This window comes from Rhinoderma darwinii, chromosome 3, assembly GCF_050947455.1.
Source record: "Rhinoderma darwinii isolate aRhiDar2 chromosome 3, aRhiDar2.hap1, whole genome shotgun sequence".
Lineage (NCBI taxonomy): Eukaryota > Metazoa > Chordata > Amphibia > Anura > Rhinodermatidae > Rhinoderma > Rhinoderma darwinii.
Window position 1 is genome coordinate 393,706,432 of NC_134689.1, and position 60,948 is coordinate 393,767,379.

General features: G+C 47.1%; 1 protein-coding gene across 1 annotated transcript; it reads left to right on the top strand.

Moving 5' to 3' along the window:
* Window positions 1-9,126: 9,126 nt before the first annotated feature.
* On the top strand, window positions 9,127-58,715 carry LOC142748359 (limbic system-associated membrane protein-like). The gene is made up of 7 exons (XM_075855446.1): window positions 9,127-9,327; window positions 15,781-15,862; window positions 31,827-32,114; window positions 35,079-35,312; window positions 54,460-54,717; window positions 55,821-56,081; window positions 58,520-58,715. The coding sequence occupies exons 2-7, from the start codon at window positions 15,808-15,810 to the stop codon at window positions 58,606-58,608; spliced, it is 1,185 nt and encodes a 394-aa protein (XP_075711561.1). The 5' UTR covers window positions 9,127-9,327; window positions 15,781-15,807; the 3' UTR covers window positions 58,609-58,715.
* Window positions 58,716-60,948: the final 2,233 nt, after the last annotated feature.

Below are 60,948 nucleotides of genomic sequence, written 5' to 3' on the forward strand. Positions count from 1 at the left end.
GCGGTACCTGTGACTGACAGGCAGTACCTGTGACTGACAGGGAAAATCTGTGACTGACAGGGAAAATCTGTGGTTGACAGTGAGCATTGGTGTCTGACAGGGTGGGAATCTGTAGTTGAAAGGGGGCATCTGTATCTGACAGGGCAGCATCTGTGGTTGAAAGGGGGCATGTGTGAATGACAGGGGGAAACTGTGACTGACAGGAGGTACCTGTGACTGATGGAGGAGCCTCTTTGATTGACGGGGGGGGGGGTCTGTGACTTACAAGGGAGACATCTGTGCAGGGGCGTAACTAGGAAAGACTGGGCCCCATAGCAAACTTTTGACTGGGGCCCCCCCTCCCCTGGGTGTCACACAACCCCCCCCCACTTGTAGATAGTGCCTTTTTTACAGCCCCCCCCCCCCCTGTAGATAACGCCATACAGCCCCTCTGTAGATATCTACAAAGGGGGCTGTATGGACCTATCTACAGGGGGTCTGTATGGCGCTATCTACAGGGGGGACTGTATGGCGTTATCTACAGGGGGGCTGTATGGCGTTATCTACAGGGGGCTGTATGGCGCTATCTACAGGGGGGCTGTATGGCGTTATCTACAGGGGGGCTGTATGGCGTTATCTACAGGGGGACTGTATGGCGTTGGCTACAGGGGGACTGTATGGCGTTATCTACAGGCGGGGGACTGTAAGGCGTTATCTACAGCGGGGACTGTATGGCGTTTTCTACAGGGGGGACTGTATGGCGTTATCTACCAGGGGACTGTATGGCGCTATCTACAGAGGGGGTTGTATGGCGTTATCTACAGAGGGGACTGTATGGCGTTATCTACAGGGGGTCTGTATGGCGTTATCTACAGGGGGTCTGTATGGCGTTATCTACAGGGGGGACTGTATGGCGCTATCTACAGAGGGGGCTGTATGGCGTTATCTACGGGGGGACTGTATGGCGTTATCTACAGGGGGACTGTATGGCGTTATCTACAGGGGGTCTGTATGGCGTTATCTACAGGGGGTCTGTATGGCGTTATCTACAGGGGGGACTGTATGGCGCTATCTACAGAGGGGGCTGTATGGTGTTATCTACAGGGGGTCTGTATGGCGTTATCTACAGGGGGGACTGTATGGCGCTATCTACAGAGGGGGCTGTATGGCGTTATCTACAGGGGGGACTGTATCGCGTTATCTACAGGGGGGACTGTATGCCGTTATCTACAGGGGGTCTGTATGGCGTTCCCTACAGGGGGGGTCTGTAGGGAACACCATACAGCCCCCCCTGTAGGGAACGCCATACAGCCCCCCCCCCTGTAGGGAACGCCATACAGCCTCCCCCTGTAGGGAACGCCATACAGCCCCCCCCCTGTAGGGAACCCCATACAGCGCCCCCTGTAGGGAACGCCATACAGCCCCCCCCTGTAGGGAATGCCATACAGTCCCCCCTGTAGGGAACGCCATACAGCCCCCCCCCCTGTAGGGAACGCAATACAGCCCCCCTGTAGGGAACGCCTTACAGCCCCCCCCCTGTAGGGAACGCCTTACAGCCCCCCCCTGTAGGGAACGCCTTACAGCCCCCCTGTAGGGAACGCCTTACAGCGTCCTCCTGTAGGGAACGCCTTACAGCCCCCCCCTGTAGGGAACGCCTTACAGCGTCCCCAACCTCCCAAAAAAATGCGACCTGCAGTGTAAAAAGACAAAAGACATGTATCCCCTATCCACAGGACAGGGGATACATGTGTGATCGCTGGCAGCGATAGGGAGAACGGGGGACCAAAAGTCCCCCCAAGTTCTCCATGACTAACCTCTGACTTCCGGCGTCTGCGCAGCTCAATAAAAATGAAAGGAGCGCTGGTCACGCATGCGCACAAGCGCGACCGGCGCTCCATTCATTTCTACGGAGCTGCCGACACAGACCCCGGAAGTCCGAGGTTTGTGATGGAGAACTTCAGGGGACTTTCAGTCCCCCGTTCTCCCTATCAATGCCAGCGATCACACATGTATCCCCTGTCCTGTGGATAGGGGATACATGTCTTTTGTTTAATGGCAGAGCGGGGAGATACCTCCCTGCTCTGCCGTAGTGTTCAGTGGCGTCCCGCTGTAGCAGCCATAGCGGCTGCTAGCGGAGCCTCCGGCCATGGTGGGGGCCCATGCCGGTGGGCGACACAGGCCCCCTCATGCCGCGGGCCCCGTAGCAGCCGCTACTGCTGCTACGGCGGTAGTTACGCCACTGCATCTGTGTTTTATAGAGGGGCATTGTGGCTGGTAGAGACCCTAATTTTCAAGGCATTAGAAATGTTATAAAAGATTGGTGCAGAATCTGTGTTCTCCAACATCACCAAATTAAACTAAACAATTAACCCTAAGTTCTCATAACTATAACCAGTTCTCACTATCTCTACCACTATGGATAACATGTCAGTAGGATGCAGATACTCTAATCCCTTGATGCCCAAACAGTTACATCCATCCCACCAGGACGTTACCTGAGAACTTAGAGTGTGATGGAAAGAGGTCTGGAAATTACCGAGATACAAGGGACCATTTGACATCATGACATGCCAACCAATGGAACCCACAGCGATCAGAAGAGCAAGCAGGTCTCTGTCCCCCGTGTCTAGGTGACCGAACAAATGTCACCACCTTACTGAAATGAATGAGAGAATGGGAGTTATAGCTCCATCACTAGTCCCACAACCATACCTGATGACCCACACTTCAACTTCAAATTGTGCAATGCAACATTCGGTACAAAAAATAGTACATTTGGCCAAGCTTTCAGTTTATGAGGAGGGGGGAATTTAGCTATGGAGCCCTATAATTTTCAGCTTGGTCGAGGCTGTCTGTAGCATTCTTCAATGGGATTACATTCTAAATGTCCAGAACACTCCCTGCCCCCATTGTCACTCCTTTATATTGAATCTCCAGTGCGGAGAACCCCTAGATATATTTCTATATGTAGGTGTGAGATACCAAGAACGCATTTTATAAGCTGACATATTTTTACAAATTCCACATCCTAATCTTCTTCTACACTCTGACTGCTCTCTTTAACCTCGTATGAAAATGGACATATGATAAATAATAAGCTCAGAAAACCGGGGGAGATCCTCATGCAGTACTGACTACAGGGGGGAGATGTTAGGCCTGTTATGATACAGACGGAGAAGTGACTCGGAACAGAATGTAATGCCATTTTAAGCACCACCATGAACAAATAAATAAGTATACTAGTATACACCATTAAGCCGTAACATGACAACTACCTGCCTAATATTGTGTAAGTCCCCCTCGTGCCATCCAAACAGGTCTGACCTACCAAGGCGCATGGACTCTACAAGACCTCTGAAGGTTCCTGTGGTATCTGGAAGCAAGACGTTAGTAGCAGATCCTTTAAGTCCTAGATCAGACTTGTTTTTCCAGCACATCCCACAGATGATCTATGGGACTAAGATCTGACGAATTTGAAGACAAGCCAAGACCTTGAACGCTTTGTCATGTTCCTCAAACCATTCCTGACCAATTTCAGGGCAGGGCCCATTATCCTGCTGAAAGTGGGCACTGCCATTAGAGAATAGGGTTACCATGAAGGGGGGTACTTGTCTGCAGCAATGTTTAAGTAGGTGGTACATGTCAAGTAGTACAAGGCAATGGCGCATCCGAGAAAGTTGCATCAGCCAGGGGGATGTCAATCAAACATGGAAAGGTGGGTTTAAAGGCAAGACTATGTGACTCTTCAGGATAGCGGCACTGACCCTTTAATGAGTAATTAGCATCTAGTGTGCGCCGGTTTAAAAGTTGATTTTATAGATTTTGCAGCATCTGAAAAAACATACATTTGGAAATATTGTCAGGTCATGTATTACCGCATGGTGGCGGTTCAAGGGGTTAAAACTACCAAACAGTTTCCCATTAAATATACAATGAATTGAAAACAATTCCATCTGCCCTGCAATTTTGTTATTATAAATATATCCTAAATAATTACAGCTCCAGAAACAAGCTCATACATATATACAGTACCACAACCAATCTCAGTACATGAATACAGCACCAGAACAAAGCTCAATACATATATATAGCACCAGAACAAAGCTCAGTACATATATACAACACCAGAACAAATACAGCTCAACTTATTGTATCAAAATAGGTTTGTACGGCGTAAAACTACAGGTCCCAGCATGGACTGAACAATGGTTAGGATATGCTGGGAGATGCTGTTTCCCCAAAAATAATTATACCACCCATCATCTCGCTGCAGATCATATAGTGACTACATTACTGATTAGAGGCAGAATAAACATTTACATTAAGTGACAAACCTGTGACGTCTCAGATTAATTTTCTTTTTCTCTTTTCTTCTCCCTCTAGTCCAGATCTCTATGATGGATTTCTCCCGGCCACGACCCATTTCTGCAGTTTTCCACTCAGATGTCTTCAGCTTCTCACTTTTAAAACATTTCCGCACCTATAAACGAAGATAAAATTCTCAACACCTCTAAATATAATAGCGCCATACACTGCACCTCTAATAGCGCCATACACTGTGTCCCTAATTATAATAGTACCATTCACTGTGTCCCAAACACACACTGTGCCCCCTGTAGATAGTGCCCCCATAGCCCCCTGTAGATAGTGACCCCCATAGAGCCTCTGTAGATAGTGACCTACATAGAAGTCCCTGTAAATAGTGCTCCACATACAGTCCTCTGTAGATAGTGCCCACATATGGACTCCAGAGCTACAATGCAATAGTGCTAACCACAGAGCCACCATGCTGCCCTACATATAGCTTCTCCTATAGATAGTGCTCCACATATAGCCCACCTCTGTAGATAGTGCCTCACATATAGACCACCTCTGAAGACAGTGCCCTACATATAGTCCCCCTGTAGATAGTGCCCCACAGGTAACCCACCCCTGTATATAGTGTCCCACATATAGCCTATCCCTGTAGATAGTGCCCTACAAATAGCTCCCCCTATAGAAAGTGCTCCACATATAGCCCACCTCTGTAGATAGTGCATCACATATAGCCCACCCCTGTATACAGTGCCCTCCATATAGCCCCCTATAGATAATGCCCCACAGCTAACCCACCCCTGTATATAGTGTCCCACATATAGCCCACCCTATAGATAGTGCCCTACGAATAGCTCCCCCTATAGATAGTGCTCCACATATAGCCCACCTATGTATATAGTGTCCCACATATAGCCCACCCCTGTATATAGTGCCCTACACATAGCTCCCCTGTATATAGTGCTCCAGATCCCCACATATAGACCCCCCTGTAGATAATGTCACTCACAGTTTTAGTAGATTTTTTTTTTTACATACTCACCCTGATCCCGTTCCCGCGTCGTAGGCTGGCAATGCAGATCTGCTGTCTTTTGAGCAGGTCTGCTGGAGTTGAACGAGGCAAGTGGCACGTCGTTGAAAGGTGCTGATTGGCGGGGCAAGTCATTTTGCCCTACCAATCCGCGTCATTGTAAGGCGCTGAATGGTCGGGCACGGAATGTGCCCAGCTATTCAGCGCTAATGCATGGATTTGTACCTGTGCGCTATAGATACAGCTACAATTACTGCAATAGGGCCTTGCTGTCGCTAGCACCGGGGCCCCCTCTGGTGCTAGCGACGCCACCGGGCATGAGAGGGCCCATGCCGCCCGGCCCATAAATGTTAGAGGCTCGGTGGCGCGGGCAGCATAGTACTGTCGCTACCACTGTAGCAGCCATAATGGCTGCTAGCAGCGTCACCAGGCATATGGGGGGGGTGCTGGCATGCCGTGGGCCCCGTAGCAGCCGCTACGGCTGCTACAGTGGTAGATACGCCACTGCCCATAACAGTGCCAGCAACTGGACCCCTGTAACAGAACCAGGCACAGTCAGGACTCCCATAACAGTTTGAGCCACAGGACCACTTTGACTGTGCCAGCCACAGAACCCCTATGACAGTACTAGTCACATGACACTTATAACAGTGCCTACCACAGGAAACCCATAACAGTGCTTACCACTGGACAGTCATAACAGTGCCCTTCACAGGACCTCATAACAGTGCTAGAAACTGGACCCCTATAACAGTACCAGACACAGGACTCTCAGAACTGCCACAGCTACAGGAACATTATGACAGTGCCATCCACAAGACTCCTATAAAGGTGTTTTCCACAGGAAACCGTAATAGTACTTACCACTGGACCCACACAATAGTACCTACCATAGGAACCCATAACAGTGCCTTACAGAGGACCCCCTTATCAGTATCACAGTGCCACCATAACAGGTACAGATCCTGTAATTAACAGCCGAATACCCATAACTGATAGATACAGCCCCCCTCCATATATATCGTAACTTTCCTTTTGTACTCTATTGATTGTCCCACTTGCCTCCTTGTCTCTTAAACAGTGTTTGTGCATGTGGTGACATGTGGGCCAGTGCTATGCTTGCCAGTGACCTAGGGTGCTTAGTGTCAGGTAGAGTATATTACTTGCATATTATACACACTACATATTTTCCATCTCTCCTTTTTGGGTCAACTAAAAAAAAACTTTGACTTACATTTTCCCTTTAAAAAGGGGGTACTGTACCTTTAAAAGAGTATAATTATTAAAGGTTAGTTGATGTAGAGGATTCAACCAATCACATAAACAGAATAGATGTTCAGTCCTATCTATAATGTATTGTTACTATTGCCACAGACATCCTGTTATAAGTAAGAGCATCGGTCTACACTCAACCACAGGAAGCGGTTACTACAACAGTGAATCGGTATGTGGGATATAGCTAACTAGAATCTAGAGTACAGGTGTCATTGTTTCTGCAGAGAAGGTCAATTGTGTGGGGCTTACCCTAAACATGGACAACAGAGTGACTCTCGCTGGAGATGTTCCACATTAACATTGTAAATATCCTGCTGTACATGTGTAGTCTGCACATCTGGTAAAAGATATACAGCCGTAGGGGCTGGCATATAGAATACAGACGAGGGTCAAGGGCGTATAGACCATAGAGGCACACCAGGCACAACATGTTGCCATGTTGCTTCTTTGGGACTCTTGGAGAGAGAGGAGGACCACTCCGCATTAGTCCCATCCTCCTTGTTACTGGGTGGGGAAAACCTGTGCAGGACTCTCTTCTCCAGAGGAACTGCATTTTGTAGAAACAAGAAGGTGCGGATTTGGCCGCAGGGGTTATGGAAAGAGTATGGAGGAAGGGATAAATGCCAGGTCCCACAGTCTGGCATTGCAAATCCCAGCACCACAATGAGGGTATTAATTTGATTTTTGCTAAAGGGCACCCTCTTTTCCGTGTATGCCACTGCCAGGGATTTCAGGAGCCAGACCTGCAGCGATCACGTGATCACCAATGGTCACCATTAAGGGAACAATATAAGTATGTCTGTTTATTTATTTTGTAAGTAATGAGCGCCCATGAGAGTGCATTGTTGGTCTCATACATTCATATAGTTTATAATTTTTTTGTTATATTGTGGTTTTGGACAATCTTTCGGGAGTGGACTCATATTGGAACGTTTTGTCTCCTCAATGAAGATTTTCATTTCAAGTGTATATATGGTTTCATGTTAAATATGAACAACATTCTGTTGTATATATTTTTATAGAGGTCAGAGCTCTGTTTTTCTGATACAGAGAAAATAATAATAAAATTCTGGATGCCTGCATCTACCACTAGGGGAGCTTACTGCATACATCCCCCTCTGGTTTATCAATTTTGGACCTAAGATTTAGTCTCTAATTGCAGAAAAGATTCTTGACTGTAAGAGCTGTGAAAATCTACCTTGGAGAACAGTTATGGCAGACATAGAGGATCACTGTGAAAATGGTGCAGATGCTTTCCTGAAATAAGAAAATATATAAAAAATTACATAATTAAATATTGTAATTGTTCCCTTTATTACCTTCCTCTGGATCAACAAAGGATATCTAGGGCTTATTGTTTCTCTGGTTAACCTTGATGAACAGGTCTCTTTTTTTCAACCAAAATGAATAAGCAGCCACAGGGCAGGCTCTCTATTGCCCAAAGGGTGGTCTTTGGGGCAATAGGGTAAGGCTGGATTCTCACGAGGTCATTACGTCCGTAATTGACGGACGTATTTCGGCCGCAAGTCCCGGACCGAACACAGTGCAAGGAGCCGGGCTCCTAGCATCATACTTATGTACGATGCTAGGAGACCCTGCCTCGCTTCCAGACAACTGTCCCGTACTGAAAACATGATTATAGTACGGGACAGTTGTCCGGCAGCGAGGCAGGGACTCCTAGCATCGTACATAACTATGATGCTAGGAGCCCGGCTCCCTGCACTGTGTTCGGTCCGGGACTTGCGGCCGAAATACGTCCGTCACTTACGGACGTAATTAGTGTGTGTGCACATACCCTAACAGTGCGCCTCCACCCTTGCTTGATCATTTTAAAGGATGCTTAACCAGATCACTATGGTTGCCCCCAAGGCATCTGCTCAGGTTTGCCTGGTGTGAATGCCAGCCACAAATAGCTATGTAGAAGAATTGTAATAGAAAATAAAACCTCCAAATGACAAATATTCTTCAAGTGTGCTCAAAAAGAGCCTAAATTAGGGGTATACAACCTCTTTGGTCGCAGAGGGCACATTACCATACACTGCTGAAGTGGGCACTTCTAGCCCTGATCGATTATAGAAAGGCAAATACATTACATTAGTTTATTGATTGGGCAGTGTTATTTGGATACCTTGCGAATGTTATTTGGGCACTATATGGTCAGCCTTAGAGAAGGGGGCCGTCGATAGAAAATACTGCACAAGGCGCCCACCAACATAAGGTCGACCCTGACTGTAAACACCAAACAACATGAATGGACAATCATAGAGTGGTTCCTTGAGCTCTTGACCCTTCTCAGTTGCTGTATGGACAGCTGCATTGAGTTTGTTGTATTATGGCACATAACGTAATAATATCATTATAATAACCAGATTCATAGAGGAAGCGATGCAGGGAGAAGTAACATTGATTCCTTCCTGTTTTCCCATCCAATAAGCTATTTAATAAGAAGAGGCCTGCAGCATTAAATAAGAGGCGAGAAGTCTCAGTCCAGCTCCTCCTCTGCATAGAGAACTGATATAACTGGACGGAAACGCGGAGAATGAGGCCACTTTTAATAAGATGAGGTTCATGTGGGGGGTGCGTGAATATTAAAGTAAACTCTGCTGGGAACCTAGGACGCTGGGAAAAATATAAACATCTGCCAAGTATTCCCTGCCTGCTCTGCCTGGAATTTCATAAGACTCCAAGAGAAGGAAACAACGACATGTAGCATATGTTCGGGGAACAAGGTAAATAATGTCTTATAGCCATATGTCTGAGCTTTCAAATACACCCCTACCTTACTCTATATAATCTACAGTAACTATTATACTCCATACACCTGATATCCTTATCTATCTAACTATATCTCAATTATTTCTTAACTCTCTGCTCCTTACAAACCTAACTATATATCCTGTGACTTCTTATATGTCCTTGTAAAACACTCCATATTCCACATTACTTTATACTCCATATAACCTCTCCCTATATCTTCTCCTATTACTCCATATAACCTCTCCCTATATCTTCTCCTATTACTCCATATATCCTCTCCCTATATCTCCTCCTATTACACCATATATCCTCTCCCTATATCTCCTCCTATTACTCCATATAACCTCTCCCTATATCTCCTCCTATTACTCCATATAACATCTCCCTATATCTCCTCCTATTACTACATATAACTTCTCCCTATATCTCCTCCTATTACTCCATATAACATCTCCCTATATCTCCTCCTATTACTCCATATAACCTCTCCCTATATCTCCTACTATTACTCCATATATCCTCTCCCTATATCTCCTCCTATTACTCCATATAACCTCTCCCTATATCTTCTCCTATTACTCCATATATCCTCTCCCTATATCTCCTCCTATTACACCATATATCCTCTCCCTATATCTCCTCCTATTACTCCATATAACCTCTCCCTATATCTCCTCCTATTACTCCATATAACATCTCCCTATATCTCCTCCTATTACTACATATAACCTCTTCCTATATCTCCTCCTATTACTACATATAACCTCTCCCTATATCTCCTCCTATTACTCCATATAACCTCTCTCTATATCTCCTCCTATTACTCCATATAACCTCTCCCTATATCTCCTCCTATTACTACATATAACCTCTCCCTATATCTCCTCCTATTACTCCATATAACCTCTCCTTATATCTCCTCCTATTACTCCATATAACCTCTCCCTATATCTCCTCCTATTACTCCATATAACCTCTCCCTATATCTCATCCTATTACTCCATATAACCTCTCCCTATATCTCCTCCTATTACTCCATATAACCTCTCCCTATATCTCCTCCTATTACTCCATATAACCTCTCCCTATATCTCCTATTACTCCATTTAACCTCTCCCTATATCTCCTCCTATTACTCCATATAACGTCTCCCTATATCTCCTCCTATAACTACATATAACATCTCCCTATATCTCCTCCTATTACTACATATATCCTCTCCCTATATCTCCTCCTATTACTACATATAACCTCTCCCTATATCTCCATTACTACATATAACCTCTCCCTATATCGCCTCCTATTACTACATGTATCCTCTCCCTATATCTCCCTCTATTACTCCATATAACCTCTCTCTATATCTCCTCCTATTACTACATATAACATCTCCCTATATCTCCTCCTATTACTCCATATAACATCTCCCTATATCTCCTCCTATTACTCCATATAAACTCTCCCTAGATCTTCTCCTATTACTCCATATAACATCTCCCTATATCTTCTCTTATTACTCCATATATCCTCTCCCTTTTTCTCCTCCTATTACTACATATAACCTCTCCCTATATCTCCTCCTATTACTCCATATAACCTCTCCCTATATCTCCTCCTATTACTCCATATGACCTCTCCCTATATCTCCTCCTATTACACCATATATCCTCTCCTATATCTCCTCCTATTACTCCATATAACCTCTCCCTATATCTTCTCCTATTACTCCATATAACCTCTCCCTATATCTCCTCCTATTACTCCATATAACCTCTCCCTATATCTCCTATTACTACATATAACCTCTCCCTATATCTTCTCCTATTACTCTATATAACCTCTCCCTATATCTCCTCCTATTACTCCATATAACCTCTCCCTATATCTCCTCCTATTACTCCATATAACATCTCCCTATATCTCCTCCTATTACTCCATATAACCTCTCCCTACATCTCCTCCTATTACTCCATATAACATCTCCCTATATCTCCTCCTATTACTCCATATAAACTCTCCCTAGATCTTCTCCTATTACTCCATATAACCTCTCCCTATATCTCCTCATATTACTACATATATCCTCTCCTATATCTCCTCATATTACTACATATATCTTCTCCCTATATCTCCTCCTATTACTCCATATAACCTCTCCCTACATCTCCTCCTATTACTCCATATAACATCTCCCTATATCTCCTCCTATTACTCCATATAACCTCTCCCTATATCTCCTCCTATTAATCCATATAACCTCTGTATATCTCCTTCAATTGATGCAGATTTGTGGTGCGGGATCTGCACTTCTAGTCCACTGAATTTCTACCACATCTGAACGTGGCCTAAAGTACTTGTCATGAGCAGCGCATCAGCTTTAGGCTGGGTTCACACGACTCGATTTACGCCTGAAAATACGGCTCCAATACGTCGGCAAACATCTGCCCATTCATTTGAATGGGCTTGCCGACGTACTGTGCCGACGACCTGTAATTTACGCGTCGTCGTTTGACAGCTGTCAAACGACGACGCGTAAAATAACAGCCTCGTCAAAGACGTGCAGGACACTTCTTTGGATGTAATTTGAGCCATTTTTCATTGATTCCAATGAAGAACAGCTCACAATTACGGCCGTCAAAGAAGCCTCGCAAAATGCGAGTACGAGCAATTACGTCTGAAATGACGGAGCTGTTTTCTCCTGAAAACAGCTCCATAATTTCAGACGTAAATGCAGTTAGCGTGTGCACATACCCTTAGGATCAGCTTTATCAGACATGGCCGAATATCTTAACCTGTCGGCCAGGGGCGTAACTAGGAAAGACTCACAACCCCCCCTTGTAGATAGTGCCTTTTTGACAGCCCCCCCCCTGTAGATAACGCCATACATCCCCCTGTAGATAACGCCATACAGCCCCCTGTAGATAACGCCATACAGCCCCCCTGTAGATAACGCCATACAGCCCCCTGTAGATAACGCCATACAGCCCCCCTGTAGATAACGCCATACAGCCCCCCTGTAGATAACGCCATACAGCCCCCCCTGTAGATAACGCCATACAGCCCCCACTGTAGATAACGCCATACAGCCCCCCTGTAGATAACGCCATACAGCCCCCACTGTAGATAACGCCATACAGCCCCCCTGTAGATAACGCCATACAGCCCCCCTGTAGATATCTGGCCCTATCCTATGTCTTTTGTTTAATGGCAGAGTGGGGAGATACCTCCCTGCTCTGCCGTAGTGTTCAGTGGCGTCGCGCTGTAGCAGCCATAGCGGCTGCTAGCGGAGCCTCCGGCCATGGTGGGGGCCCGTGCCGGCGGGCGACACGGGCCCCCTCATGCCGCGGGCCCCGTAGCAGCCGCTACGGCTGCTACGGCGTTAGTTATGCCACTGCTGTCGGCCCTAAGGCAGTGGAGATACTAATAACTTTAGAGGATCCTCGATCTATGGTCTTTCATCCTACAACTATCTAGATTATAATAATACAATGGAGGCATACGTTGATTACTAAAGTTCCCGGGGTTTATGCCAAATCAGTACGGCTACAGCGTCCGTTTTGCATATGTTGGAGAGGTATGTCTCCACATACCTTTTATTTCGCTGTATAAAACAAATTAATAGACTATTTTAGTTGCAACGTATGCAACTATATACCTACACATTGTCATACGACTGAACTTTTAGTCGGAGGTATACATAGGAAAATCCTTAAAGGATAGACATGCTATAGATTATATATTGAGCCCGTACACCTATTGCTCACCTTTCCAAGAAAAGCCGATCAGGAACCAAGCGGCTCAGCACTCACCCAAGTGCTTCTAGCGCTTCGTTTTAGCGATTGGTGGGGGTCTCAGTGCTCAGACCCCCACCAATCAAAACTTCTGACATGTCACTTTGACTTGTCAGAAGTTTTTTGAAAGTTTAGTTACCCTTTAAAGAGGCTCTGTCACCACATTATAAATAACCTATCTTCTACATAATGTGATTGTCGCTATAATGTAGATTACAGCACTATTTTTTATTTAGAAAAACGATCAATTTTGACGGAGTTATGACCTATGTTAGATTTATGCTGATGACTTTCTTAATGCCCAACTGGGCGTGTTTTTACTTTTTGACCAAGTGGGCGTTGTGGAGAGAAGAGTATGACGCTGACCAATCAGTGACCAATCAGCGTCATACACTTCTCTCCATTCATGTATTCAGCACATAGTGATCCTGCTAGATCATGATGTTCAGTCACAAACTCACACATTAACGTAAGGGTATGTTCACACGCAGTGTTGTCAGGCGTATTTCGGGGCGTTTACGCCTCAAAAAATGCCTGAAATAAAAGAAGCTGAACGCCTACATACATCTGCCCATTGAAATCAACGGGAAAAACAGCATTTAGTTCATACAGGCATCTTTTTACGCCGCTGTTTTAAAAAACAGAGCATAAAAAGACGCTCCATAAAATGAAGTAGCATGTCACTTCTTGAGGTGTTTTTTGGAGCTGATTTTCCATGGAACCCTATGAAAAACGCCTCAAAAGAAGCTCTAACTTAAAAGAAGCTTCATTTTCAGCTTCAAAAACGCCTTAAAATCAGCGGCTGTTTTCTTTGAAAACAGCTCCGTAATTTTCAGCCGTTTTTGACTCAGCGTGTGAACATACCCTTACTGAAGTGTCTTGAGGGTATGTTCACACGGCCAAATTTCAGACGTATACGAGGCGTATTTTGCCTCGTTTTACGTCTGGAAATACGTCTCAAATACGTCGTCAAACATCTGCCCATTACTTTCTATGGGTATAACGCTGTATTGTCCACACGACGCGTAATTTTACGCGTCGTACGGCAATTACGACGCGTAAAAATACAGCCTCGTCAAAAGAAGTGCAGGACACTTCTTTGGACGTTTTTGGAGATGTTTTCTCATAGACTCCAATGAAAACAGCTCCAAAAACGGACGTTAAAAATGCCGCGAAAACGGCGTGAAAACGCCGCGAAAAATGCGAGTTGGTAAAAAAACGTCTGAAAAGCAGGGTCTGTTTTCCCTTGAAAACAGCTCTGGATTTTCAGACGTTTTTGTTGACTACGTGTGAACATACCCTGACAGTGAATAGACATTACCTCCAGCCAGGACGCGATGTCTATTCACAATCTCGACACTTCGGTAACATTTGTGTGGGACTTAATGACAGCAAGCGTGATCTTGCGAGATCACGCTGTAAATGACAGCTTACGGCGTTATCTCACGAGATCACGCTTGCTGTCATTAAGTCCCACACAAATGTTGCAGAAGTGTCGAGATTGTGAATAGACATCGCGTCCTGGCTGGAAGCGATGTCTATTCACTCTCAAGATACTTCAATAACATTAATGTGTGAGTATGTGACTGCACATCATGATCTAGCAAGATCACTATGTGCTGAGCAAATGAATGAATGAATGGAGAGAAGTGTATGACGCTGATTGGTCAAAAAATAAAAACCCGCTCAGTTGGGCATTAAGAAAGTCATTAGCATAAATCTAAAATAGGTCATAACTCCGTCAAATTGTATCCTTTTTCTAAATATAAAACACTGCTGTAATCCACATTACAGTGCCGATCACATTATGTAGAAGATAGGGCATTTATAATGTGGTGACAGAGCCTCTTTAAGAAGTGTACCTGTGACGGGTGGCTCAAACACTGTTTTCATAAAGGCTTCGAATTTAGCCACAGAATTTTCCGTAAAGGGTATGTATTTTTTAAAACCATTTTTTTCTCCAATGTATTAAAAAAAAATTAAAACAACGTTGCGTATAGACTTGTTTAAAAAAAATCCTTTCGTTTTGTTTATACAGCTCCTCTGCAGACCTATGTATCTCTATAACTACAGAATACAAACAAACCCTGTGTGTAGTCTTTATTCTGCAGTCATGTTACTCCCCTCCCTCTGCCCTGACATTAGGAAGGAATAACATATGTAGACACATTAATATCTTCATAGGAGCTGTATACACAAAACTGTAGGTTTTTTTTATAATCAAGATCATTTGCAAAGTTGCCTAATTTTTAATTTTACAGCATTAAAACAATTGGTTGCAAAAGTATACACACCCTTTAATTGTGAGGACAATCTTCAATAACTAGAGACTTCTGCATCTTATCACTGTATTCATTCAGACTACCTCTAAAGTTTGCTCTATCTCTGGATCTACGGCTTTGTGTCACGTCTTAGAATCCAGCCCACTTACGTTACAAACCAGTACGTCACTTTTTCTGCACTATTGGTAGATGTTTCTTTCATTCTGCTCAACATTAAAACATTCTGAAGTCTTGGAAAAAAAAACATCATTGCATCTCACACCGACCGACCGACTTCCTTCCATCTATTGTTTTGACTAAGTTTATGATAAGGGAGACAACTACAGAAATTCTTTCTTTCTAACCCCTTCAGCCGCACTGAGATTCACACCGCTCTCCAATGGAGCTCCATCTACACTGCACCCTCCTGGTTTTCAACATATTAATTGTATCTGGTAAGTTTACCCTTCATTTACAACTTTATTTTCGCTAAATGTAGGACGTTATGTCTTACATAGAAGGTTGTGTGGGAGTCCAGGAAGCTGAGAGATGGGGAGTTTTTGGCGCGGTGGTCATGCTGGAGAGTTGTGAGCCACCTGTGTGGTCTTTCTCTTCCTGACCAACACAATGTTGTGGTAGGTAGTGATAAAGAATCACCCCGGGGACCATTGTCTCCCCTGTATGATAACCCTATCAAACAACTCCCCATATCTCAGCTTCCTGAACTCTTGTCTGTGTGATATGGATGTTAGTATGGTATTATGAGTTTTCAGGCAGTGAGCAGAGTTAGGCTTTAGCTCTATTATTTTCTTTGACAATACAAAGTGTAATATGTCTATGTTTCAGTTCTCAGATAAAATGTGCAGTAATAGATAAAACAACATTTTTCTATTCTTAGTTTTTGCATCATGTATTTGTGTCACTAAATCAGAGCCCAAAAATCTGTGTACGGCTTAGAGGGGTATTCCGGACAAAGTCCTTTATGCTATATCGACAGTATAGGCTGTAAATGTGCTATAGGTGGCTGTTTCACCTTTGGAAACCCCACATATTGAGAGAATGAGGGTCCTTCTACCGCTTTGTCGCAGTCCAAGGCCATGGTTGGCCAAAAATAAGACGGCAGAAATTGAGAAGGGGTGGCCCTGCTATTTATGGCTATCTCCATTTAAGTCTTGTGGATATGCCATATAAGCCTTGGGTCGGAATAGCTCTTTAAGGTGACCATGGTGCTTGGGCAATTTAGCAGAAGCTGGTAACAGTTTCCACATCGTTTGATGCCTTGTGGATTCTCTAGTTGGTCACTATTGGTTTCTTTAAGTGGCTAAGATGTGCCACTATAGGGGGCGCCACGGAAATCCTGTCGCCTGAGGCTTGTGATTACCACAAATCTTAATATTGATTGTACAGCACTGTTATTAGATTACTTTATGTATAGAGCTGGTATATGGTCACTGTATGGGGTTATTATTTTAATATTGTATGGTATTTACTGGAGGCACTGATACTTAGGCACTATACAGTATATTATTTTTGCAGAGTATGATGGCGGGGGCACTGTATACCATTCTTATTTGGCCAACGTATGGCGCTCTTATTTGGGCATCATACTGTATGGCTTTAATAATTATACATTTTATTGTATGGTTTTTAGTACACTGGACGTATATGTTCACTGTACGGGGGAAGGGGTGGCAACAAAATATACCACGCAATGCATCAGCCGATGTTTTACTGGCTTGGGATGAAAACTTTCGGTTGTCAAAGATTGCCCCACACCTGATAAGTAGCTAATGAATTTGGGAGCCTTTAGAATTCTTATATTCTGGTACAATGTTCATAAGAATAATAGTAGTATAATGGTGGCCATAGACAGAAGATAAATATCGTCCGATTTGTCAGATTTTGACTGTTTACCCCAGTATTCGGCCATAAATTGGCAACGTTTTTTCTAGTGAACGACAACAGACAATCTGTCACATTGTGATCTGTCGGTAGTCAGCCATAATCTGTTGAATATGGTATGATCAACCGATTTGTGCCTGTATCTATTATTTTTATAGGGTATATCCAGAGATTTAATGAGGAGGTGTTCAAGATCTCTAATTTAGGCCTCATGCACATGGCACGGCCAGCCGCCAACGGCCACGGACAGCCACCCACATTTTACAAGGTATGGGAGCACGGTCTGTAAGTATGGGAGCACGGTCCGTAAAAAGCAAAATATAGGACATGTTCTATCTTTTGCGGCGGCTTTCTACGGCCCGGACACCTTCCCATAAATAAACGGGAAGGTTTCCATGGACAATACAAGTTAATGGGCACGTATTCGCGGACCGTAATTATGGTCCACGATTACAGACGATTTTTACGGTCGTGTGCATGGGGCCTTAAGGAGTATAGTAAAATGGATTTATTAGTTTATTAAGAATCCAATGTCTTAGTTTTCACGTAATTGTATGCCTGGACTGACCGTTATATTGATTAATATTAAAACCCATGTAGGAGAAGAAGTTAGCTACTTTCTTCCTCACTGAAGTCATCCGTGAACTCAGATTCCTTGTTTTGAAAAAAAAAATTAACCTTATAACTTTTAAATTAGGATGACTATGTTTCATAGTCTATAGACATAGTTGCCATCAAGCATGTCTCTGCAGAGCCAGGGAGAGCTGAGAGAGGGAGGTGGGTGACCAAATGGGTGACCGGTTGGCAGAAAAGGCAGGGCTATGAGCTAACATGGTTGACAATTATCAGACAATTATATCCCAGGGCCAGTTTAAGGTTAGTGTAGGCCACTGGACAGAATTTTTACGGGAGCCCCTTCCCAGTAACAGTATCATATGATGTGGGGCTAAGTAAAGCTGTCCATATACATATGGATATAATGTGTTGCAACAAAATTTGCAGGATGAGTGCAGTCTTCGTGCAACTGTGAGGCTGGATTCACACGACCATGTTACGTCCGTAATGGATGGAACGTATTTCGGCCGCAAGTACCGGACCGAACACAGTGCAGGGAGCCGGGCTCCTAGCATCATAGTTATGTACGATGCTAGGAGTCCCTGCCTCGCTGCAGGACAACTGTCCCGTACTGTAATCATGTTTTCAGTACGGGATAGTAGTTCCACGGAGAGGCAGGGACTCCTAGCATCGTATATAACTATGATGCTAGGAGCCCAGCTCCCTGCACTGTGTTCGGTCAGGGACTTGCGGCCGAAATACCTTCCATCCATTACGGACGTAACATGGTCGTGTGAACCCAGCCTTATTACCTCTACACCCCTTAAAGCTACGTTCCTGAATAAGGATGTTGTGATTGTATGGGTGTACTTTTTTTCCACATTGCCCTCCATTAAAAATCATTTTATAAAATGGTAGATATTTCTGCTGTGTGACTGTATTAACTTCCGCTCGTTTGCATTTCTTCAACTCTGATATTACAGGAAATGAAGGATACATATAATTAACCCATTAAGCCTAAGAGCTGCAGGATTTTTCAGCAGCTGTAACATTTTTGTTTTTGTATCCGAGCTTATATGAGGGCTTATTTTTTGCGGTACAAGGTTATATTTCAATTGCACAATTTTGCATAACTCATGGTGATTCATATTTATAATTTTTTTGGGCAACAGGAATGTGATAAAAAAACAGCCATTCTGCAAATTTGTTTGAATCTTTTAGTTTTTTTTTACGCCATTCACTGTCTGATGTAATTCACATATCAACCATAGGTTGTTATGATGGTGGTAATAACAAATATGCATTGTTTTTATGTTTAAATGTTTTTGGACAGTAAAAGCACTTTCCTGTACTTTGTTAGGCCCCCCCCCCCCCCCCGAATAACCATGGTAATTCATCGACTCCCCATGACCTAATCGCGGAGGGCGCTGGTCGGGTGAACATATCAAACCACTTAGGTACCCCAGTAGCAAATGTCTGTGGCATCAAAGGTTTTAAAATGCCAGGTTTGCAGTTATCTCCGGTCTTAACATTTGTGGCAGAAGCAGGACTGTGCATCACAGTCATGCTGATGCCGAATCTTATGAAAACACTTGGCAGTACCCACTAGATCACAGTGATGGATATATCAAGTTTTTGGCTGATTCAAATTTTTTTGCTGCCTGAGGCGAAAATTGAAATTGTGCCCCCCCCCCCCCCAGCCTGTTCTACATCACTAGCAGCCTCACAAAATAATAAAGAAATCATACCACCCATCATCTCGCTGCAAATCATACGTTGACTACGTATTAGAGGCAGAATAAACATTTACATTGTCCCCTGTAGATAGTGCCGCCCATGGAGCCCGCTGTGGATAGTGCCCCACATAGAGCCCCCTGTAGAAAGTGCCCCACAAAGAGCCCCCTATAGACAGTGCCCACATAAACCCCCTGTAGACAGTGCCCCACATAGAGCCCACTGTAAATACTGCCCCCACATATAGCCACTACCCTCTATAGATAGTGCTCCACATATAGTCCCCACCCCCTGTAGATAGTTCTGCACATATAGCCCCCCTGTCGATAGTGCTCCTAATATAGCCCCCACATACGGCCCTACCCCCCTGTAAATAGTATTGCACATATAGCCCAGACATAAAGCCCTACTCCCCTGTAGATAGTGCTGCACATAAAGCCCCCACATACATCCCTACCCCCTGTAGATAGTGCTACACATATAGCCCCCACATACAGCCCTACCTCTTGTAGATAATGCTGCACATATAGACCCCCACATACAGCCCTAACCCCCTGTAGATAGTGCTGCACATATAGCCCCACATACAGCCCTAACCTGTAGATAGTGCGGCACATATAGCCCCACATACAGCCCTAGCCCCCTGTAGATAGTGCTGCACATATAGAACCCCACATACAGCCTTACCTCCTGTAGATAGTGCTGGACATATAGCCCCCACATACAGCCCTACCTCTTGTAGATAATGCTACACATATAGCCCCCCACATACAGCCCTAACCCCCTGTAGATAGTGCTGCACATATAGCCCCACATACAGCCCTAACCCCTGTAGATAGTGCGGCACATATAGCCCCACATACAGCCCTACCCCCTGTAGATAGTGCCGCACATATAGCCCCCACATACAGCCCTACCCCCTGTAGATAGTGCTGCACATACAGCCCCCCACATACAGCCCTACCCCACTTAGATAGTGCTGCACATATAGCCCCTCACACTTTTAGCAAAAAAAAAACAAGTTTACATAACCTTTAGGGTATGTGCACACGTAGTGACCAAAAACGTCTGAAAATACAGAGCTGTTTTCAAGGGAAAACAGCCCCTGATTTTCAGATGTTTTTTGAGCAACTCACGTTTTTCGCGGCGTTTTTCGCTGCGTTTTTTACGTCCGTTTTTGGAGCTGTTTTCATTGGAGTCTATGAGAAAACGGCTCCAAAAACGTCCAAAGAAGTGTCCTGCACTTCTTTGACGAGGCAGTCGATTTACGAGTCGTAGTTTGACAGCTGTCAAACGACGACACGTAAATGACTGGTCGTCTGCACAGTACGTCGGCAAACCCATTCAAATGAATGGGCAGATGTTTGCCAACGTATTGTAGCCCTATTTTCAGACGTAAAACGAGGCATAATACGCCTCGTTTACGTCTGAAAATAGGTCGTGTGAATCCAGCCTTACTCACCTAAACCCATTCCCGTGCTGTCTTCTTGCAATGAAGGTCTGCTGGGGCTGAACGTCGCAGCGCTGAGTGGCAGGGCAAGTCATTCTGCCCAGCCAATCAGCACCTTTCAACATTGCGTAGTTGAAAGGCGCTGATTGGCAGGCTGCCTTGCCCTGTCATTCAACGATGCAAGCGGCGTGATGACGTCATCGTGCCGCTTGCATTGCCAAAAGATGCTGAGTGGCAGGGCAAGTCATTCTGCCCAGCCAATCAGCCTTTCAACGCGCCACTTACGTCAGTGAAAGGCGCTGAATAGCGGGACATGGAACGTGTCCCGCCATTCAGCACTTATGCATGTAATTGTATCTGAATCCTATAGACGCAGGTACACTTATAGTGCAAGACGGGGTGGCAGCGGGTGGGTTCAGTGGCGCCGCCGCCCCTTCAGAGAGGCAGGATGGTGCTGCCTGAGGCTAAATGCTCATCTCGCCTTATGATCGGTGCGACCCTGGCTATGTGCACACTGTGCTGGTTGTGATCAGGGCCGGCCTTAGGGGTGTGCGACCTGTGCCATTGGTGGAAGGGGGTGTTGCACTGGCTCCTTCCCCTGTTTATGTTTTAGAAGTGCCTGTGCCCGGTGACTCAGGAGCGGCCTTTCCACCCGGGCACTTCTTCTCTCAGTGGCGTCACTACCGCTGTAGCAGCCATACTGGCTGCTAGCAGCGACACGTGCATGAGGGCGCCAATGCCGCCAATCTGGACTGGCCCCACGCAGGGCTAGCGGCTCCGTTAGCAGCTGCCACATTTAATAGTATCTGCGTCCTTAGGATGCAGATACTATTGAACACTACAGCAGAGCAGGGAGGTATCTCCCTGCTCTGCTATCTACTAGCGCCAATGAAGCTCCCTGAAGGAGCGTAAGCCCCCTGTGGCCCCTGTAAAACCCCTCCTGAATGGAGCGCTTGATGTCTCTGTCCATATATGGACAGTGACATCAGGGGCAACTCCTGAAGCGGTATCCTCGTCCACAGCGCTGCCGGCTTGGTGGCCGATAATTCGGCTCCAGGAGAAGCCCCTGGCGTTAATGTCCATAAATGGACAGAGGCGTCAGAGGCTTCACCTGGAGTGGAATCCCCAGTCAGAGCATTGGCAAAGCTGTGGACGGGGATTCCGCTTCAGGAGTTGCCCCTGATGTCACTGTCCATATATAGACAGAGACATCAAGCGCTCCGTCCAGGAGCGGAATCCCCAGCCACACGGGGATTCTGCTCCTTCAGGCAGCTACAGTGGTGCTATCTACAGAAAGGGGGAGGTGCTATCTACAAGGGGGCTAAGTGGCACTATCTACAAGGGGCTGTCTGGCATTACCTACAAGGGGGCTGTGTGGCACTACCTACAAGAGGGCTGTGTGGCACTACCTACAAGAGGGCTGTGTGACACTACCTACAAGGGGGCGGTGTAGCACTACCTACAAGGGGGCTGTGTGGTGTGGCACTACCTTCAAGGGGGCTGTGTTGTGTGGCACCACCTACAAGGGGGCTGTGTGGCACACATACAAGGGGGCTGTTTCGCACTACCAACAAGGGGCTGTGTGGCACTATCTACAGGGGGCCTCTGTGAGTGGCGAGTTCATGGTCATTTTACTGTGAGTTGGGGGCTGATGGTGTTTAAGTGGTTTCTAGCTCTAAATTAATAGGTGGCTAGCTGTGTTATGGGGCACTGTGGCTAGCTGTGTTATGGAACACTGTGGTTGGCTGTGCCATGGGGACAGTGATGTGGCTGGTTGGATCACTATGGCTGTTTGTTTTATGGGAGCACTGTGGCTGTTTGTTTTATGGGAGCACTGCGGCTGGCTTTGTTATGGGGACATTCTGGCTGGCAGGAAAACTTTGGCTAGCTGTGTTATGGCAGCACCATGGTTGGCTGCGTTATGGGGACATTGTGGATGGCGTGAATAATGTGCTTGGCTGTGAATGGGACCACTGTGGCGGTTTGTGTTATGGGAGCACCGTGGTTGGCTGCGTTATGGGCACCTTGTGGCTGGCTGAAGCATTGTGGCTAGCTGTGTTATGGCAGCACTGTGGTTGGCTGTGTTATGGGGACATTGTGGATGTCGTGAATAATGTGCTTGTCTGAGTTATGGAGACATTGTGGCTGGTTGTGTTATGGGTGCACTGTGGTTGGCTGTATTATGGGGACATTGGCTGGTTGTGTTATGGGAACACTGCGGTTGGCTGTATTATGGGGACATTGACTGGTTGTGTTATGGGAGAACTGCGGTTGGCTGTGTTATGGGGACATTGTGGCTGGCTGGAGCACTGTGTCTGGATGTTTTATGGGGACACATTGGCTGGTGGGGTAATGGGGGCACAGAGACCGTCACTTTTATAGGGCACTAAAGCTGTAAAATCATTTATATCTTTGCAAGGAAGCCGCATTGCCGTCCAGCATCATGAAACAATGAGGATTTTTGGAGCGATGGTCAATTCATCTCATCTTGGGCCAGTTAAAAGAAACTTTCTGGTCCCTCAGTTTTCCATTCGTGTGTTGATTCAGTGTAAACCAAGCAATGACGGGGCAGAGTTGTCACCATTTCCCACATTTTGGAGTAGGACATGTTGGCATCTCAGGTCAGTCTTGGGTAGAGTACCCTGTTAGTGTAGGCCTTGGTCATATAGTCCACCTAGAAATAACTTTTCTTCATCAAATGGAAAAATTATTTAGAATAACCTTACCACTTTTTATGGCACAAAAAACAATTCCTCACTGACAGACCTGCCAAAAGAACCACCCATTACGTAAGAACATTACTTCCTGCTATAAAACAAGACATTCGCATTTCTCCTAAAATCAACACTCAACCTTGATAAACATTTCTATGATAGTCTTAAAGAAATTATATTATATCTGTCAGAACAGACTTCCTGGGAAAGTTGCACTGTTGCCTAGAAGTCAATCAGTACTAGGAACCTTGTAGGGTTGGGGCTGTGGGCGAAGAAGTTCACACAACTGCAGAACATGGATTAATAGTTTTTAGTTTTGTTTCTATGTTTACATCGGTTTGAGTCAGAGGTTTCTTCATACAGATCAAGACTAAGGCCAGAGATTAGTATTATTTGCCCACTGGGGAATCATGTTAGCACATTTCAACATGGCTTGTAGTCTTAGGGTATGTTCACATGGCCTATTTATGGACGTAATTCGGCCGTTTTAACCCCCGAATTACGTCTGAAAATGCGGCTCGTTAGCGTTGGCAAACATCTGCCCATTCATTAGAATGGGTCCTACGATGTTCTGTACACACGGTCATTTTTTTTACGCGCCACTGTCAAAAGGCGGCGCGTAAAAAAGAAGCCCGCGTCAAAGACGTGCATGTCACTTCTTCAGACGTAATTGAAGCCGTTTTCCATTGACTCGATCCAAAAGCAGCTCCAATTAAATCCGTAATGGACGCAGTGAAAAAGCGCCTCAACATGCCATTACGGCTGAAATTACGGAGCTGTTTTCTCCTGAAAACAGCCCCGTAATTTCAGCCATTCCATAATTCCATCCGTAAATAGGTACAGTACATTAGCATTCTACCGTTGATGTTGCTCTCCCAATGGACAGGAAATTTCAACCATAGTCGGCCATTTTGGAGTTATGAAACACAGTCTTTCAGTTACCCGGTCACTGAAGATACGACCTGTTCCTTCCTCACTCCACCTCTCCTCCAGTCTGGAAATACTGCATACAGGGCCGCCATCAGGGGGGTATTAGGGGTACTGATGTGAGGGGCCCGGCCAAACCTAATTGAAAGGGGGGGCCTAGCAACTGCCGCGACTTGCCTTTGGTAGAAAAAAACAGGCCCCTGCAAAGGGGCCCGTTTTTTTCACCAAACGAATGTCGTGTGCTGCGGGCCCCCCCTCTCATGGGGGCCGTCAAACACCGCCGACCGATCGCGCGCACCCGCAAACTCCCGCGCATGCGCACTCGCGAGCGTCCGCGAGCGCGCACCCGCGAACGCCCGCACTCGCGACAGCCCCCGCGCGCGCGCCCGCGGAAGCGCGCACCCGCGTCAGCCCGGGCGCTCGCAGACGCAATAGCACGCACAATCGCAGCCGCGACAGCACGCGCGCAGAATTTTTTTCAGCCAGATTTTGTCCTGCCCACACTATCTTGCCGCGTTTTTTTTCTGCGTTTTTTGCCCGCGGCGATTGAGGACAGCAGACAAAAAACGCATCGAAAAAATTTTTTTATGCCTCCCATTGATTTCGATGGCAGGTCAGAGGCGGAACCGCGGCAAGAAAGGACGTGCTGCTTTTTCTTTTTTCCGCGACTGGCTCCCACTGATTTCAGATTAAATCAATAGGAGGCGGTTTTGGAAGTTGTTTGGTGCTGATTCTGACGCAGTGTCCGAGTCAATATCAAGGCCCAAAAACTCTGTGAACTGGGCCTTATTGTTAGGGCTTATTCAGACGAACGTGTAATACATCCGTGCAACGTGCGTTACTCTATGGGGCCGTGCAGACTGTCAGTGATTTTCACGCAGCGTGTGTCCGTGTGTCCGCTGCGTAAAACTCACGACATGTCCGATATTTGTGCATTGTTCGCGCATCACGCACCCATCGAAGTCAATGGGTGCGTGAAAATCACGCCCAGCACTTCCGCAGCCGTATAAACTATGAATGAAAACAGAGTGTCATAATGATGGCGGCTGCGCGAAAATCACGCAGCCACGCATCATACTCTGCTGCCACACGGAGCTGTTATGTACCTTTTGAATGCGCAAAACGCCACATTTTTTGCGCGCGCAAAAAGCACACGCTTGTGTAAATCCGGCCTTAGGGTAGGACCACACTAGGCATGAACACTGTGGATTTTATGCAACACATTTTATTGTGGAAAATCCGCAGCGTATTACAGTCTCAGCCGAGTGGATGAGATTTGAACAAATCTCATTCACACGCTGCAAAAAAAATGGACCTGCAGTGTGGCTTTTTAAGTCGCAGCATGTCAATGTATTCTGTGGAATCGCTGCTCCTCTGTTGCGGAAATGCTGCGGTTCTGCCGCAAAAATCACAAATGAGAAAAAAAAAAAAGGTACTTTTTAAAAAAAAAAATCAAATACAGGTTAAAGCACTAGATACAGCTGCTCTGTATTCAGGATATAAAGTAGCTGTATATCAAAAATTAAAAATTATTTTTATTAAAAAGTATTTCGAAAGTTGCACCAAACACACTGATACACTGTTTTATTAAAGAAAAAATAAATAAAAATAATAATAAAATAAAAAAATGATAACACCTCTCTTTAAAGTGTAATTAAGCTTTTAACATGTCATAGTGATATGTCTGAACTTTTAATCGGTGGGGGGTTCAAGCACTGAGACCCCCACCGATCGCTAAAGTGAAGCGGCAGAAGCGCACGATAGAATGCTGCGCCGCTTCGCTTCTGATCGGCATTCCTCGGAGGGGTGTACGTCCGTACACCGCTTGCTCGGCTTTCCGAGAAAAGCATATCAGAAACTAAGAGGCACAGCGGTCACCTGAGTGATTCTGCCACTTTGTTTTAGCGATCCATGGGGGTCTCAGTGCTCAGACCCCCACCGATCAAAACTTCTGACATTTCACTATGACATGTCAGTAGTTTTTTAGAAGTTTAGTTACACTTTAAAGGGGTTTTCCCGTGAGGGAAAATTATGACATATCCTGTGGATCCTGTCAGATAGGTGCAGTTCCCAGAGGTGGGACTCGCATCTATCTCTAAAACCGGGGCCCCTAAACCCTGTTCTACCTCTTTTTGCTATCGCTACCTCTTGGCCACTTCCTGACCATGGACTTTCCGTAACTCATGGTAGTGAATGGCAGTTATGGAAGCAGCGTAGCATGCGAGCTACGCTGTTTCCGTAACTACCATTCAGTTCTATGGGACTTACGGAAACAATGTACCAGAACCAAGCTCAGCACATAAATACAACAGCAGAACCAACCTCAGTACATAAATACAGCACTAGAACAAAGCTCACTACATATATACAACACCAGAACAAAGATCAGTACATAAATACAGCCCCAGAACCAAGCTCATACATAAATACAGCCCCAGAACAAAGCTCAGTACATAAATACAGCACCAGAACAAAGCTCAGTACATAAATACAGACCCAGAACCAAGCTCAATACATAAATACAGCCCCAGAACCAAGCTCAGTACATAAATATAGCACCAGAACAAAGCTCAGTACATAAATACAGCTCAATTTAGTGCAACCCCTGCTGTATAGGTTTGTATGGTAGTTACGGAAACAGCGTAGCTCGCATGCTACGCTGTTTCCGTAACTACCATTCAGTTCTATGGGACTTACGGAAACAATGTACCAGAACCAAGCTCAGCACATAAATACAACAGCAGAACCAACCTCAGTACATAAATACAGCACTAGAACAAAGCTCACTACATATATACAACACCAGAACAAAGATCAGTACATAAATACAGCCCCAGAACCAAGCTCATACATAAATACAGCCCCAGAACCAAGCTCAGTACATAAATACAGCACCAGAACAAAGCTCAGTACATAAATACAGACCCAGAACCAAGCTCAATACATAAATACAGCCCCAGAACCAAGCTCAGTACATAAATATAGCACCAGAACAAAGCTCAGTACATAAATACAGCTCAATTTAGTGCAACCCCTGCTGTATAGGTTTGTATGGATAAAAGTACAGCTCCCTGCATGGCCCGAACAATGGTATGGATATGCTGGGAGCTGCGGTTTCCCCCCCCAAAAAATTATCATACCTCCTATCATCTCGCTGCAGATCATACAGTGACTACAGTACTGATTAGAGGCAGAATAAAGATTTACATTAAGTGGCTCACCGGTGACGTCTCAGATTCTAGTTCTTCTTTTTCTCTTTTCTTCTCCATCCGGTCCAGACCTCTATGACTTCTCCCGGCCACGACCCATTTCTGTAGTTTTCCGCTCAATGTCTTGGGTTTCTCACATTTCAAACATTTCTGCATCTATAAACAAGGATAAAGTTAACATGGTGCCCCACAATACGTACCTTTATATAATAGTACCATACCCTGCACCTCTAATTATAATAACGCCATGCACTGTGTCCCTGATTATAATAGCACCATACACTGTGTCCCACACACACATAGTGCCCCCTGAAGATAGTGCCCCCTATAGATAATGCTACCATAGATCGTGCCCCCATAGAGCCCCCTGTAGATAGTGCCTCACATATAGCCCCCCTGTTGATAGCGCTCTACATATTGCCCACTGAAGATAGCGCTCTACATATAGCTCCCCCTGTATATAGTGCCCTACATATATTCCCCCTGTAGATTGTGTCCCACATAAGCCTCCCCTGTAGATTGTGCCCCACATATAGCACCCTGTAGATTGCGCTCTACATATAGCGCACCCTGTATATAGTGCGCTACATATAGTCCCCCTGTAGATTGTGCCCCACATAAAGCCTCCCCTGTAGATTGTGCCCCACATATAGCCCCCTGTAGATTTCGCTCTACATATAGCGCACCCTGTATGTATTGCCCTACATATAGTCCCCCTGTAGATTGTGGCCCACATAAAGCCTCCCCTGTAGATTGTGCCCCACATATAGCCCCCTGTAGATGGCACTCTACATATCGCGCCCCACATATAGCCCTACTGTAGATTGTGTCCCACATAAAGCCTCCCCTGTAGATTGTGTCCCACATATAGCCCCCTCCTGTAGATAATGCCACCCACGCTTTTTAGTTGAAAACAACAAAATTTATACTGTATACTCACAGTGATCCCGTTCCCGCTCTGTCCTGTGTCAATGCAGGCCTGCTCTCTTCTGAGCAGGTTTGCTGGTGCTGAGCGATGCCATCGCGCCATTGAAAGGTGCTGACTGGCAGGGCAGAATGACATGCCCCGTCAATCAGCACCCTTCTACGATGGAAGCTGTGCGATGACGTCATCGCACCACTACCATCGTTGATTGGCAGTGCAGAATGACTTCCCCCGCCAATCAGCTGATTGGTGGGACAACTCATTCTGCCCTGCCAATCAGCGTCATTGTAAGGCACTGAATGGTCGGGCACGGAACGTACCCCGCCATTCAGCGCTTATGCATGTAATTGTACCTGTGTTCTATAGACGCAGGTACAATTAGTGGAGGAGGGGGTGGCGGCGGCTGGTTTCAGTTGCGCCTCCGCTCCCTCAGAGAGGCAGCATGGCGGACAGTGCGGCCCTATTCCCCCAAAGCCCGCCCCGGCTCCTCCCCATTAGCGGCGCTAGCGTGCTGCAATGTATTTTTTTTACAATGATGTGCGGTTTAATGCCCATACAGATGCCCCATGCTGTATAATGGCCCTCCAAAGACAGGGAGGGAGGAAGGAGATCAGTGGCATGTGATCAGTGGCAGATTATCATATGGGCGGTTCGGGCGTCCGCCCTGGGCCCACGGCTCCCAGGGGGCTTATGGCCCCCCGAACCACCCATATCATAATCCGCCACTGATCACATGCCTCTTATGTCTACTGCTCCCTGCTCTCCTTCCTCCCTCCCTGTCTCTGGAGGGATCCTGCCTGGCAGCAGATGATGCAGAGTCTAGCTTCAGAACAGCTGAGTGGTGTCTCAGTAGCAGAGAGTGAGTAATTACAGCACTATCTCTTACCTCCCAACCGTCCCGGATTCAGCGGGACAGTACCAGATTCCGGGCGGTGTTCCACTGTTCCGGGCGGCCAGGGGAATGTCCCGCTGCCAACTGTATATGCGTCTTCAGGAAACAGATACAGTTGAACCAAATTCTGAAGCAAGGAGACATCAGCTCCCTGCTTCAGAATTAGTTCATAGCGGAGGAGCAGAGGGAGCTCCCGGGCACAGTGCTACTTTAAGCGCTCTGCTCGGGGAAGCCCTTGAAGTTACTGTCGATATATGGACAGAGATATCAGTGGCTACTCGTTGAGCGGAATCCTCGTTGCTGATGGTCTAGCTGGGGATTCCGCTCCTAGAGGAAACCCATGATGTCACTGTCCATATATGGATTAATGACGTCAGGGGCTCCTCCTCGGGCAGAATATCCGGCCAGAGTTGGCAACGGGGATTCCGCTCAAGGAGTAGCCACTGACGTCACTGTCCATATATGGACAGTAACATCAGGGCTTCCCTCTAAGAGCGGAATCCCCAGCCTATGCTCTAGATTTGGATTCCGCTCTTAGAGGGAGTCCCAATGGCGCTATCTACATGGGGTTGGCGCAATCTTCAAGGAGGGTGTGGCACTATCTTAATGGACACTGTGGCACTATATAGGGGCACTGTCTACAGGGGCACTGTGTCACTATCTACAAGGGCACTGGCACTAGGGGTAGCTAAGCGAGCATTATACTGTATGGGGCAGCTATGGGGGCATTATGCTGTATGGGGGAATTTGTTTGGCCATTATACCGCATGGGGCATCTGTATGGGCATTAAACGGCATGTGGGCATCTGTGCTGGCTTTATACTTTATGGGTGCATCTATGGGGCAGTATACTGTATGGTGGCAGTTATGGGGGCATTATACTGTAGGGTGGCAGCTAGAGGGCAATATACTGTGTGGGGGCAGCTATTTGGTAATATACTGTGTGGGCTGAAGCGGGTGTTTATGGGCGGGGATTGGGTGGGATTAAAGGTGTGGCTTAAAAGAAAAAAAATTGCCACATCGGTTGTCCCTCTTTGTGATACTTGAAAATTGGGAGGTATGCTACCTTACACCTTGTAATAGAGGGGCATGCAGGTAACTGTATAGGCAATGTCTGTGAGAGGAGAGAGGAATCATGGGAACTGTAGTCCTTTATATGGTCATCCTGCCCACAGAAAGCCCTGCCAGCATCAAAACAACAGAGCTACAAAGAGATGAGCAAGATAATGAAAACAAAAAAATAATTACTTCTGAGCTATGGTGGCATCACCTGGTGAGCATTCAGACACATACAAGTACTTTTCTGTATTGTTTAATAATTTCATATTACCCCTTTAATCAGCCAAGATGTTCTGTGTATTCACACTAGTTATAATTAAAATAAATATAAAACCATTATAAGCCGCAACAGCTAGCCTGCTTCTTGATGGTTTCCATGTAGGAACATATTAAGAACTGTAAACATAAGTGGAGAAAAAATTACCAATGATATTATGAAGATGTTAGATTTTACATTTATTGACTAAACAGCTTCACTTTAGCATATATAATTAGAGGATTGAAAACAGACATAAGTCTATAAAGTTCCACGTTTTATACCTACAAAATCCACAGTCTTCTTTTCGGTAAGTAAATTTACTTTCGGTAACCTTTCGTCATAACTAAGATCTTCCATACCCCTTACTAAATAGGTTGCCTTTCATATATTTTTTATGACTTGGCACCACAAACTGGACTGTTTTTTATGAAGTAGTAAAATAAAACTTTCCCTCTAGAAACCATGCCCTATCTAAAATTAAACAATATCTTGTTTGCTTTCGATGCAGCAGACTGGCATTGAGTTCTTAATTCGTTCAGCATCAATAATTACACCCTAATCCTTTGTGGACTCGCTCAATATCGATCTATTCAGGGAATAATAACATTCAGATTAATTTGGTCCCAAAATGTATAACCTTACACCTGTCAACATTAAACTTCATGTGTCATTTTAATGCCTATTCAGCCAATTTATGAAGGTCCCCTTGTAGGGATGAGATATCGTGTACAGTTCTCCAATCTGACAATCCATGGATGTAATGTAACAGTCATTGACTTTTCTCTCGTTTCAGCTATTCTACCTATTCCTGAATTGCATTTTAAAGATAAGATCATTAGTGATGAGGACACGGAAATCACATGCACATTACGATACACAGACAACATGGAAGTGACCTTGGAGATAAAAGGCAAAACAAAACTAACAGTCTGTGTGCAGAATACATTACCCCAATCCAACAATGTAATCTACACCAACAAAACGTGTACAGTGGAGGTCACCGAAGAGATGGACGAGATGGAGTTCACATGTGAGGCTCATTTTAAAACTCAAAGCAAGCCAGCGAAGATGTATTTACAAAGTAAGTATGAGGTCTAGAGATGACTAATGACCAAGCCGCTCTATCATGTGACTCAAAGATCTTCTCCGCACGTCTTGGCTCCGTATAAATCATTATCTAGAATTGGACATTTTAAGTGGTCAGTCATTGGCAAGTCTTCAATTTTATCTATTTATGGTCCATATTGAATTCATTTTTACTTGTTTAAACTACAACTCCTTACATAGCTTAAAAGGGGGATTCCCAATTAGAGTTGTCCGCTCTGGGTCATGGAGGGGTGTTCCCAAAAGGAAGAAAAAAAATTTGTAATACATAAAAATGCAAAACAATTATTATTCTTACCTTTCCTGGGTCCAGCGCTGGAGCTGCAATGTCAGCGAGCTGGGCCCTATATCTAATCCAATCATGTGTGATACTGTCTGCTGGGCCCTGTATCTAATCCTATCATGTGTGATACTGTCTGCTGATCTACTGTATCTAATCCAGTCATGTGTGATACTGTCTGCTGAGCCCTATATTTAATCCTATCATGTGTCATACTCTGCTGCTGAGCCACTTTATCTAATACTGTCTGCTGGGCCCTATATCTAATCCTATCATGTGTCATACTCTTCTGCTGAGCCACTGTATCTAATCCTATAATGTGTGATACTGTCTCCTGAGCATTATATCTAATCCTATCATGGGTGATACTGTCTGCTGAGCCACTGTATCTAATCCTATAATGTGTGATACTGTCTCCTGGGCATTATATCTAATCCTATCATGGGTGATACTGTCTGCTGAGACACTGTATCTAATCCTATCATGTGTGATACTGTCTGCTGGGCCCTATATCTAATCCTACCATGTGTGATGATGTCTGCTGAGCGACTGTATCTATTCCTATCATGTGTCATACTGTCTTCTGGGCATTATATCTAATCCTATCATGGGTGATACTGTCTGTTGAGCTACTGTATCTAATCCTATCATGTGTGATACTGTCTGCTGAGCCACTGTATCTAATTCTATCATGTGTGATACTGTCTGCTGAGCCACTGTATCTAATCCTATAATGTGTGTAATACTGTCTCCTGGGCATTATATCTAATCCTATCATGGGTGATACTGTCTGCTGAGCCACTGTATCTAATCCTATAATGTGTAATACTGTCTGCTGGGCATTATATCTAATCCTATCATGGGTGATACTGTCTGTTGAGCTACTGTATCTAATCCTATCATGTGTGATACTGTCTGCTGAGCCACTGTATCTAATTCTATCATGTGTGATACTGTCTGCTGAGCCACTGTATCTAATCCTATAATGTGTGTAATACTGTCTCCTGGGCATTATATCTAATCCTATCATGGGTGATACTGTCTGCTGAGCCACTGTATCTAATCCTATAATGTGTAATACTGTCTCCTGGGCATTATATCTAATCCTATCATGGGTGATACTGTCTGCTGAGCCACTGTATCTAATCCTATAATGTGTAATACTGTCTGCTGGGCATTATATCTAATCCTATCATGGGTGATACTGTCTGTTGAGCTACTGTATCTAATCCTATCATGTGTGATACTGTCTGCTGAGCCACTGTATCTAATTCTATCATGTGTGATACTGTCTGCTGAGCCACTGTATCTAATCCTACCCACAGCTATAGGGTCATAGTGCTACAGATATACTGTCTCATATATATACGCACACATATACATACACACATTTGGGGGGACACATATGTATTGGGTCTATTTCCTCTGACATTTCAACACCTTAGTGACGCCCCTGGCTGCTAGTGCTGCTTGGTTGGGTCACTTAGAAGACCCAGTGATGCAGCTGAAAGCTGTGGGCCGTCGGCCATGAGAAGTTTGGGAGAGAGGCACAAGAAGGATCTTTGCATCGGGGCCCATGAGCCTTTAGCTACACCCCTGGCTATAAGCCAGCATTGTGGGTATTGTAGGGTTCTGGGTAATAGGGCTATAAGACAGCATGGTGGGTATTGTGGGATTCTGGGTAATAGGGCTATAGGCCAGCATTCTGGGTATTGTGGTTTTCTGGGTAATAGGGCTATAGGCCGGCATTCTGGATATTGTGGGATTCTGGGTAATAGGGCTATAAGCCAGCATGGTGGGTATTTTTGGATTCTGGGTAATAGGGCTATAGGCCAGCATTCTGGGTATTGTGGGATTCTGGGTAATAGGGCTATAGACCAGCATTCTGGATATTGTGAGATTCTGGATAATAGGGCTATAGGCCAGAATTCTGGATATTGTGGGATTCTGGGTAATAGGGCTATAGGCCAGCATTCTGGATATTGTGGGATTCTGGGTAATAGGGCAATAAGCCAGCATGGTGGGTATTGTGGGATTCTGGGTAATAGGGCTATAAGCCAGCATTCTGGATATTGTGGGATTCTGGGTAATCGGGCTATAGGCCAGCATTCTGGATATTGTGGGATTCTGGGTAATAGGGCTATAGGCCAGCATTCTGGATATTGTGGGATTCTGGGTAATAGGGCTATAGGCCAGCATTCTGAATATTGTGGGATTCTGGGTAATAGGGCTATAGGCCAGCATTCTGGATATTGTGGGATTCTGGGTAATAGGGCTATAGGCCAGCATTCTGGATATTGTGGGATTCTGGGTAATAGGGCTATAGGCCAGCATTCTGAATATTGTGGGATTCTAGGTAATAGGGCTATAAGCCAGCATTCTGGATATTGTGGGATTCTGGGTAATAGGGCTATAGGCCAGCATTCTGGATATTGTGGGATTCTGGGTAATAGGGCTATAGGCCAGCATTCTGGATATTGTGGGATTCTAGGTAATAGGGCTATAGGCCAGCATTCTGGATATTGTGGGATTCTGGGTAATAGGGCTATAGGCCAGCATTCTGGATATTGTGGGATTCTGGGTAATAGGGCTATAGGCCAGCATTCTGGGTATTGTTATTAATAACAACAACTGTTCTCATCTTTTCCCTCTTTCCTCCAGGTGAACCTACCATTACAGACTGCCCTGATAAGTTGGTTTGGATAGATGGACAAGAAAACAGTTTCCATTGTAAGGCTAAAGGATATCCAGCTCCCACCGTGACTTGTGAGAAAGGCTCCTCTAAATACATGGAGGGAGTAAACTACAGAACAACAAGAAATATGACTGGAAATTATACCTGTAGCGCTAAAAACCATGATATTGATAAAAAGTCAGTAGAAGTGCTCGTACAATGTGAGTATCGTATATCGGGGCTTGGGCAGGACTATAGGGGCGCTCAGGAAACAGTTTATAGAGATTGGATATTTCTGGTTATCAGCATCACATTAAACCGAGAAATAATTGATAAAGATGTCAAATCTGTAAACTTTTCTACCCCTGAAACAAACCTTTAAGAACACAGTGTTAGTTTCCTTCCTTTCCTCTTCCATTTTTATCTGGTAGATTGATGAGGTAGGAGGGCTTCATTATGGGGGAGTCATGTAGTGTTTGGTCTCCTATTGCAGATAGAACAGTTGGGAAGGGCTCCTGCGGTCCCCAGTTACATTACAGCTAAGGTAGTGTCTGATCTGATGATGTGTTCCTTTAATTCCTGCATTTGGATGTACAATTACATCCTAATTGTGGTCTTCTGATCACATTAGTATCTCCAGTGGAAGGCACAGCTCCTGAACTAGGTCCATCTATTGGATGTACTGTTATGTCCTATTATATACAGGCCCCCAGTTCTGCCATGTGTATGTGCCTACTAGATTGCCTGCCAGTATAAGACCCTGTTTCCAAAGAGTTTTTTGGCGCTGATTGTGATGCGGAAACAGCGTCGGAATCAGCGCTAGAAAAAGGCCAAAATCAGCAAAAAATGGCAGGCAGAAGCATTTTCTTTCCCGGGCGGCTGTTGGTTTCCGCCTCTGACCTCCCGTTGAAATAAATGGGGGGCAGTGAAAATCTGCAGCACTCGTTTCCGAGTGTTTTTCACAGCGTTTTTTGCCTGCCGTGCTTGCATTAGCTTTAATGGCCACGGGCGAAAAACGCCCAACAAAAATGTGCAGGCAGTTTCAAATTTGCCCCAAAATTCCTAAAGGAATTGTTGCTTGACATGCAATGTCAAAAGTCCTCGCCTAGTCCAGGCCATACAGCAGAGATGGACAAACAAAGGACCGAAGGGGAAGAGAAGGTCCTCTCTGCCACGATAAAGCTAATATCAGGAGCTGGCTTCTGCTGGAGGCGGTTATTGTTGTTGGGAGCATGGCTTACCACTATTGGAGGTAGCTTACCAGTATCGGGGTGTGGTTTCAGGTATCGGGCATTGTTTTTTCTCAGTGGGAGATGTCTAATGGTCAGCAATGGGCAAAATAAATCGTAATGGGACAGCATGTAAGCAGAGTTTTGTGCAGCATCTGTCTAGCCTGTGAGTGACATGTAACCTCTGTGTACTGCATGTCAGTAGCGTGTGGCGAGTATGTGTCCAGCATGTCAGTAGCGTGTGGCGATTATGTGTCAGTGGTATGTGTACAGCGTGTGTTTAAGGTGTGAGTGGAGAATGTGCAGCATGTCTCCTATATATGAGTGATGTATGTGTGACATGTATCCTATGTGTAAGGCCGGATTCACACGAGTGGGTTATGCGCGCGCAAAAAATGTGGCGTGTTGCGCACGCAAAAGCTCCTCAAAAGCTCCGTGTGTCATAAGCATATGATGCGTGGCTGCGTGCTTTGCGCGCAGCCGCCATCATTATGACACTCTGTTTTTATGTTTGTAAACAGAAAAGCACGTGGCGCTTTTCTGTTTTCATTCATAGTTTTGACTACTGTAGCACGCGGCACACGGAAGTGCGTCCGTGTACCGTGCACGGTTTTCACGCACCCATTGACTTTGATGGGTGAGTGATGCGTGAAAAACGGGCAAATATAGGACATGTCGTGTGTTTTACGCAGAGGACATACGCTGCGTGAAACTCACTGACAGTCTGAACGGCCCCATTGACTAACATAGGTCCGTGCGAAGCGCGTGAAAATCACGCACGTAGCACGGACGTATTATACGTTCGTCTGAATAAGCCCTAAGTGGCGTGTGTAATATGTGTCCTAAGTGTGAGTGACATGTATCCTATGTCAGGGACATAACTAGAAAAGACTTGGCCCCATAGGAAACGGAAGATCAAGGGCATGACTCAAATAAGTCGAGTCGCTTCTCCCCTTATGTAAATCTACCCTCCCAAAGCAGACACTGAAACAGAGTTGGATTTTAATGGCCACAGCAGCCGTTTATTATTTAAATAACAATAAATTTAAATACCATAACTTTTGAATCCCCAAAAAAGGGGGTTCATCATAACATTAAATAACCCACTGCGACCCTATCAGGGTCATAACATTATTAACCAACCAGAATGACAGGGGCAAGTCCTTGAAGCCACCGATACTTAATTTTGGCCATCTGCCCACAAATACCTTACCCCCAGCCGTAACCCGGCCCGGGGGCACCAATTACCTTTTTGCAGATGACCACCATATATATATAACCCAGCTTTCAAAATGGGTAACACCCTAAGAAGCCGACTAATTGGGGGTGCATCCCGTGATGCATTCCCCCCACCACTTTTTACGACCTACTTCAAGGACTCCCCCCCCCCCCCCCCCCCCGCAGCTGCAATGACAAAATTAACCACCCCCAAAGACAAATGTTAATAGGCAAATAAACTTTTAAGAGAAAAGCCACCACCCGCAGCAACCTCTTGCCGCAGTCTACCGATCCACATCAGGGCGGGCGGGCGGGAACATGTTCCTGCTTCTGTGTCCTGGCGAAGAGAGGGAGAGCACAAACAGGAAACAGGTACATCCCCTTCAATCCCCACCCCTAATCCCCCAAGCCCTCCTGCTGTCCCTATCCTTGGTCTCTCATAGGCCAGCCAACTCTGTGTCCCTCCCATCTATTTTAGTCATGGAGGCCTCCCCTTATTCCTTTTTTTTCTCTTCAGTACGGCCTCTTCTTGACTCAAATAAGTCGAGTCGCTTCTCCCCTTATGTAAATCTACCCTCCCAAAGCAGACACTGAAACAGAGTTGGATTTTAATGGCCACAGCAGCCGTTTATTATTTAAATAACAATAAAATTTAAATACCATAACTTTTGAAACCCAAAAAAAGGGGGTTCATCATAACATTAAATAACCCACTGCGACCCTATCAGGGTCATAACATTATTAACCAACAAGAATGACAGGGGCAAGTCCTTGAAGCCACCGATACTTAATTTTGGCCATCTGCCCACAAATACCTTACCCCCAGCCGTAACCCGGCCCGGGGGCACCAATTACCTTTTTGCAGATGACCACCATATATATATAACCCAGCTTTCAAAAGGGGTAACACCCTAAGAAGCCGACTAATTGGGGGTGCATCCCGTGATGCATTCCCCCCACCACTTTTTACGACCTACTTCAAGGACTCCCCCCCGCCAAAGTGAAACAGGCCTTGACCACCTCACGCCTGCGAGCTCCTCCACACTCCCCCCGCTCGCTCAATTCCATCAGTCAACGCCAGACTCCACATGTCTATCCCCACCTCATTGAGATGCACACCATCCTCTCTCCAATGCCTGCCTGTCCCAGCCTCCATGTCCCAGTGGAGCACCGCAACCCCACCATTACGCGCCACAAAGCTCGATATAGCCCTGTTAGCCTTAATGCGAGCCTTGTTAAGCTTTGCCACCGAACGAGCCATCCGCCAGCTCTTCCTAGGGACCATCTCGGACCACACCGTCACTAACTTCGGATAAGTTGCCCATAAACAAAGCAAATCATGCTTGACATCCCTTACCAACTCCCGGAAAGGGCGTAGGCCCAAATCGTTGCCTCCCACATGCAACACCAGCACCTCAGGTGCCCTATCAAGCAATACAAAATTATGAAACTCCGGCAACACCCTGTTCCATGTCATTCCCCGTATACCCATCCACCGCAAGACCGCCGCATCCCGCGGAATCCTGAGCTGTCGCCCATCCGGCCGTACATCCGTACGAAGGGCACCCCAGTACACAAAGGAGTGTCCCATAATCCACACCATACATGAGTCACGGCCTGCAAAACAAATGGAGAACATACACGCACCACCACTCGCTGCTGCGCAAAATTATTACTCAGGCGGAACGCACACACCCGGAACATGTTACACAATACCATATCACAACATGTGCAAGCGAACATAAGAACGAAAACGCGCAGACTCCCAGCGCCCTATCCGCCGCATGCCTGCCTCATCCAAACCCCATCTCACCGCCTCCGTCGCTGCCCCTATGCGGAAAGAATGAGACGAGTACTGCTCCGCCTGCACCCCGCTAGCCACCAGACATTTTCTGAAAACCGAGATGAACTGATACCGCGACAAAAACTTGCCATCCGCATGCCGCAGCAACGGCGCATCCGAGAGATCTAAGCCCTCTAAGTACTCCTTGAGACACAACACTGGACAAACCGGATTTCCGGTGACCGCAAACAAAACCACCCGACGTCCTACCCCCCTCTGATCCGTTTTCGACCGTCCCAGCACTATCTCCACCCTGTCTTCATACAAATCGACATTATCCTGCAGCAACCCCCCCCCCCGCTTTTCCCGAACTAGGCGAAACCAATTCCCCCACCCGAAAAGCTCCGAAGAAGGCTAACGCGAAAGCCAACCGAAAAAGCTTGCTCTCGTACTCTGAATGACACACCTGCCGCACCACCACCTCCAGTGAACACAACAATTGAAAAGACACGGGACGCCTCTTATCCCTCACCACTACACGCCGTCTCAACCCCCTCAATGCCTGGCCCACCAAGAAACGCTTCGTGATGTCCACTAACCCCCGTAATTTACAACCGAAAGCAATGGCCGCCACGAAGCGATTAACCTTAGCGACCGTGCAACCCCGGGCAAACGCGTCTCCCAACCAAAACAACAAGGCCACCACCCTATCCTCATCAGAGCACACATCACCCAACGACCTCTCCCACTCTTCCCATTGCCTCCATCCAGCAGAATAAGATGACCACGTAGCACTGGCCAACGACCTTTTTATCAATGCACCTGACGCCCGGATACCAGCTCCCACAGATGACTGGGACATTCCACCCCCGTTAACTCCGCGTCCGGGACCAGCTGACGGAAACGATCCCACTGCGAGCGAGAAAGCGCATCAGCAATACAATTCTCCACCCCGGGAACATGCACCGCCACCACCCACGCATTTAAACTCAAATAAGCAAGCACCAACTGACGCAACCACTGTAGGGGATGACGCCGACGTATTATTTATAGCCATCACCACCCCCAGATTATCGCAATGAAAACGCACTTTCTTGTCCTGGAACCTGTCTCCCCAAATGGTGACTGCCACCACGATGGGAAACAGTTAGAGTAGGGCCAAGTTACGTGTCAAACCCGTCTCTACCCACTCCACCGGCCATATTCCTGCGCACCATTGCCCTTTGAAGAACGCTCCGAACCCCACCGCCCCGGACGCATCAGTGAACAATTCCAAATCGAAGCTATCCAGCGCCCGGGACATCCACAGAGAGCGACCATTATACTGTGCCAGAAAATGGAGCCAGACCCGCAAATCCTCCCTGTGCTCCGCCGTCATACGAATGAAATGGTGGGGTTCCCCCACCCCCGCCGTCGCCGCTGCCAACCGCCGACAAAACACCCTGCCCATCGGCATGATGCGGCAAGCAAAGTTCAACTTCCCCAATAAGGACTGCAATTCCCGTAGTGTAATTTTCTTAATCCGACACGCTCGCTCCACTACTAACCGCAGATCCCCCAGCTTATCCTCTGGCAATCTGCACTCCATTGCCACAGAATCTATTGTAATTCCCAAAAAACAAATGGTCGTCACTGGACCTTCAGTTTTTTCCACAGCCAAGGGAACCCCGAACTCCCGCGACATCCAGTTGACCGCCTCAAGTAAATTCGCGCAAACCCCCGAATGCGCCGGGCCAACACACAAGAAATCGTCGAGGTAGTGAATAACCGACTCCACCCCGGCGACCTCCCTAACTACCCATTCCAAAAAGGAACTAAAAACCTCAAAGTACGCGCACGACAACGAGCAACCCATGGGAAGGCACCAATCGATGTAGTAACCCCCTTCCCAGTAACACCCCAGCAACCGCTGGCTGTCCGGGTGGACCGGCAATAAACGGAACGCCGCTTGAATATCAGTTTTTGCCATCAGAGCTCCTCTTCCGTAACCTTGTACTAACGCTACCGCCGGATCAAACGACGTATAGACCACGGAACAGAGAACTGGGTCAATGCCATCATTAACCGACGCCCCTTTTGGGAAGGACAAATGCTGAATGAGCCTAAATTTGTTACCTTCCCGTTTCGGAACCACTCCTAACGGTGACACCACCAAACCCGGAACTGGGATCGAGCTAAAAGGGCCCGCCATTCTGCCCAGATCAATCTCCTTCCTAAGTTTCTCCGAGACTACTCCCGCCTGCTGATATGCCGACTTAAGGTTGCGCTGCGTGAACGGGACCTCGTGCGAAGGGGCGGAATAACAAAACCAGAACTAAAACCTAAACTGATAAACCGCGCCCCCTCCTTGTTGGGGTATCTACTTAGAAAGGGGGCCATCTTTATGAGCCTCACCGGAGTCTCCCCCATGACCAGCCGCACTGCTAACTCCCCCCTGTCTTTTCCCCTTTTTAAAACATTTTGACGCTCCATGCGACTGCCCGCTGCAGTGTGAACACACATGCTTGAATTTACACGCTGCTCCGAATTTACACTGCCCCTCGTTGAACTGCCAACATGTTCCAAATTTGGAACCTGAGGCCGGACTATTCCCGCCGGAAGTTCCTGCTGCGTTCCCGCTCCCAGGAAAGGACTGCCCTTGCTTATAAAGTGCCGTCACTTTTAACCATAAGGCTATGTCCTTATGATCCCACCGTATTTTCGGCCGCACCGCTTTCCGCTGCCGAAACTGTTCGTCATAACGAAGCCAAGCCTGCCCCCCATAAACCCGATGTGCCTCCCCCACCGCGTCCAAATAACAGAATAAGCCGGAACAATTTTCTGGCGCCTTTTCTCCAATAACACTCGCCAAAATTGCAAAAGCCTGCATCCAATTGACGAATGTTTTTGGAATCAACCTGTACAGCCTCTTTTCCTCCTCATCCTTTTTGGTTTCATCCCGCTTCACCTTATCCAAGTTAAACTTTTCCAGCGGAAGCAACGAAAAAATCTCCACGTACTCATCTTTCCAAATCTTTTCTTTAACTTCCTGCTTCAAATGCGCCCCCAACGGGCCCTCATAACATACGTACACCTCCCCGCGTGCGCGATCATCCAGCCGCACCCTATCTACCTCTTTTGGCGAGTCTGTTTGAACCGCCGCCGCCACTGCCACCGCTGCCCCCGCGGCTAACCCCCCTCCGGATTGAAGAACCGGAGCGCTACCAACACTGCCCACCCACACCGCGGCCGGCGCCACGCCTGCCTGTTCCTGGGAAGGGAAACCGCCTAGCCGCCCCACCAACGCCTTTAAACAACCCACTAACTCCGTCAAACTATCCCCCCCTGCGCCCGCCTGTAACCCCGGGGCCCCTGACTCCGCCGCGACGTTAGCCGACGCTACACCCTCTACACCGATACCCGACATCAATAAAGCTGGAAAAGGTAACGTAGGTGTCAACTCACCAGGCTGCCCAGGGGCTGTGAACCCGTCAGCCGGACCCCCATGTCCACGTGCAGAGGCCCGCCGCTCACCATCATCCAATGCTCCGGACTCCCTCTGGCACTGTTCTCATTGGCAGTGTGTGCACGGGGAATTCCAAGTTCCGTCCGAGAAAAGGGGGGGCGACATCGCATCATCCGTCTGGCCGAGCTCCAGCTCCCGCCGCAGCCGTCCTGCTGAACCAGCCTCCCGCTGTTCCGTCCCTGGCACTCTCACCACCGACCTCATCCTGTTTCCTCCGCTCCTGTCCACATCCACCACCCGCTCGTTGTTGCCATGAGCCGACCCTCTGGCTGGCACATCGCCATGCAGGGTCGCCGTTGCCCTTCCACCACGTACCGAAGAAGGAGGGGGTGTGGCCGGAAGTGAAGGCCTCATCTTCCTCGACGCTGCCGCCGGGCGCTGCCGCATTTTGGGATTCCTCCCAGGACCGGACGGGAGGGCAGCGGCAGGCCGCCCTGATGTCTGGCCTGAAGGGTCCACCGAGGGGCTCCTCTTGCGCCGCCGTGCCCGCGGGATGTCCTCCGGACTCAGCCGTGCTGGCGGGCGCGAGCGCCTCGTGCTGCGCGTCACGCCGGAAGTGCCGGCCCTGGCCTGAGTCACGGGGGAGAAGGGAGCTCCTCTTCTCCTGCCCGTCACCCTGGAACGCCGGTCCTGGACCTCTGCCTGCTCCAGCGGCCCCGAGACCGCCGGCATGGTGGACCGCGCCACGCCCGCTCCGGACGATTCTGCCCGATCCTGGTCCGGAGCGCCCGCTTGTCCCTGCAGCAGCGTCGCCACTCGCGCTCCGAGCCATCCAGGATCTTGAGAGGCCGCCGCGGCCCGCAGCAACTCCATCGCCTCCTCGTCAGACGCAGCAGGGATGGTGAACATGTTCCTGCTTCTGTGTCCTGGCGAAGAGAGGGAGAGCACAAACAGGAAACAGGTACATCCCCTTCAATCCCCACCCCTAATCCCCCAAGCCCTCCTGCTGTCCCTATCCTTGGTCTCTCATAGGCCAGCCAACTCTGTGTCCCTCCCATCTATTTTAGTCATGGAGGCCTCCCCTTATTCCTTTTTTTTCTCTTCAGTACGGCCTCTTCTTATGTCTCTGACCCCCTAAAATGTATTGAAGGCAATCTAACTAGAAGACAACTTTTAGAACACGTGATAGGGTTAGATACACAGGCTTAGGTGGGATTCACACGACCGGGTCCCGCCTGAGCCAGAGTATCGGCCGGTAAAATCGGCCATTTTTGGGTTTGCATTATTTTTGCATCCGTTTCGGGCCGGGCAGATCCTGAGCTGTCGCCCATCCGGCCGTACATCCGTGCGAAGGGCACCCCAGTACACAAAGGAGTGTCCCATAATCCACACCATACATGAGTCACGGCTTGCAAAACAAATGGAGAACATACACGCACCACCACTCGCTGCTGCGCAAAATTATTACTCAGGCGGAACGCACACACCCGGAACATGTTACACAATACCATATCACAACATGTGCAAGCGAACATAAGAACGAAAACGCGCAGACTCCCAGCGCCCTATCCGCCGCACGCCTGCCTCATCCAAACCCCATCTCACCGCCTCCGTCGCTGCCCCTATGCGGAAAGAATGAGACGAGTACTGCTCCGCCTGCACCCCGCTAGCCACCAGACATTTTCTGAAAACCGAGATGAACTGATACCGCGACAAAAACTTGCCATCCGCATGCCGCAGCAACGGCGCATCCGAGAGATCTAAGCCCTCTAAGTACTCCTTGAGACACAACACTGGACAAACCGGATTTCCGGTGACCGCAAACAAAACCACCCGACGTCCTACCCCCTCTGATCCGTTTTCGACCGTCCCAGCACTATCTCCACCCTGTCTTCATACAAATCGACATTATCCTGCAGCAACCCCCCCCCCCCCCGCTTTTCCCGAACTAGGCGAAACCAATTCTCCCACCCGAAAAGCTCAGAAGAAGGCTAACGCGAAAGCCAACCGAAAAAGCTTGCTCTCGTACTCTGAATGACACACCTGCCGCACCACCACCTCCAGTGAACACAACAATTGAAAAGACACGGGACGCCTCTTATCCCTCACCACTACACCCCGTCTCAACCCCCTCAATGCCTGGCCCACCAAGAAACGCTTCGTGATGTCCACTAACCCCCGTAATTTACAACCGAAAGCAATGGCCGCCACGAAACGATTAACCTTAGCGACCGTGCAACCCCGGGCAAACGCGTCTCCCAACCAAAACAACAAGGCCACCACCCTATCCTCATCAGAGCACACATCACCCAACGACCTCTCCCACTCTTCCCATTGCCTCCATCCAGCAGAATAAGATGATCACGTAGCACTGGCCAACGACCTTTTTATCAATGCACCTGCCGCCCGGATACCAGCTCCCACAGATGACTGGGACATTCCACCCCCGTTAACTCCGCGTCCGGGACCAGCTGACGGAAACGATCCCACTGCGAGCGAGAAAGCGCATCAGCAATACAATTCTCCACCCCGGGAACATGCACCGCCACCACCCACGCATTTAAACTCAAACAAGCAAGCACCAACTGACGCAACAAGCGAACCACTGTAGGGGACGACGCCGACGTATTATTTATAGCCATCACCACGCCCAGATTATCGCAATGAAAACGCACTTTCTTGTCCCGGAACCTGTCTCCCCAAATGGTGACTGCCACCACGATGGGAAACAGTTCGAGTAGGGCCAAGTTACGTGTCAAACCCGTCTCTACCCACTCCACCGGCCATATTCCTGCGCACCATTGCCCTTTGAAGAACGCTCCGAACCCCACCGCCCCGGACGCATCAGTGAACAATTCCAAATCGAAGGTATCCAGCGCCCGGGACATCCACAGAGAGCGACCATTATACTGTGCCAGAAAATGGAGCCAGACCCGCAAATCCTCCCTGTGCTCCGCCGTCATACGAATGAAATGGTGGGGTTCCCCCACCCCCGCCGTCGCCGCTGCCAACCGCCGACAAAACACCCTGCCCATCGGCATGATGCGGCAAGCAAAGTTCAACTTCCCCAATAAGGACTGCAATTCCCGTAGTGTAATTTTCTTAATCCGACACGCTCGCTCCACTACTAACCGCAGATCCCCCAGCTTATCCTCTGGCAATCTGCACTCCATTGCCACAGAATCTATTGTAATTCCCAAAAAACAAATGGTCGTCACTGGACCTTCAGTTTTTTCCACAGCCAAGGGAACCCCGAACTCCCGCGACATCCAGTTGACCGCCTCAAGTAAATTTGCGCAAACCCCCGAATGCGCCGGACCAACACACAAGAAATCGTCGAGGTAGTGAATAACCGACTCCACCCCGGCGACCTCCCTAACTACCCATTCCAAAAAGGAACTAAAAACCTCAAAGTACGCGCACGACAACGAGCAACCCATGGGAAGGCACCAATCGATGTAGTAACCCCCTTCCCAGTAACACCCCAGCAACCACTGGCTGTCCGGGTGGACCGGAAATAAACGGAACGCCGCTTGAATATCAGTTTTTGCCATCAGAGCTCCTCTTCCGTAACCTCGTACTAACGCTACCGCCGGATCAAACGACGTATAGACCACGGAACAGAGAACTGGGTCAATGCCATCATTAACCGACGCCCCTTTTGGGAAGGACAAATGCTGAATGAGCCTAAATTTGTTACCTTCCCGTTTCGGAACCACTCCTAACGGTGACACCACCAAACCCGGAACTGGGATCGAGCTAAAAGGGCCCGCCATTCTGCCCAGATCAATCTCCTTCCTAAGTTTCTCCGAGACTACTCCCACCTGCTGATATGCCGACTTAAGGTTGCGCTGCGTGAACGGGACCTCGTGCGAAGGGGCGGAATAACAAAACCAGAACTAAAACCTAAACTGATAAACCGCGCCCCCTCCTTGTTGGGGTATCTACTTAGAAAGGGGGCCATCTTTATGAGCCTCACCGGAGTCTCCCCCATGACCAGCCGCACTGCTAACTCCCCCCTGTCTTTTCCCCTTTTTAAAACATTTTGACGCTCCATGCGACTGCCCGCTGCAGTGTGAACACACATGCTTGAATTTACACGCTGCTCCGAATTTACACTGCCCCTCGTTGAACTGCCAACATGTTCCAAATTTGGAACCTGAGGCCGGACTATTCCCGCCGGAAGTTCCTGCTGCGTTCCCGCTCCCAGGAAAGGACTGCCCTTGCTTATAAAGTGCCGTCACTTTTAACCATAAGGCTATGTCCTTATGATCCCACCGTATTTTCGGCCGCACCGCCTTCCGCTGCCGAAACTGTTCGTCATAACGAAGCCAAGCCTGCCCCCCATAAACCCGATGTGCCTCCCCCACCGCGTCCAAATAACAGAATAAGCCGGAACAATTTTCTGGCGCCTTTTCTCCAATAACACTCGCCAAAATTGCAAAAGCCTGCATCCAATTGACGAATGTTTTTGGAATCAACCTGTACAGCCTCTTTTCCTCCTCATCCTTTTTGGTTTCATCCCGCTTCACCTTATCCAAGTTAAACTTTTCCAGCGGAAGCAACGAAAAAATCTCCACGTACTCATCTTTCCAAATCTTTTCTTTAACTTCCTGCTTCAAATGCGCCCCCAACGGGCCCTCATAACATACGTACACCTCCCCGCGTGCGCGATCATCCAGCCGCACCCTATCTACCTCTTTTGGCGAGTCTGTTTGAACCGCCGCCGCCACTGCCACCGCTGCCCCCGCGGCTAACCCCCCTCCGGATTGAAGAACCGGAGCGCTACCAACACTGCCCACCCACACCGCGGCCGGCGCCACGCCTGCCTGTTCCTGGGAAGGGAAACCGCCTAGCCGCCCCACCAACGCCTTTAAACAACCTACTAACTCCGTCAAACTATCCCCCCCTGCGCCCGCCTGTAACCCCGGGGCCCCTGACTCCGCCGCGACGTTAGCCGACGCTACACCCTCTACACCGATACCCGACATCAATAAAGCTGGAAAAGGTAATGTAGGTGTCAACTCACCAGGCTGCCCAGGGTCTGTGAACCCGTCAGCCGGACCCCCATGTCCACGTGCAGAGGCCCGCCGCTCACCGTCATCCAATGCTCCGGACTCCCTCTGGCACTGTTCTCATTGGCAGTGTGTGCACGGGGAATTCCAAGTTCCGTCCGAGAAAAGGGGGGGCGACATCGCATCATCCGTCTGGCCGAGCTCCAGCTCCCGCCGCAGCCGTCCTGCTGAACCAGCCTCCCGCTGTTCCGTCCCTGGCACTCTCACCACCGACCTCATCCTGTTTCCTCCGCTCCTGTCCACATCCACCGCCCGCTCGTTGTTGCCATGAGCCGACCCTCTGGCTGGCACATCGCCATGCAGGGTCGCCGTTGCCCTTCCACCACGTACCGAAGAAGGAGGGGGTGTGGCCGGAAGTGAAGGCCTTATCTTCCTCGACGCTGCCGCCGGGCGCTGCCGCGTTTTGGGATTCCTCCCAGGACCGGACGGGAGGGCAGCGGCAGGCCGCCCTGATGTCTGGCCTGAAGGGTCCACCGAGGGGCTCCTCTTGCGCCGCCGTGCCCGCGGGATGTCCTCCGGACTCAGCCGTGCTGGCGGGCGCGAGCGCCTCGTGCTGCGCGTCACGCCGGAAGTGCCGGCCCTGGCCTGAGTCACGGGGGAGACGGGAGCTCCTCTTCTCCTGCCCGTCACCCTGGAACGCCGGTCCTGGACCTCTGCCTGCTCCAGCGGCCCCGAGACCGCCGGCATGGTGGACCGCGCCACGTCCGCTCCGGACGATTCTGCCCGATCCTGGTCCGGAGCGCCCGCTTGTCCCTGCAGCAGCGTCGCCACTCGCGCTCCGAGCCATCCAGGACCTTGAGAGGCCGCCGCGGCACGCAGCAACTCCATCGCCTCCTCGTCAGACGCAGCAGGGATGGTGAACATGTTCCTGCTTCTGTGTCCTGGCGAAGAGAGGGAGAGCACAAACAGGAAACAGGTACATTCCCTTCAATCCCCACCCCTAATCCCCCAAGCCCTCCTGCTGTCCCTATCCTTGGTCTCTCATAGGCCAGCCAACTCTGTGTCCCTCCCATCTATTTTAGTCATGGAGGCCTCCCCTTATTCCTTTTTTTTCTCTTCAGTACGGCCTCTTCTTATGTCTCTGACCCCCTAAAATGTATTGAAGGCAATCTAACTAGAAGACAACTTTTAGAACACGTGATAGAGTTAGATACACAGGCTTAGGTGGGATTCACACGACCGGGTCCCGCCTGAGGCACAGTATCGGCCGGTAAAATCGGCCATTTTTGGGTTTGCATTATTTTTGCATCCGTTTCGGGCCGGGCAGATATGGACAGTGACATCAGCGGCAACTCCTGAAGGGGAATCCCCATGTGTTCGGGGATTCCGCTTCAGGAGTTTCCCCTGATGTCACTGCCCAGATATGGACAGAGACATCAAGCGCTCTGTCCAGGTGCGGAATCCCCGAACACACGGGGATTCCGCTCCTTCAGGGAGCTAAAATGGAGCTAGCACATAGCAGAGCGGGGAGATACCTCCCTGCTCTGATATAGTGGAGTCGCTACAGCAGTAGCAGCCGGAGCAGCAGCAGCTGCTAGCGGCGCCATGGAAGGTGTCACCGGGCCAGGGCGCTTTTAAAACAAGCAGGGGAAGGGAGCCAGCGCAGTGCTCCCTTCCACCTGCTGTACACCCCGGCCCTGCCACACAGTGTACAGCCATTCGTCCATATGGCATAAACTCCTCCTCCTCACATGCACTCTGCGCTGTGAGGAGGAGGAGATAGAGCGCAAGCCACGGAAAACCCGGCCATCACTCGGGACACATTCCGGTGATGGCCGTGTATTACCCGGCCCCATAGACTTCTATGGGAACCGGGCGGCCGGGTACCCGGCCGAAAATAGAGCATGTCCTATTTTTTGATCAGTTGTGTGAATAGCCCCATTAGGGGTCTATTATTCCTAATGCAGCCGGGTGCCGGCTGATTTATGAACGGCTGGCACCCGGCCGGGAAACCCTGTCGTGTGAATGAGGCCTTAGTAGCAGTGCACTGTCCCTGAATTTCACTTTATAATAAAAATCAGCATTATGGTGTCTGGAGCCCTTATCCTTAAATGCATCAGCGCAGCCCCCAAATAATATTAGTGTCATAAACAATAATGTATAGTATATATGATAGTTAACCTTTCAATAATACAGTTGTGCACTTACTAAATAATACTATTATGCAAGGGCCAAATAATACATCCACACCACAGATGTATCTCCCCTTACCTTTTTAGTTACATAGTTACATAGGTTGAAAACAGACACAGGTCCATTAAGTTCAACCTTTCTCAATAAATGACCCATAATCCTTTGCTTGATTAATTATATCCCTCAATGATATTCGTCAATAAATAACCATCTAGCCTTTTTTTTAAATGCTGACATAGTATCTGCCATCACTACTTCTTAAGGGAGGGCATTCCATAGTTTGACTACTCTAAGGCTGGGTTCACACGACCTATTTTCAGGCGTAAACGAGGCGTATTATGCCTCGATTTACGTCTGAAAATACGGCTCCAATACGTCGGCAAACATCTGCCCATTCATTTGAATGTGTTTGCCAACGTACTGTGCCGACGACCTGTAATTTACGAGTCGTCGTTTGACAGCTGTCGAACGACGACGCGTAAAATAACAGCCTCGTCAAAGACGTGCAGGACACTTCTTTGGACGTAATTTGAGCCGTTTTTCAATGAAGAACAGCTCTAAATTACGGCCGTCAATGACGCCTCACAAAATGCGAGGACGAGCAATTACGTCTGAAATGACGGAGCTGTTTTCTCCTGAAAACAGCTCTGTAATTTCAGACGTAAATGCAGTTAGCGTGTGCACATACCCTAAGGCTGGATTCACACGAGGTCATTACGTCCGTAATTGACGGACGTATTTCGGCCGTAAGTCCTGGACCGAACACAGTGCAGGGAGCCGGGCTCCTAGCATCATAGTTATGTACGATGCTAGGAGTCCCTGCCTCGCTGCCGGACAACTGTCCCGTACTGTAATCATGTTTTCAGTACGGTACAGTTGCCCGGCAGCGAGGCAGGGACTCCTAGCATCGTACATAAGTATGATGCTAGGAGCCCGGCTCCCTGCACTGTGTTCGGTCCGGGACTTGCGGCCGAAATACGTCCGTCAATTACGGACGTAATGACCTCGTGTGAATCCAGCCTAAGGGTATGTTCACACGCTGAGCCAAAAACGTCTGAAAATACGGAGCTGTTTTCAAGGGAAAACAACACCTGATTTTCAGACGTTTTTTGAGCAACTCGCGTTTTTCGCTGCGTTTTTCGTGCCGTTTCTGCGCCGTTTTTTCGGTCGTTTTTGGAGCTGTTTTCAATAGAGTCTATGAGAAAACGGCTCCAAAAACGTCCCATGAAGTGTCCTGCACTTCTTTTGACAAGGCTGTAATTTTACGCGTCGTCATTTGACAGCGATGAGTAAAATGACAGGTCGTCGGCACAGTACATTGGCAAACCCATTGAAAGCAATGGGCAGATGTTTGCTGACGTATTGGAGCCGTTTTTTCAGGCGTAATTCGAGGCGTAAAACGCCTCCATTACGCCTGAAAATAGGTCGTGTGAACCCAGCCTAACTGTAAAGATCCCTTTCCTATATTATTTTTTGTGGGAGGAGTTGTAGTATCTTTTGGTACAAATTATAGTTCCATATAATGTACTGGGAAACTGAAAAAAAATTCTTAGCGGGCTGAAGTTGGAAAAAACTGTGGTTCCTCAATAGTTTTTTGGGTTTAGTTTTTACGGCTTTCACGGTGCAGTAAAAACAATAACTTATCTTTATTCTGTGGCTTAATAAGATTAAGGGTGATACCAAATTTATATACTTTTTTTTATATTTTACTACTTTTATTGATAAACTTTTTGTTAAAAAAAATAAATGTTTTGTGTCGCCACATTCTGAGAGCCATAGCTGTTGTATTTTTTCACCAATTGAGCGGTGTGAGGGCTTATGTTTTGTGGGACGGGCTGTAGTTTTTATCGGTACCATTTTTTGGTATGTAGAATTTTTTTATCACTTTTTATTGGATTTTTTTTCAGAGCTAAGTTGACCAAAAAACTGCGATTTCGGTGTTTTACATTTTTTATTTTTTACGGCGTTCACCATATGCGTTAAATAACGCTATATTGTAATAGTTCAGACATTTATGGACGCAAAGATACCAATTTTGTTTACTTTTTTTATTTTCTACATTACTTTAGGGGGAAATGGGAAAAGGTTTTTTTTTTTACTTTTAATATTTTTATTTTTTTTTACTTTTTTTCCACACACTTTATTAGCCCCCCTAGGGGACTTGAACCACTGGTAGAATATACTGCAATACTAACTTATTGCAGTATATCGTCATTTTTACAGGCTTTACAGAGGCAGCGTGAAGGCAGTCCTGGGGGCCTTCATTAGGCCCCTGGGCTGCCATAACAACCATAGTCACCCCGATCTCACTGCGGGGGGCACGATAAGCTGTCGGAGGGGGCCGGCACCCTCTTTTCAACGCCTCAGATGTTGCGGTCATGATTCACTGCAGCATTTGAGGGGTTAAATAGCCAGGAACAGCGCAATCGCTGCCGGGGTCCGCAGTAAAATACAGCCGACACCCGTAGCATATGGAGCGGGCTCAGCGCACTCCAGACATCACCCCCCGCACCCGGACGTAATGGCACGTCCGGGTGTGCGAAGGGGTTAATGACTGAAACGTCTTTCCTCCACACACAATGGGTGTCCCCTGGTCCTTTGTAGAGTCCTTGGAAGGAACAGATCATGTGCTAGTTCTCTGTATTGACCACACATATATTTATACATGTTAATAAGATCACCTCTAAGACGTCTTTTTTCCAAGCTGAACAAGCCCAATTTTTCTAGCCTTTCATTGAAAGCGACACCTCCCATCCCATTTAATAATCTCGTTGCCCGCCTTTGAACCCTCTCCAATTCTCCTATGTCATTTTTACAATGTGGAGCGCAAAACTGAATTCCATATTCAAGATGTGGCCTTACAAGTGATTTATAGAGGAGTAATATTACATTTGAATCACAGGTTTCTTATACAGCCTAAAATCCTATTTGCTTTTGCAGCTGCTGCTTGACACTTAGCTTATTTGTTACCAGAATTCCCAGGTCCTTCTCTTGTTCGGTTATCCCCAGTTTTATTCCATTTAATGTATATGCATTGTTACTATTATTTTGTCCTAGGTGCATTACTTTACATTTATCAACATTAAATTTTGTCTGCCATGTTTTGCCCATGCTGCCATCTTATCTAGATCTTTCTGTAATATTTTATAGTCAAGTTAAACATCCTACAAAGTTTTGTATCATCTGCAAAAACTGACACCTTGCTATCAATCCCATCCACAAGGTCATTAATAAAGAGATTGAATTTAGTTAAGGAATCCAATTTCTCACTAAACAAATTCCATACAATATCACGACATGCATGCAAAACCTTTGACAGGCTGCAAACCACATCACAACCACTGGGTGGCCCACATGGGCACATATAGTGACAAAAGTATAGCAAAATCATGGTTTTTTTTTCAAATCTGTCAGTTCACATCACTCATCTCATGATATCTTGAGATGAGAGGAAAGGTAATGAAGGACAAATCTGTATATCTACCACAATGACCAATGTAACCACTAATATCACCATATAGTGATATATTAATCACATACCAGGGCTACACTGGTGCTGTGCAGAGCTCATTGATGCTGTGAATACAGTGCAATGAATACAGTAGAATTAAATCCAGTGACTTACAGGTGACATCTACTCTGATTGGAGTTGTCCACTTTCCCTTTTCTCTACATCCGACCCAGACCTCCATGACGACTTCTCCCAGCCGTGACTCATCTCTGTAGAGTATAATCATGCTGTGAATACAGCGCAGTGCCTCCAAAAACAATAGTGGCAAACAGATAGTGCCCCACACAGTAATAGTGCTCCCTTAGTGCAGCACAGAGTAATAGTGTCCTACACAGTAATAGTGCCCCTTAGTGCTCCACACAGTAATAGTGCCCTCACATAGAAATTACGCCCCGTTAGGGCCCTTTCACAGTAATGACGCCCCCTTAATGCCCCACAGTAGTTAAAACCTGTGAATGCCACCCATATATTAGAGGTGCCCTCTTAGTGCCCTACCAACACAGTAGTAATGTCCCTTTAGTGCCTCCCCACACAGTAATAGTGCCACCCTGGGACACCTTATTCCTCAGGCCTCGTCTGGCCTCTGCAGTCGGCAGCTTGACGTAGGGTGGCGCAATGAGGTCACTACACCACGCCAGCCTGCACCGATTTCAGAGGTCAGTGAGTGTATGCTGGAGTATTCGATTGTATCTGTGTCCTGATGATGCAGATGCAATTGAAGGGGGTGCTAGGTGGCCTAGACTCCCTGGTACTGCAGGCCCCATAGCAGCCATAGCGATAGTCACGCCTCTGTCCTATGTGTAAGTGGTGTGTGCATGGCATGTGTCCAGTGTGTGAGTGGCATGTGTACAGCATGTATTCAACATGCGAGTGGTGTATGAGAGGAACCTATGACTTATGGAATCTGGTTATCGGGTTATGCTTCATCCGGTTGTTTTTTTAAACTACTATGTTCTTCTGTTGTAACTTTTCAGACAAGCCCAAAGTATCTGACATAGAAGTGAACCCTCCTTTGCACAATGAAGGTGACACCTTGACAATGACTTGTGAGGCAGACGGTGTACCAGCTCCTGCTTACAGCTGGAAAACTCCATCATCCGATATCCAGTTTTCTTTGAATAAGACAACGATTACAGTCCACAGCTTGAAAAAGAGTCACCTTGGAAAGTACATGTGCACAGCAAGTAACAAGCATGGGAGCCACAGTCTAGAGAAGGAGCTCACCCTCGCAGGTTATTTACCAGTTATCAGTACATGTATGTGTATTGCATTAAGGGGTGACAAATTTTTGTCACCCATTGATCATCTATGTGTCCTTAGACTTCATGAGGTCTAGGTCAATTGGTGATGTGGACACGGAGTTCATCTATTGATCTCCTGTTTCCTTCTGAGCACCCCAATGGCTGCTTTATACCTAATAAGCAAGTGGCATTACAGTTATTTGCTATGTATAGTACTCATTGGTTAGAAAAGTAGAAGACATTCTAAAAAATACATGAAAAAACACCATTTCATTTTTAGGTCCAACATCCTGTGAAGATTAATTTCTTAAAATAATTTTCCCATCTGAAACATTTATGGCATATCCAAAGGATATGCCATAAATATTTGATAGATGCGGATCCTACCTTTGGGACCCACCCCTATCTGGTGAAGCAGTCGCTGGCAGTGGCATCCAGGTGGAGAATTAGTACATAGGGGGCCAGGTATTATGGAAACATAGATGTTAATGGGAGTTACCAAATCCGTGGAGGACAGCGAGCTTGGCTGTTACTGTAATTCCCCACCTCACCAGATGGGACATTTTAAAGACAGGTGTGGGTCCTAGAAGTTGGACCCGCATTATACATTTCTGGCTGCCTGCTATTGCTATTAATCTATTGCTAAACATGAACTTGAGGTTCCTTGTTAACATTTTGATAAAACTGTATAAGCCCACTTGACTCTTCACAGTGACCCCTATGTATTGTTACTTAACCAAATAAAATGGGTCTAGGAAAAAAGTTTTGCTTTTTTCTTACAGCAACAGTGCCACTCTTGACCTTGGTCTATGTTTGGTATTGCAGCGCTGAAGCATATCAGTGAATCAGACTTCTATACCAGGCACTGTCCACAGTCATGAGTAGAGTTGTTTCTGGAAGAAGAAAAAAAAAAACAAGAACATTTTATTTAACCCTAGACAGCCCCTTTAAATGATGCAGGAGAGGATAGGGTGGGGAAGATCATTAGGTGCTGGAGGTCCATGAGCAATTGCCCTTTCACTTTACTAATAATCCGGGCATGTATTAATGTATAATTTAACACTTGTATTGTTGTCTCTTTTTTTTTTTTAAAGTCCAGCCTCAAATATTAGATATAAACGGTAAAAAAAATTTGGAAGAGATTACAGGCAACAATGTAACTCTGTCCTGCCAAGCCAGTGGATTTCCTCCTCCCACTTTCAGCTGGGACCATCCAAAAGCTGAGTTTGAACTCTCTGAAGATGGGAGCACTCTCCAACTGTGGAACGTAAATAAGAAACACACAGGAGAATACTCCTGTACTGCTCAGAATAAGCATGGAAATGCCACTCAAAAATGGAAAATCACAGTCACAGGTAAATTTCAATCTATAACTAGGAAATACCAGAAGAAAATTTTTCGTTTTTGGCCCCTAGTGCCTTTATTGGTTTCCAAACGCCACTCAGCTAGCACAGTCCTAAAGTAGAGGTGTAACTTGGTCCTGGGACCCAATGTAACATCTATAACAGTGCCCCCCTCCCCCATGTGGCATTTATAATACTGGGGACTTCTTAAGTTGGTGCAACCTAAAGCTATGCCCCTGTTCTAAGCAAAGTTATCTGTAATACATTTCGGGGCATTTTGACAATGCCAGTGTAATTATTCTGTGGTTTACTGTTTATTTTTAGTCAAGTCTAAAGTGTTAAGTATTAATATTAAGCTATCAACACCCGTGTCGGAAGATGAAAACTTGACCTTGAATTGAGTGGTACAGGGTGTACCACGTCCAACCTACAGCTGGCACCTCCCTATACCCAATTGATTCTTTCACATGATAACAGCACCATTAATATCTTGGCTGCCAAGAAAGCACATGCCGGGGACTATAGAGCTGTACAGCTCAAAATAAGCATGGGTGGGACATAATGACAAAGAGAAATACTGCCACAGGTAATGGCATGCCTAATCTTAAATTACAATGCATGGCATGAGAAGTGGAGATGTCTGGTATCACAGAGGAAGGCTCATAAAATGAGGAAACTCTATAGAAAGCCATAACGTCCCATAGGCATCCATATCACCGACCAAGTATGAGGCCAAGTATAACCTACTGATACATCACCTACTAAGACGCTTAACACCCAAAATAAAAAATCCCCAGCAATTGTAAGTCTGTGAGTTGTCTTCTTCTGTCAAGTAGTATAATGTTTTATCTAACTTTTATTGCTTATTCTGGGCAGGCTGAGTGACAGCAAATATGGCAGCCATTACTGCTGGCATTATGGTTGCCAGCCAGTTTCTCTCGAGTACTGATTGTCAAACTGCCTGGTTATGTCGTGATATACGAGTGGGGGATGTATCAATGCTTGACTAGGCAGGTCTGCCACTCAGGGGTCTGGAAAAATCTGGATTACAATCGCTGTGTTGCGATTATAGGGATTTTCTGTTTTGGACAATCCCTTGTAAAGGGTCCCCAGAAAATAAGATGATCGCAGCTGCAAAGACCCCTAATGGTCAGCTGGGGGAAATCAGTAGCAAGTGTTATTTCCCCTGAAGCGCCACCATGGAGGAAATTATTATATGTATATGGTGCACGTTGAAACCAATAGGTCGTCTCTGTAACAGACTTGTTTGGTCCACCAGAGCGAGAGAGCCATACTCTTATTGATGGTGCTCACAACTAACAGACCCCTCTCCCCCTCTATTAACACAGAATGCTTTAATAGGGTATTTGAAAATTTATTTTTCTAAACCAGACAGTCCATTTAAAGGGGTATTCTTAGAATCAACAATTATCACCTTTCCACAGGACACCATTGGGACCCCCACCGATAGTAATAATGTGGGACCTGAACCCCTTGCTTCTCCTCACTGCTGAACTGCAATGGGGAGGACATTGAATGGAGCGGCCGCCGAGCATACTCACTGCTGCTCCATTCAGAGTCTATGGGAGTGATGGAAACAGCCAAGTACATCGCTCGGCTGTATCAGTCAGTCCCATAGACATTGAATGGAGCAGCGGGCACATGCACGACCGCCGCTCGTCTCAAGCTCCTCCTCAGCGCAGGGGGTGCAGTGAGGAGCATCTGGGGGTTTGGGACCCCTGTTCTTGCGATCGGTGGTTGTCCCAGTGGTGGGTTAGGATGTTCTTTGTTTTACAAGTCCACATCCTTCCCAACATGGTCATATACATCAGGAGACTTTTCAAGGAACATTTTGGACACAGCATTCAAATAAAGTTATTCATTGTAACTCAATTTCCAGTTCTGCGGAAAATTAGAATGTAATAATCCATCCGTGAATGGACGCGTTACAATACTTGCTTCATATTTGCATTAAATTAGGAGAAACTTCCTATTTAATGTTCCCAACTTCATAAATCCATCTTCAGTCATTGGTAATACCAGTTCAGTCTTGAGAGTCTTGAGTGAGCACCATAGTTGTATTTACCATACAGGATCTGCCTCAGGGGTCACATAACGTTTTGGTTTTAGAGTAGGTTCCGTAGTGGGCAGGGTTAGATGCGGAAAACGGGCCACTTCTATTGGCACTTGCAGAGTCATTTGCATATGGCGATAAAATCGTTTTTCTGGACAAACAAGGTAATACAAACCAGAAAAAAGTTATGTTGACACATAGTTGTACAAGACCTACCAAACGCTGGGACCAGTTTGGTAGGCAAAAAGGAGCTGACATGTTCCCTTTAATATCGGTGATGTCTAGAATTCCCCTTTAAGTACACGTATATGTAATTTCACTGATGCCATTATGTGAGATGACAAACCTGACACATTTTTGTTACTGTCTATTTCAGAAAAAAGGAACAAAGGAGAAAGAAGGGAAATGAGCATTGCAATCCTCTCTATGCTGATTTTCACCAGTCTGATGTTCTGTTTGTTTTAAATGGTTTCCTCCTCATCTTCACGAAAAAACAGCGGATTATCGGTTTCCTGTGGTTTATTGTTTTACAAATCCAGAAATTGAATGAATTAAAAAAAAAGTTAACTATTTATTATGTTTTTCACATATTTGGATCACACAAATTCCATAAACTTATAATATCGAAAATATTATTTTTTTCGATAAGCATTAAATTGTAGAATAGAGAAGAAAAACTTTTTTTTTTAAATATTAAAAAGTAGTGAACCATAGCAGCGCTGCTGGTATAGGGTTGAGGGGAAATAGTTTCTTGGTCTGATGATGATGCTAGTTCAGCGTCGAAACGCGTAGCCTCTTGCATTAAAGTTTATGATATCCTTATATCTCCTATTTTCATTCAACCCTATACCAGCAGCGCTGCTATGGTTCACTACTTTTTAATATTTTAAAAAAAAAAGTTTTTTTTCTCTCTTCTACAATGCATCCCAGCGGTAACTATTTCCAGTTACCGGTTTTGTGCACCTGGCTGCAGCGGTTTTATTGTCCGTTCCCTAATCAGTATAGTGTTTTTGTCTGCGCAACCTCAAGAGTTCATCACAATTACTCCTGGTGATCTGCACTACTATGGCGTCATGCTTTTTTCGTCATTACTTCTAGTTTACAAGTGTTAAATTGTCCTGCAGTGTCATCACAGGTGAAATTAGGGTAAGTCCAAACGGAGCGGCCCTGACCCGGTCACTCCGTGTGGCCTAACCCTTACATGGTGTAAAAGGTCTGAGATAGAGAGAGAAAGAGAGAGACGCTCTTTGTAGCCACTCTCTGCTCTGACTATGTGGGACACCCCTCTATTAACACATAATTTCCTAATAGGGTATTCAGAAATTCGTTTTCTAAACCAAACACACCTTCAGATTTCACCTTAGAGTGTAATTAAAATTTCATTAAGTTCTCACATATCATAGTGATGTGTCAGCAGTTTATATTGATGGTAGCCCGGTGGCTGAGATGTCCACCGCTCAGCTGAGCAATGTGCCCCTTAGCTGTAGGGTTCTCCGCTTTGGACAATCCCTACTTGTTAAAATGGTTTCTTGACAATAATCTGAGCAGCGTTTGGCAGACACATATGTCAAGATTGGGCAGCCCCTTTTTAGATAGTGCCACTGTGCCCTCTGTAGATGCTGCCTCAGTGCCCTCTGTAGATGCTGCCTCAGTGCCCTCTGTGGATGATGCCGCAGTGCCATCTGTGGATGCTGCCGCAGTGCCCTCCGTAGATGCTGCCACAGTGCCCTCCGTAGATGCTGCCACAGTGCCCTCTGTAGATGCTGCCACAGTGCCCTCCGCAGATGCTGCCACAGTGCCCTCCGCAGATGCTGCCCCAGTGCCCTCCGCAGATGCTGCCACAGTGCCCTCCGCAGATGCTGCCACAGTGCCCTCTGTAGATGCTGCCACAGTGCCCTCCGTAGATGCTGCCACAGTGCCCTCCGTAGATGCTGCTACAGTGCCCTCCGCAGATGCTGCCACACTGCCCTCCACAAATGCTGCCACAGTGCCCTCCGCAAATGCTGCCACAGTGCCCTCTGCAGATGCTGCCACAGTGATGTCAGGGGCTTGCCCAGAGCTGGAATCCCGGAGCAAAGCCGCTTCTAGCACTCTGCCTGGGATTCCAGCTCTGCTCCTGACATCACTGTCCATATATGGACAGAGATGTCAGGGGCAACCCCAGAGCTGGAGTCCCGGGCAGAGCGCTAGTAGGCTCTTCCTGGGACTCCAGCTGTGGTCCTGACATCACTGGGACTCCTGCTCTGGGGAATTCCACAGAGTCCCGGAGCAGAGCCTGTACTAGCGCTCTGCCCGGGACTCCTCTCTGGGGAAGACCCTGACACACTGTCCATATATGGACAGCAATGTCAGGGAATTCCACAGAGTCCCGGAGCAGAGCCGATACTAGCGCTCTGCTCGGGACTCCGCTCTGGGGAAGACCCTGACACACTGTCCATATATGGACAGCGATGTCAGGGAATTCCACAGAGTCCCTGAGCAGAGCCGATACCAGCGCTCTGCACGGGACTCCGGCTCTGGGGAAGCCCCAGACATCGCTGTTCATATGTGGAAAAGCGATGTCAGGGAATTCCAGAGTCTAGCGGCTCTGTGTCCCGCGGGCCGCAGATGACAGCCCCAGGGGCCGCGTGCTTGAGACCCCTGCATTAGACAGTGCCAAATCATATCAATGGGTTATCTGTGTAATGCAGGTCAGGACAGGTCCTTCAGGGCGAGAGACAATGTTTGTAACCGCTCTCGACTCTGGCCAAGAGATGAGGTTCCTGAACAGAGGACCCCTTTAACTCATAATTCCCTAGAAAGGCT

Bases quoted from the DNA above. Each gene is read 5' to 3' on its own strand.
- LOC142748359 (XM_075855446.1), top strand. From the start codon at position 15,808: ATGGAGCTCCATCTACACTGCACCCTCCTGGTTTTCAACATATTAATT. The intron at 15,863-31,826 runs GTAAGTTTACCC...CTCTCGTTTCAG, and splicing joins CAACATATTAATTGTATCTG to CTATTCTACCTATTCCTGAA. The intron at 35,313-54,459 runs GTGAGTATCGTA...GTAACTTTTCAG, and splicing joins AGTAGAAGTGCTCGTACAAT to ACAAGCCCAAAGTATCTGAC.